The sequence below is a fragment of the Dreissena polymorpha genome, unplaced genomic scaffold, assembly GCF_020536995.1.
Source record: "Dreissena polymorpha isolate Duluth1 unplaced genomic scaffold, UMN_Dpol_1.0 chrUn003, whole genome shotgun sequence".
In the NCBI taxonomy this organism is placed as follows: Eukaryota; Metazoa; Mollusca; class Bivalvia; order Myida; family Dreissenidae; genus Dreissena; species Dreissena polymorpha.
Window position 1 is genome coordinate 395 of NW_026273317.1, and position 72,089 is coordinate 72,483.

General features: G+C 35.1%; 1 protein-coding gene and 1 pseudogene across 1 annotated transcript; one reads left to right on the forward strand and one right to left on the reverse strand.

Annotated features, from left to right (window-relative positions):
• Window positions 1-2,363: 2,363 nt before the first annotated feature.
• Window positions 2,364-14,628, reverse strand: LOC127863254 (homologous-pairing protein 2 homolog; annotated as a pseudogene).
• Window positions 14,629-19,706: 5,078 nt separating this feature from the next.
• On the forward strand, window positions 19,707-27,015 carry LOC127863253 (uncharacterized). Its single transcript, XM_052402652.1, has 7 exons — window positions 19,707-19,834; window positions 22,754-22,968; window positions 23,330-23,370; window positions 23,537-23,605; window positions 24,332-24,382; window positions 24,776-24,979; window positions 26,668-27,015. The coding sequence occupies exons 2-7, from the start codon at window positions 22,937-22,939 to the stop codon at window positions 26,844-26,846; spliced, it is 576 nt and encodes a 191-aa protein (XP_052258612.1). The 5' UTR covers window positions 19,707-19,834; window positions 22,754-22,936; the 3' UTR covers window positions 26,847-27,015.
• The last annotated feature ends 45,074 nt before the right edge of the window (window positions 27,016-72,089 follow it).

A 72,089-nucleotide genomic window follows, 5' to 3' on the forward strand; every position in this document is an offset into this window, starting at 1 on the left:
GAAACAAAAAATGCCGCCTGTTTGTTTCACTCAAATTTTATGCATTGGGTTCACACATGAAGAATCGTGTTAAATGCTCAAGGTTACTTTACGATTTTATTGCGTAAATACACTACATACACGCTGTTTTATCTGTATGATTTTGAGACCTTGTCTGTTATAAATTGTATCCTAGTTTAAACGAAACTGTTTACCGGTGTATAGTTTATCTATTACATATAGCTGCTATAAACAAATAACTTTTATTTTAATTTTATTTTGTACTTCATGGTTATCGGACGAAAATGCCATGCTTACTATATACTCAATTAAAAAAAAACATTTTATTTATACCCGTACACAATGTAACGCATATTATTCATGTCTCTTTCTGTTAAGTATGCTATTGTGAAATAAATTGAAGTTGTTTCACATTGTGTTATTCATAACGCTGCGCCTTTGTTATGACAAATGGATCAGACATGCGTATTTTCGCTTCTTTTGGAGCAGCGATAGTAATTTCATTTGAACAGCGCAGTTGCTACTACACACAGGGATCTAGTTGGCTATTTAAAGGGCCCTTTCACAGATTTTGGCATGTTTTGAAGTTTGTCATTAAATGCTTTATATTGATAAATGTTAACATTCAATTTTAAGCTACAGTAAAAAAAAAAGGTAGCCCTGAGCAGGGCTCAACTTCTAATCATCAAAGTCCTGAGGTAAGAACGCACAAGCCAACTGAGCTATCCTGCCAAGCATTTGTGTCGGCGTATTTTATACCTTATATAAGCAACTTCGTATTTTCACAAATTTAAACGAAAACAACAGAACTCTCCAAATTATTCAATCGTTTCGCGATGCAACGCTTTATAATTTTTAGGTTTTTAAATCGTCAAAAGATGCATATAATGGCTATATTAGACCATGGCAAATGTTCAGTAATACTGCTTCCTCACAAATATCATAACTAAACCGAAAATTTGCGATTCTGAAACAACTTTTTTTCAATTTTTGCAATTTTACCAAACCGTGAAAAAGATCCCTTTAAAAGTGGTAAATAAAAAGTAGAACACGATTGCGTGATAACATTTCTACTTCAAAATCATTGGCAAACCACCTAAGAACAGAATAATTGGCCATAGGATGTCATTGTCTTACTGACAAAAACGTAGTGACGTCACCATCTATGTATAGAATGCACAGGATGTTGTTAAATGGTCTATAAACTGGAACGAATTAGCCCGCTATGGGAAACCAGGCTTAATTCATGTGTGTAACGTATTGCACATGATAAGCGATCCGCACCGATTAGTAAGGGACGACACTTATTAATAGATTAAAGTCTCACCTTGACAAAAAATTCAGTCTAAGCGGAAAGTGTCGTCCCTGACTAGCCTGTGTGGACTCCACAGGCTGATCACGGACGATACTTTTCACACATCAATTAAGTCTGTTTTTCCCGAGCACGGCTCAAATATTATATAAAATATCTCTAGATGAGTGACTATGGTAGAGCCCGCGCGTATTTAGCTGTTTTTTTTCGAACATTTTCTTGTTCAGTGGGGTGTCAATTTGCCAAAATCTAAAATCCTGAAAATAGGCTATCGTTTTGGGGCCAGAGCAAAAAAGGGTTATTATTCATGTAACTTTGTTTACTATTGTATATGACTTTGTAAACAATATGTCAAAGTAAAAAATTTGTGTTTAAGATGACATTTTGTGACAATAATCTTAAAATTCCAGAAAAAATCTTCTGATTTATGTCAAAATCAAAATTGGTCTTAAGGGCAAAAATCCTGATTTTAGGAATAATCATGAACTTTGACGCCTCTGCTTGTTACCAGTACGAATCTTGTGATCGCTTTACATTCGCGGTTCATAAAATTACTGGAAAACGAACTTACATCAATTCACACAATAGTGTAGATGGATTCTTTTCTCAACTAAATGTTCTTCTACACATGCTTTCCTTAACTTATTTTTTTTCTAACAGTGACATACATTGGACGAGGAATTTTGAAGACAGTCTATAAAACATATATTGTATATTAATTCGAGATAGAAAATAACTATAATACCTCCAACGTTTTTGATCAAGTATAAGTAAACGTTCATTGAAAAAAACAAACTTTTTATTAACCTATTTGTCAATGTTAATGCGTGCAATTGTTTTATGACAAGACTGGAAATAAAACACACACAATAACTTCATTTTTCCATGAAATAAGGCATGCGTGATGTTAAAGTTCCTTTTCCCGTCAACTTGGACACAGGCGTCTTTACAGGCTTTCTGTTGGACTGCATGTTGAACACTCAATTCATTACGTGTAGTAACCATACTTCACGTACACAGGCGAAGTTCAGGGCAGTCATAATGATTTCAGTAAGTTTTTAGCACAATTTATTATTGATTGACATGATCATATGTACACAATAATATCACAATAACAAATTTAATATTTAAATAAAAGTACACTTTCATACATTTACACAGATAAACGAAAACTGTATTTTATATCAACAGCATTCCATAACAATAAAATCCTTTGTACTAGTTAAAATTAACTCACAAAATAGTATTTTACGCAGAGCAAAATGTAACATATTGTTAACTGAAACAAATAAATAATAAATTGAGAAAAATTGTGTAAGTCTAGATGTCTGGAGGTTTAACGCTGCAATCTTCATCTGTCTCTATTCCAATGTCCTCCTGAACGAACAAGAACAGAGCACACATTTATTAAGTAATTCATAACTGTTAGGACCACTTGATTTTGCATACAGACACACTGTACATTATATATTTTAGCCTATAGGAATGTTCACAAGACTCATTGTACACATTCAAACAGATTAATTATTTTTTAACATTTAAATATTTGTACTATAAGTTTATATGCATATTTTAATATTTTTGTCATGCGGGACGATGACCAATATAACACCTCAAAATGAAAAGGCGGGGGGGGGGGGGGGGGGGAGGAGGGGTAGACACTCGCACAGATCAACTAGACGAGAGTGAACCAATCAAAGGTAATGCCATAGCCAAACAGCCCATAGGGTATCATTTATTCTAGTCACCTACTTATATGAGCTGCGTCATTAAAGATAGGTCTTTTGCCATCAGCAGCTAGCTAGTTCTCGAGTACGGAACTACCATGTCCCCTATAGTCACAAAAGATAATCTGGTCTCATTAGTGGACAGGGTAGCTCATGTCTAGAATGCACAATTGTGTAGACTGGTCTGCAGCAACACTATCCACATATGACATAAGAACTATTTTTGCTTGAAGAGGCTCAAATTAGATACCTACATACAACTGCTTCTTGGGTTTTGGGTAGCCCTCCAATATGGCATTCAAGATGTCGTTTTGTCTGGGGGATAAAAAATATAGCAGTATATTATTACAACCAACATACGGTAAACTTGAAAACTATCTAGGACCGATAACGGTGTGTGAATGTCAGAGTTTATTAACAGGTATCGCTGCGTCTTCACGACTGCCTTATGTGCGGACCGGCCCCTGTGACCTTTCAGGGGAAATGGACCGATAACAGAACATTGTGTTGCTTATACACCTCAGGACAATAGTCTAAATAGTTCTCATTTCTGTAATTGAATAGTTTGTTTACTTACTTGGGCTTGTAAATCCTGTTTTTTATTGTACATCCCATAACCATGCAACTTCAACAAACAGTGTGGTGGCATATGGGATACGGTTTCTGCTTAGCAATCAGAAGGACATGGATTCTCTAACAACACCAAGTTTTTGGTTCTATCCAGGAAATTGATTCAAGGCTGACTGAATAGGACTTAGGCTTTTGATCCTATTAAACTTAAGATACATGTATGTAAAAACTGTACGATTTTTGTAAAGATATGTACATTTTTATAATACAGACAAATTACCAGGATATTGCGCATGTTTTATTTGTTTCCATGAATTTAAACCATTTCCTATATTGAGTACAGATTTAAATTACACAGATGCACTAAAGTAACGGCTTGCTTACCATGCGTTCCTTTTCTTCCATGCCTTAACATATGTTTCCCTATTTTTATACACCTGAAGAAACACAAGGTTACTCATGAACACACTACTGTTCCTGCACATTGCTGTGGAAAGATGTTCCACAACTTATAATCACAATTATTCCACATGAAAGATTCCCTAAAAACACGGTTACTAGAACGTTTTTTGTTTTAATCTGTTCCTGATACTTGAATGTTTATTTTTTTTTCAATGAATTGTCTATCACACAGGATTATGAAATCAATGCACCAATATCAGGGTGCAGGATTGTTGGGTTCCCCCTTTTAACTTTCAGGTATGTAAGCACGACAGTAAGTGGTGCTTAATTTCAAATTACTTTTTTAATACATTTTTTTTCTTAAGAATTTCAACTAGTGCATACAAGACAGATTTTATGCTGCTAAAGGCAATGTGAAATGCATTAGGATTAATTCACTTAATAAGCCTGTGTTCTTGTTCAAAATTCGATTTGTACTAGCTGGTTATGCTTTACGCAACATGAAATTTTGTCACCGAATGGAGACGTATTTAAAGATTTATTCATATACCTTAAAGCAGGTTTTTTTTTGGCCCGATTTTATAGCCGAAATTCGGCTATGTTCCCAATCCCAAAAAGTATACTTTTTCCCCAAAATGTGGCAAAAAAATCCCAATTAAAAAAAAATAAAATTAAAAAATATTATTATTATTTCTTTTTTTAGAAAGAAGTGTCTAATGCGTATTTTATCTCAATTTTAATTCAATTACACCTAACAAAGTATTATATGATTTTGTTCTTTTAATTTGAATGATTATAAAGAGTAATGTAAAATTTAGTATTTCCCTAATCAGTGGACTTTTCGTGTGAAAAAAAAAGGCTAATGAATTTATTTTCCCAATTTCATGAAAATGCCGATAAAATTTCCAATTCCAAAGCCATGGGCTATCTTCCCAAAAAGTGGAAAAAAACCCTGCCTTAAGATATCGGCACAAACTGCAAGAAAAACTGTCTTTTATGCACTAATAATTTTTGCAAATGTATTTTAATAACTTGAGATATTTGCAAAAATAAACTTCTTAATGGTGTGATTATATTCTGTCCAGCCCGTGTGTAAACCCCTGAAAACCCTGTTGATTCTGCACCCTGATATTGAAGCAATGGCCTTGAAACAAGTTGGAGCAGATAAGGCAATAAGGTAATACAGAAATTGTCATTTCTCTGCAACACATAAGCATGTATTTATTTCATTTAGTATTATTAGGTTCTACTTTTCAATAAATGAACAGTGGGGAACTTGCTTATTGTACCCAATGTGAGTAATGTGGTCCATAAAATTATCTAAAAACACAATACAAGATACAACTTATGACGTTCCTCTTCAACAGCCTCAGTACCTTGTCTTTCTCCTCTGGTGAGACCACATTTCCACCATCCTTTAGATGTGCCAGCTTCTTTTTGTAGTGGGCACACTACAAAACAAACAAGTTCCCTCACTATTTTAGTGTTTGCACTTTAGCAAAACAAGCTCAAACCCTAAAGATTTTATCATGAGAGCAAAATGATTTTTAAGTGCATTCTGTAAGTATTAAATTACTGAGAAAGCCAACCTTTCAATAGAGTTAGTCAAGTTCAACATTTATCAGTCAATCGATGACAGTTTATACTTATTTTGACTACACTACATTTTGATAACAACTGATGGTGGGAATTAATGTCACACTAACGTCTGAGGTAAGTTATTTGAAAACAGCATGATGAAAAATAAAGTTGTTCTAAGAAAAACTGTATAATGCTGATCTTGACCTTTGAAATCTAAGTGTGACCTTGACCTTTGAGCTAGCTTTATAGGTGATATGCTGTCTATGCATGGTGAATATTTGTTTAAGGAATGTTAATTTAAAATATCATGAACAATGTTGAAGTAATCTAGAGATATATTATCAAGAACAGAGATGGATATGGTGTCTCCATAGCAACCAGGAGGTCACAGGTTTGATCCCCACTGTTGGAGTGGTCTTTAGATCTCTTCCTAGGACACTAAGGTTAAACCCAGGAAACGGACTTGAGAGTGTTTCTATAAGCCTGATATTTTTTATGCAATCAAGCTAAATAAATCAGTTTAAAGCTTTCGTCTGTGCCATCAACATCCATGCAATCAGAGCAAGTTTTATCGACAACATGTCCTTTTGTTACCAAGGCTAGCATCCGAATCAGCCACAAGCTAGTGGACAAAGTCATTTTCTTGACCAAATGAATACTTTTGTTTTGTGCATGTTCTGCATATACATGTATGTTTCTTGATTTGTTTGAACGGTTAGATAGTGTTGCACTTGTTTAATAATTATTTTTTTAATATTAAGTTTATTTTTGTTTATAATACATTTTTATTAAGAAACGGATATAATTTCAACACAGGCCATCTCAAATTTCTATACTGTACAGGTAAGAGCAATATGACATGTTTAACATATACTTAATCATTTTTACTACTTAGGTTTTCAATTAACTGGTTAATAATCGGCTATGGCAAAAGGTTAACTGGTTAATTTTGTTTGTAACCTCTTGCATCCCTAGTTTAAACGAATAGCAGTGGACATGTATGGAGCAGATGCAATAACACAATACCTTGACTTACTCAGCATGCTACTGAAATTAGCAGATAAATTATCACAAAGGACTATCAAATTTTGAAGACTGAGTGAAAACTGTTGGGCAAAGATGTAAGAGAACAAGAACAGCTAAAAAGGTAATTTTTTTTCTTCTTAAAAGTATTTCTGTTTGCCACTGATAGATAAATTGAATCATGATAGCTCAACATTTCCTGACACAATCTGGCCAATCATAAAACATGACCTAAAGATTATGTCAAGAAAGTTTACAAGCCTAGATAATGATCTTGTAAGAATTCACTGGTTAAGGGACTTATGGACTACTTTCAACTACTACTTCACAGAGACGTGTGTACCTGGGCTGTTGTCTCTTGTAGCTGTATCTTGGCCTCTTCAGTTGACAAGCAGCTACTGAACATTTTTAGATCTGAAAAAAAGCATTCTTGCAGAAATATAAATCTTGAAAGATCTACAGTCACAAAAATAAAATGAGCTGTAGAATTCCACTTGACTTGTTCTTGTTAGTTTCTTAACAATTTCTCGATATTTTTCAAGTTATTGTGTACAAACAATTCTTCTGCATCTATAAACTGTGAACTTGACTACACACAACCCATAGTTAATTGAACCCAATGTTAGAACTAGATATACCAGCGTGAGGCATTCATGTACGCAAACAAATACAAGAACTTAATGTGTTATTTACTTATTAGGTGAAAACCATTTATCTATACATGTACATAGAAAAAGTGACCTTGACCCTGTCTGAAATCTCAAATTAAGTTTTGATGGAAGGCATCTATGTATGTAGTTGAATAGGCCAATAAGTCAATTTGTTTTTGACTTACTAACCAGCCTCAATGCTTTCCATTTTAAGCTTAAGTACATGTAGCATGACATTTACACATTTATCACATGCTATACCCTGTTTCCCATGTAATACAACCATTACATATTTTTTTTATTACACATGTGTAATACAACATTTTTAAGCGTTTTCATTGGCTTAGTTTTCGTTTATTGACCAATCGCATTTTGTTATTTTGCTGAAATGACGTTGCAACGTCAAATGAGTCACGAAATGTAAGCATCATTCGGGATTTATCATTATGTTTGCGTAAATATTTATTTAATTTGTTCATTTAAAAGCATGTGATAAAAAAGATCTGACACTCGTTGTCATATCATACCATATTTTATTAAACTCGTCCAGGAAATTCGTTAGTAAGCTCGCCAAAGGCTCGCTTACTAACAAAATTCCTGAACTCGTTTAATAGAATATGGTATGATATGACAACTCGTGCCAGATCCGATATATATACTTTTTCATTAGCCATTTCTAAATTTTTTGGTGAATTATTGAGTAGAAACCTTTTTCTAACTAAATATGACATTAACACCATCAATGTCATGTGTAAACCAAAGCGGAGTCAGGGTACAACGGAGAAATATGAGAAGTATCATTATAATAACCCTATTTGTTATTGAAAAATTAGATGGAATCCCTTTTGGCTATTTTAAATAACAGTGACCTTGACGCAACCATCCCATATGCAATCCCAAGAGGAAGATGTTTTGGTACAAGATATCTACACACCAATTTGATTGTCTGTTACCTGTCTATATATCTCATAAATAAAATGTCTAATTTTAAAAAGGCTCTTTACAACGTAAAATTTCAAACCAGGGTTAACAAACTTGGTCTACAGAGTTAATGGGGCTATTAAAGTAATAAGATTGAATGATATCCCTCAAGTCAATCCTGAGAAACTAGGTTACATATAAATTGTTCACCTGCCTATTTTATGTATATAATTACATATTTTATTATCATTTATGAAAACTCCTAAGGGTAAAACATTCTTTAATTTTCACAAATTTCAAAGTAGAGTGACCAAACATGGCCTATGGGGTTGTATTAATATGGGGAATAAATCTTGTAAGTTTGAATGAAATCTCTCAAGCTATTCGTGAGAAATTAAGTTGAAGAAAAACCTTGAGAAACTAGCTTCAAAACATTAAACTAGTTTGGATGATGTCAGGGTAGGCAGAATAGCTTGAAAGGTGCTTCTAAAAAGGGCGCAGAGGTATGGTATTTAGGCAGACAAATCTGGTAAATTATGTGCTATGTTAAAGTATTTGAAAATTTGAAGGTTTCATTCTAATTATAATTTAGTTGGAATCACCACACAAGTTATCATCATAATTATGTGGCTGGGCCAGGAATCAAATCTGCAATCCTCAATTAATAATTCAGCGCTCTAACAACTAAGCCAGATGTCGAAGTTGTACAGGTTGTAAGTGACAACATTTTACCTGATACACACATGTAAAGCAGATGCAACAATTTCAAATTCAAACCTTAAAATATATATTTTGCAAAACGGAAAATCAGGTAAAATATTTGGTATTTTTTTCTGTCATAAAAAACTGTCAGCCTTAATAACCTTGTGGTGAGATGTGCTAAAAACCTGTTACTGGTTAGTATGCACACACTACCTGATTCTAGTTGTCTCACTTCCTCCAAGGTGGACTGCAGTTTTCCAGTGAGCTCCACTATCTTGCTGTCCATTGTCTTGACTTCAGCATCATCCACCTGCACACACAATTATTTCATAGACCCTTTGAGCCCAAGGACAGTATTAGGGTATATACCCACCTGAACTTGTTTACAATTTTGTTTGCTACAATATTAACGTTTCAGAACCACAGCTGCAGATAAGAATGGTATTTGCACAAATAGGCTTTAAAAAAGAGCAAACAACCTAAACAATGGCATATGAATGGTATCCCCTTATACCTTTCCCACTTAAAAGCAAAGTGATAATGGCATAAAACCAGAAATACCTGCGAGTAAGAAATTGACACAGGAACTTAGATGAATCTTTATATATTTTCCCCTTTCGCAAACTAAATTGCCCATTTGCAACTTTTGGGGCGGAAGCTGAGAAAAATGGCTGAGCCTTACCTTTACCTCAGGGAACTGTCACTGGTCAGTCACATAGACTTACCTCAGGGATCTGTGACTTGTCAGCTACATAGACTTACCTCAGGGAACTGTGACTGGTCCACCACATAGACTTACCTCCGAGAACAGTGACTGGTCAGCCACATAGACTTACCTTAGGGAACTGTGACTAGTCAGCCACATAGACTTACCTCAGGGAACTGTGACTGGTCAGCCACATAGACTTACCTCAGGGAACTGTGACTGGTCCGCCACATAGACTTACCTCCGAGAACAGTGACTGGTCAGCCACATAGACTTATTTCAGGGAACTGTGACTGGTCAGCAACATGATAGACTTACCTCAGGGAACTATGACTGGTCAGCCACATAGTCTAGACTTACCTCAGGGAACTGCATCTGGTCAGCCACATAGACTTACCTCAGGGAACTGTGACTGGTCAGCCACATAGACTTACCTCAGGAAACTGTGACTGGTCAGCCACATAGACTTACCTCAGGGAACTGTGACTTGTCAGCCACATAGACTTACCTCAGGGAACTGTGACTGGTCAGCCACATAGACTTAACTCAGGGAACTGTGACTGGCAAGCCACATAGACTTACCACATGGAACTGTGACTGGTCAGCCACATAGACTTACCTCAGGGAACTGTGACTGGTCAGCCACAGAGACTTACCTCAGGGAACTTTGACTGGTCAGCCACATAGACTTACCTCAGGGAACTGTGACTGGTCAGCCACATAGACTTACCTCAGGGAACTGTGACTGGTCAGCCACATAGACTTACCTCAGGGAACTGTGACTGGTCAGCCACATAGACTTACCTCAGGGAACTGTGACTGGTCAGCCACATAGACTTACCTCAGAGCTGTGACTGGTCAGCCACATAGACTTACTTCAGGGAACTGTGACTGGTCAGCCACATAGACTTACCTCATGGAACTGTGACTGGTCAGCCACATAGACTTACTTCAGGGAACTGTGACTGGTCAGCCACATAGACTTACCTCATGGAACTGTGACTGGTCAGCCACATAGACTTACCTCAGGGAACTGTGACTGGTCAGCCACATACACTTACCTCATGGAACTGTGACTGGTCAGCCACATAGACTTACCTCAGGGAACTGTGACTGGTCAGCCACATACACTTACCTCAGGGAACTGTGACTGGTCAGTAACATAGACTTACCTCAGGGAACTGTGACTGGTCAGCCACATAGACTAACCTCAGGGAAATGTGACTGGTCAGCCACATAGACTTACCTCAGGGAACTGTGACTGGCAAGCCACATAGACTTACCTCAGGGAACTGTGACTGGTCAGCCACATAGACTTACTTCAGGGAACTGTGACTGGTCAGCCACATAGACTTACCTCAGGGAAATGTGACTGGTCAGCCACATGATAGACTTACCTCAGAGAACTGTGACTGGCAAGCCACATAGACTTACCTCAGGGAACTGTGACTGGTCAGCCACATAGACTTTCTGTTTGCCATAAGCCTTTTCTTTAATCTGACCAGACTCAGCAAGACTTTCACACGCCTTAACTATAGCCTACAACCAGGTATAAATATTATACTTTAATTAATATGACAACACAAAATATGATGCTATCTGCTTAAAGTCTAGTCTTGGTTTTCACTCATTCAGAAAGTTTTCTTAAATGGGCTTATCTGTAAGTTCTTCCTAAACCTTCTTTGGCACTTAAATCTGCCAGAATATAAATCAGTAAAATCTACCTTAATCTTCAAATTTATAAATAAAAAGTTCATGCTTAAGTGAAAACAAATTAAAGTGTTCAAAAGTGAGAAATAAAAATTTCAATAATAGGAAGTCGACTTCAAACAAGTGTTTCTTACAGTTTTCCCGAATTCCTTATGCAGATTGTTACAAATATCTATGGCACTGTAGGGTCGATTCTGTTTGTTTAGGTAGTCCAGTACAGCAGCTGACGCTGTAAACAAAAGATTAATTAACTAAATAAAATCTAGCTGAAGAATAATCATCTGGCTCATTGAAAAAGCACAGAATGCCATGACTCTTGTTGCCTGTTGAATTGTTGCAAAATAAGAACATTTGATCCAAGTGTCAATGACATGTAAATATCCCAATTCAGAATTAGTGCAAATTTGTGGCAACAACTTATTTTACTTCCTTGATATCAGAGGTGCTGTACCTTTTCGCGAAAATTGGGTCAGGGGATTTATGTGTTCCGTTGGAATAACCTGTCCTTATGTTTGTGTTTATGAAATTCTTTATGATTATCACTTCAATTGTCAATATTAGCCAGATTTGCTTTCAACAATTGTTCTTTTTGAATGCTCTGAGCTTTTATGAGAACATACGTACAGCTGAGTTCTTTCTGATAAAACAAAATTCCATGTAAAAAAAATTCTCACGTATATCTATAAAATTTGAGTTCCATTAGCTGAATTAATACATCAGAACAAACTCAATACCTGTCATCGATATCAATTAGCGAGTCATTTGTGGAGAAATACTCAAAATAAAAACTTTACACAAAACCCTTTATCAAATAGAAAGCAAGAGTTTTGAATTGACTATTCGTTCCATCTTTCGGAGGTTCCAGAGAAAGTCTGTGTACATTGTATTACAATTGGTTGATTAGACACGAGATCTATCTCGCGGAAGATTTTCGCTGCGTATTTTTTAATTCTAAATACTGGGCTTTATACATTGCAAAAATTATTTTCATGAACCGTTGACATGTTTGAAAATTTGGATTAATATCATTATTATGTGGCACACCAAATCAAGTAAGTTGTTTTAGTTGGAGCATTAGTGATTATGTATATTCTGTTTGTGTTTATTTATGCCAGAAAATAGTTTATGTTGCTTATATTAACAATTAAAGTGCTGCTTGGATTCCGGGCCACACTTTTCTATGAAAAATCTTGTTACCAGTTGCGACTCCCAGCGACCCAGAGGGTAATTAGCTGCGATTGAGTTGGATGATTGCAATTATCAACAATTGAAGAAGAAATGAGATGGAATTATCGAGTAATTTATACAGATGGGAAAAGTCATATTTATGCAGTAATCATAAGTTTGCATTATATGTGTCTATACTTGTGGAATGGTTAAATGTGACTCCCAGCGATCCAGTGGGTTAATAGCTGCGATCGAGTTGGACGATTGCAATTATCAACAATTGAAGAAGAAAAGAGATGGAATTATCGAGTAATTTATAGAGATGGGAAAAGTCATATTTATGCAGTAATCATAAGTTTGCATTATGTGTGTCTATAATTGTGGAATGGGTAAATGTTAAAATAAATTGAAGTCTCCTGATTCTCTGTTAAAATACATTTCCTCAAATGATCGACCAAGTCACACTTGAGTACAGAAGGGACAGGGCCGATATGATCCAAATTTTCAAATCTTTACATGCGCTGGATGATTTAAACTGGGAAAAATTGTTCCATCTGGCTGAGGATAATCTTCGTGGTCATCACTTGGAATTAAGAGGCAAGAATTCCAAAAGCAATGTAAGACTCAACAGCTTTAGTCAAATTAAGAGGCAAGAATTCCAAAAGCAATGTAAGACTCAACACCTTTAGTCAAAGATCAATTGATTACTGGAACTGTTTGGAAGAATCAACAATAGCTGCCACAAGTGTTATTCAATTTAAATCGTTGCTAAATTCTGAGAAATGGAACATTAAGAAGTTTAACCCATCTGTAAATTAATTAATTTTAACAATTAATATTTACTAAGCGCACTCTAGAGAAGTTTTAACAAAATATTACATATCAGAGAGAGATTCTAAAGAAGAGACCATTTATCAGAGGGCCATTACAGCTGAGCTAATTTACGGCCCAACAGTCCAGGTATCCATATTTACATACAACCAAGGGAATCATGTTGAATGTTAGGGATGCTAAAAAAAACACCTTGCAAAACCTTTCATGGGGTGGACCATCAATGAAATCTGCAATTAATCATGAATGCAAAATAAGGTATGAGTTAAGCTGGGTACAAGGTAATCTTTTGTCTTTGTTTTGACATTTCTTTTTATTTAGTTTCAGTTCCTTTTATTGTAAACACACAGAGGTGACAATCCATACATGCCATAAATTTTCAGACCAATTCCAGGAAATTGAGCTCAATTTTCCGGGACTTTTGCCGATTTTCCGGGACATGTATACATATATCGATAAGCGATATCTTTAAACATATATGCATTTTTGGTAGGCATTGTAAAATCAGTATTCATGTATTCAAGCCAATTTACAATCACATTAAACAATGCAGCCTTTTCGGTTTGACTGCGAACGTGAGACAATCGATATGATAAGAGGACCCCTGTTATTGATCGATTTTGACACGTAGCGTAGTAACCTATATGGGTAGGTATTGCCATACTCCTATAAATATGAGGTAGATTTACATCGACGCGGGGTAGCTTACGTCTAATTATTTGGACTAGTATTGCCATGGAGATGCTGCGGATTAGTGGGTACACAGATTCGAGGTGCAGTTAAGCCTAAGATAAGGTACATGTATATATGGATTTTGTAAAATCCGGGACATTTGACAGATTTCTGGGACTGCGGGACACGTTCTTCATTACCGGGACAATCCGGGACGTATGGCATGTATGAGACAATCAAAGATACGAACGTTTCCCATTATGATTCACACCTGATATACGGTATTATTCACAACTATACGCCTATATATTATCAGTGGGACGAAACGTCCAATGTCTCCCTACACAAATATCAGTGGCACGAACTGGTAGTGGCACGAAACGTCCATCAAGGCATCATCCCCTAGAAGAAACGTTTGACCAGTTCTATAATTATCATTTAATGGTTAACATCGGGCATATTATATGGTGACTCATACTTTAGTTTTTCTTTTTCAAATAATAAATAATTATCTGAAATATGACCGATATATTTACCATTTAAATCCTTAGATTTACTCATTTTGAGTTCGATATATGTCAAATTTCGCGGGAGTTTGTTCAAGGGAGGTAAATTTGACATAATAATTCCACACCATACTGTTTTAAGGCTATATGCCACTAAGTTGTGCAATAGATTCGAAGGTTACATACCGCTAACTTGGTCATGAAATTATTTGTAAGGCTATTTTCCCCGTCTTAAGTCAGGAAGTTGTCACTTATATGTATGATTAGTTAGTACATTTACACCGGCTGATCCACGAATGGTGTGATTTAAAAAAAAAAAATCAACCATCATCACCCTTCGAGGGTCGTTATTATATATATTTCCTTACATTTGTTTATGTAAACCATACAACGCGAAGCCATTTTGTGGAAAAGTTAAGTTCATTTTGAAAAAGCCCCAAACCCATAATCTAATCAGATGTAACACGATTTTTTGTGAATTCAGTGGTTTCCGTCTTTCCGTAGGAGGGGTAATAACAGCGAGAAGTTTTATTCTGAAGATAACATGTCAAATAGGTGTTACGACCAACTTGCCTCGTGCAATGACATTATTCCGCCAACAAGAACAAACATATATTCATGTGTGCGTCAACAATATGATGCAATTTGTTAATTTGCTGAAAAAATGGGTGGATCCACATAACGATGCTTTAAATAGTTTTTCTTTTTTGCAGTCGCTGTTATGATATAAGCATCGCAGCACAGAAAACATTGCTTATAACAATTGAAGTGCACACACAGTGATTTTATAACGTGAGTCCGGGCATTAACGCATGCTTGATTCAGTAGGAAATTCTCTTTTCAATATTTCTATATTATTGTCAAGCACAAAAACATAAAATTGCAATGAAATTCACACTTGCCTTTCCAGCCACTTTCAAATCAAATATTTAACATTGATGAAAATCGATAATAGTTTATGACGATAACTGGAAGGAACTATTCGTAAATATTGTTCATTACAAAAGTTGAACATTGTAATTGTATCGGTTTCTTAAACTGGTGTTTGGTAAGCATGTATCGGGATATCTTTCATTACAAGCAGATGGTCAAAAATACTCTAAAATACACGGCTGACTTTAGAAGGTTTCATTGTTTTCTCCGAACACCCCTTTATGTAACGGAAGCACATATAGTTATCCGACTGTTAAACATAGTGTGCATAAGTTGAACCATTGATCAATTTGACTGAACAAAAGCCCAGGGCTTAGTGTGAATACCCTGGTGGTCATATACGTCACTTAGTGTGAATACACTGGTGGTCATAAACGTCACTTAGTGTGAATACACTGGTGGTCATATACGTCACTTCACACAGCTATAAACCTTATTGAAATCTATTCTTTATATTCCGAGTAAAATATTTTTTAAACGTTACGCCCCTGCGTGGTACCAGTTTCTAAAGACGTTTGAATATATTTTAGTCGCCTAAGTATAAACACAATAACGAATTCCTTTTTATCGAAACACATGGGCGCTGTTGGCATTGCAAATATTTGGGAATCGTTTATATTTTCTATAACTTTATTTTCCACATGTATGAAATGTTTGTTAATAATAAGTTAAATAATATAAACGCTGATTTACGAATTTAACATCGAAGTTCAGATGTGTTTTTATAACTAAACCATGCAGGATTAACAAAACATTCACTGTACTGCCAACAATAAAAACCAAAAATCCAATTCAAACAGCCTTGTTCACGACATCTATATTATAAGTTGTAACCGCATCAAGTTCTTTCAGAAAAATTTATTGAAAAGACTCTTTATTGCTTTGTTCGAAATACGCTTTTCAAAGGTTTGTTTCAATTAGATTTTGAAAGGGTTTAGTAGTTTCATGTTTTGAATTCCCAATTTACTACATGCTGTGCTTCTTCTGCGGCTGCTGCTACTGCAAATACTACTTCTACCATTGCTGCTTCTTCTGTAACTGCTAGTTACTGCTACACGTACTGCTGCTGCTATTGTTGCTACTTATACTGACTGCTACAGGTATTGTTATTGCTACAGACTACTGAAGATATTGCTGCTGCTACCACAACATGCAGTGTTACCACCACCACCACCAACAACACCACCGCAACCACCACCGCCACCGCTACAGTAACCGCTACCGCCACCACCACCACCACCACCACCGATACAGCCACCCCCACCGACACAGTCACCGCCGACGCCACCGCCATCGCCAACGCCGGCACCGCCACCACCAACACCACAACCACCGCCGCCAAAGCCGCCGCCTCGGCGGCCGCCGCCGCCACCATTAACACCACCACCACCATCACTACTAGTACTACTGTATTTTAAAAGTAACAAAAATATAATGATAGTTAAAATATGGTACATTACATGCAGGTATATTTATGTATTGATAAATTAATAAACGAGTACCTGCAGCTGTATGCGCGGTATCCCATTTGAATTATCTTATATAATTTGTATTGCAGAAAGGTTTGCATAGTCCCTTTTTACCAAATTTGATCCGATTCGCAAATTGTAATAACTTTAAACCCAGTTCATGTCAATTATGTACAGACAATGGAAAATCAGTGTCTGTGAAGATAAGAACATTTGTTAAAACCAGGCGGATCAATATAACAATATTAAAATGCATATTTGATTTAACTGTAAACAAGCAAAGAGAACGCGGAAGTTATTTGGGAAGTATCAAATCAACGAGGTGAGTAATACATATACACACTTTATTAAAATTTAAATATACACACTTTTATTAAAACAATGATATTCATAACAATATTTATATAAAAAAAGGCGCAAACAAATTACCACTTACCCGACCGACACAATTTTGTGTGTGCCGATCCTAAAATTTTGTTGAATTTCAGGTTGAGTTAAAAAAAAATATTTTTCTCAAAATTCGATCATATGCGTAAAATAACTATTTCGTTTTCCCTTATTAGCTCGGCTGTTTTCGGAGAAAACCCGAGGTATTGTCATAGCCAGCTCGTCGTGTGGTGTCGTGTCCGTCGTCGTGTCCGCCGTCCGCGTCGTGCTAAAACCTTAACATTTTATTAAGGTTTTGAACATTGGCTCTAAAATCAAAGTGCTTCCACCAACAACTTTGAAACTTCATATGTAGCTGCACCTTGGTGAGTTGTACACGCCACACCCATATTTAGATCACTAGGTCAAAGGTCAAGATCACTGTGACCTCTAAAAAAATTCTGACAAGCTTTCATTTTTTTCAAAAATGCACCCGCAGCCGAGCGTGGCACCCGTTATGCGGTGCTCTTGTTTTTTTATTTGTATTTGGCAGATTACCCTCACATAAAGGAAATAACTAGAAAAAAAACTACGTATGCACTTTTAGTTTAAGTTGTTTTGTGGAAACAAACATGATTTATTTTGGCTAATTGGGGTTTAGCTTGTACCTTTTTTATATAGATTTTATAGAAAATGTTAAGTTTGTTTGAAAAACGATGTTTTTTTAAACACAAGCAAGCAATTATGATGTTAATTCAGAGTTGAAAACTATAGACTATCATCATTGTTATATTTTGTCACTAATATAATGTTTGGTTTTCATTAACATAATTATTAAATCTCCATTGCATCCAGAGCGTAAGACTTATTAAAACGTTACCGAGTCCGTGTCCAGGGTAGACTTGGTGTCTTTAGGTGAGTCTAAAGAACGCTCCCACATTGGGGATCGAACCATTGAAAAAGTCGAACCCAAACATCGGACAGCGTACGCAATAAGCTTCTTTTGGGTGATATATGTAAACAATTCAAATTGCAAGCGAACTACAGAAGAGTATAGCACATATATTATCTTAAATAGTTTGCATTACTATTTGTTCTTGTCTTGTTTCCAATATTTTAAAACCAAACTCGATTCGACTCCCAATGTGTCAAATATACATACAGTAACTTTAAAATCATTATATATCAATTGTGTATGACGTTTGTCAATCATGAAAAATCAACGACCGAAGATAAGCTTTATTGTAAAATCATTGGCAAAACCATGCCGATCAATATTCTATTGAATAGTTGATTGAACTACGACAAGAAATGTAAATATCATTTAAGAGGAGAAGGAAGTTAATTGGTACATATCAAATCCGTGAGCTGATAAACAATTCTACGAATTGTAAGGAAGTATAGCGTGATTGGTCGTATTATATATCTAAAGCTTACAAGAGAAACTGTAAGTTAATATTTAATATATCATAACTTTTTTGTTTTTAATCATGTATTTTAATGGCAATCATTAAAGCATAAAATTTAACATAATTTTGTGTCGGGCAAAACCCGATCATATATAGTATTCCGAAACGTAAACTTTGTAAAAAAGCGCTTGTTTAGTCAAGTTAAAGGAACCAGTAATACTAGATGATCGAAAATTATGGCATTAGTTTTGATAAATTTGAAATTGTGCATTAGAAAAGAGCCGTACTTACATAGATCCAGAGACTCTTCCAATACTCAAATATATCATTTTGTGAACCCATAAATAGTCGTACAAAAGATCTTCGGCGTAAGTAGTAATTATCAACAGTGTTGTTTTTCCATACACAGCCATCTGACCCCGTGTAAAACATTACCTTTCAAAGAAGTATTTCAAAATATTTACGGGTAAAAATTTCGCTTTAATATGTTAAGGATCGTATACATCGTCTAAATTATTTTTTCGCTTCTCGTCTTCGCAGTTGCATCGTCAGTTTCACGCTTAAAGAACCTACATTTATATTAAAGCGATTGTGAGCAAATATAATTAGAAATAGGGAAATAGATAACATTTGTACACACATTTTAAATGAACAATGATTTTATAGTAAACATACAAAACTTATATGTGCATATATTAATAGTACACACAGCAAAGGTATTAAACATTCTACTGATTTGTTTATGTTTTGATACATCAATACATACATTAATAATTCATCTAGAAAAATATATAAATAATTTATCTCATATTAGCCTATGCAATTTCATATTTAATTGAATATCATATTTCATTTCATTCGGGTCTACTTTCGAGAAATTTCTTCAACATTCATTTAACATAAATTGGGTTAGACAACTACGCCGAAAAGAAAGCGGACCAGCTTGAGTTATTAAATGTTTGATGTAACTCTTTTTTGAGTTGTCACCAAATGGTGATACCAACCACTGGTTTTAATGTTGAAGCTTGTTTTCAAATATGATGGCGTCCCAAACAAGACGTTTAGAGGAGCATCTAGAGTGCGGGATATGCCTGGATCGGTACACCAATCCGCGCATGTTGCCTTGCCAACACACGTACTGCGCTGAATGTTTGTCAGGTTTACCGAAAGATGCTAGGTTAGTAAAGAGTCAACATTACTTATTTTAAAATGCCTTTGTGCGGATAGATATACACTTTTAGTTGTGACATGTGAAGCGATGAAGATCATAGAAAATTTAATCCAATTTAGGTGATCAACTGCATCGCCGCAGAAAAATTTCCCCGTTATTTCGATGATTCAAATACATGTTCGTTTGAAGGTGCTTTCTTTATTTTGAAACAAACACTTCAAATGTTTGGAGTTAACAATTGAAACAATGCCCTCCCTAATCGAAATATCGATCAAATCGACTTAGCTTTACAAAGATATGAAGTATGTTTACAAGTGGAGAAATAAAACATAAAGTCATGACACAATTAAGTGTTGAGTGGAGAGTTTATTAATTACAGACAGCTTTAGTTTATCGTGAACAATATCAATCGGTGTCAGTCGATTTTGTCGTAATATTTGTAGACATGTTTTATTGTCTTAGCAGAAAAAGAAATCAAATATACGAGTATTTCAAGTTTATGGTACACGAGCATACACACCACATGAAGGACTCACTGATTTAGCGCTATTATATATACATGTATGCAGAGCTCCAGATAAAAATTTGGTTAAATTCTTATTTACACCCTATTTTAAAAATGAATTCTTATTTTACGCCCTGTTATAAAAGTAATGATTCTTCAAAAATATATTACCAAATAATTGTGTATTCATGGTTTTTGACACATCAATAATTTAAAATTTTGGTTTATAGTCTTGGAAAAGCCTGGCTTTCCTTTTGTTTTTAATTAACTGCTTTAGATTCAGTCATTTACGCAAGAGCTTATACATTCATCAATTATTGACGAAACCATGCTTTGGGTGTTTGGTTCATGAGAATCTAATTGAAAGAATGCATGCAGCGTGGATTTTTTACACTGAAATGGCTTCTTTTGCCTTCCCCGCTTCGATACACCGCTTCGGTCGACTATTATGATTTTTTATGTAAAACGCTTACTGACACTTCGGCTTAGGTCATAATGGCCTGTTGGTCGCCGTTAAAGTCATATCAAAAACTATATTTAACATTTGATTTTAATGACATTTTGAATAGGTATACAGTATATAACTTGTGTATACAAATTACAATATTTATTATTAGTGAATAATTGTAATTAAAAAGGTACAATAGCAGTAATGACTCGCCTGCAATATTAGGAGAACAGACCGTTTTGCCATTCGACTGTTCTTAGGTGTGGCTCTTTTCCTCACAGCAAACGCTTGAGTGACGTTGACTTAATGTTTTTATTGAGCGCCTAAACGAGTCAGAATTGGGATGAAATGTTTAACGTAAATAATTTGCTACTGGAACTTTTACGCATGTTCGAAAATTTCAAATTCGTGTTTTATTTTTTCAACGCGTAACTTTACGCAAAGATTTTAAATCTAAATCGTTATTTAAGAAAATTAATTCGTTTTTACGCCTTTACGCATGTTATCTGGAGCACTGTCATCATGTATGCTGTTTGCTGCGAGATAGATGTGTTAACCGTTTTGCGATAATTAGATATTAAACAAATAAAGCGTCAATACCTTTCAATTGACACCGTGAATTTACTTCTTATGTTTGTTTGATTTATAAATGCTAGATATCGATTAAACAAAATACGAGTCTCAACTAATTAAGAAACACCAATCATTGAGAATCGACCAAGCCAGGAATGAATAGGGCGTTTATAGTTTATTGAAATATTGACATAGGACCATCTGTATATTATCTGGGTAATACCTTCAGTTTAATATTGTATAGTGTTTAAACATTCACCAACTGTAACAATTGCAACTTAAAATGATATGTTCAATTAAAATTATTATACGTCACTTTCGTGTCGAATTGCCGTATCCCATGTACCTACCTTTGCACAATTTTGACGTTGAAAAGTAATATGTCCCGATTTACCTGTAATTTGTTAGTATAAACCGCGTGTTTTTTTTAAATGTTCAACACAAGTTTGCCGAAAAATCCGCATTAGATAGTAATTCGTAGACACTTATGAGCATATATACACACATTGATGTAGATTGATTTGATTGATTGTCCAAAAATCTGAACGTACTTATAATGTATAACTTAAATAACATAATGTTTGTTTAGTTTAATAAAATACATGACAAGGCGTATTTCGGGTTATAGTAAATATTGCTCTCCCCAATCGAAGAGTTATGTCAACCTCGACCTTCGACCTCTGTTCACATCACTGTGATCTGACTGCAATTTTTACTATACCCTTCAACTGCCCATGATTATTTATTATACTTAAACAATTTTAGGCGTGAATGTGTTTGAATTAATAAAAAAAATAGTTGCAAAAATATATAATTGTCGGAACCCACGTTCACACAAATACGCGGTGCTTCCATATCGACCGTGGGGGGATTGATTAGCAAAAAGGTCGAATTCATGAGGAGACGCATTGTGTACACACCGGTCTTTCTGACAATAACGTAGTGACGTCACCATCTATGTATAGAATGTGAGGAGACGTATGTCTGGTCACTTGTAAAATTCTGCAAGGAATGCAACCAATGAAACTACGCTCTGTCACACATTAAAAGTCGTTGGTGATCTCGTTGAATTATTAATATTTATCCGATTGATTTTGTTATTTTACTGGTATCCGTTCGCTTTTGTCATATTAAAAGTTATCCGACGAAACAATCCTTGCTATCAATACTTTCAAGGAGTATTTATAAATTAATTTTTATGTATTTTTTCCCTGGGGTTAGTTGACTCGCTAAATTTTATGAAAAAGATTTTTTCGCCTGTTTTTGATGTATAATGTAGAGACAACTTAATATATACTTTGGGTTTCATGAGTTAGAGATACCCGGTATGTGAATATTTATTTTTAAGAACCTTGCATATAGGGAAACTATTGAATTGGCTTAAGCTTATTTATTACAGAAACCAGGTTTCCTGTCCAAACTGCCGACGTCAACACGTTGTCCCAACGGGTTTCCGCCAAACTTTGCCCTACAGGGAATACTAGAAGCTACGTCTCCTCCAAACGTCCCACTCTCTCCACAACCGCCCTCTACTTCAGTTGTTCAATTGAGACCCCAGCCTTCCGCACCACCAGTGTCGGATATGATAAATACGCGTCAAATTCCCACGGTGCCGTAAGTGAAATTTTCAACACTTTTCATGTGGCGTTTTCAGTTAGAGCTATCGTGGCATTTTCCAAAATCAAATAAGTACAGTTTTCACGCAGAAAAGTATTTGTCATTATACCATTATATTATCGGCTTTATGGAACTATCCATCTAGTACTTTGTAAGACAATGATTTTCGTTAATCTTAGTCATAAAAAATAGAATATGGAAAGCACGATTAATGCGGGAAATCGAAAAAGGATGGCATTACGTGTTTTCGTTTACTATTCTTATGCAAATGGTATTCGATCTGTTAGAACTCGTTATGAGCACGAAAGCGTTATCTTGTCATCATTTGTCAGTTACAGATCGTATGATTTCTTTGCAGTAGTTCTCCCGGGAGGATTGCGACTGCCAGAGAATACAGAGGTATGAATCAGGACAATATTGCTTGTGTAATGTTTGTATAAACACTTAATATTTTTGCTGACAATTTATTTATGTTCTAAATATTACCCCCAACTCTAATAACAATAACACTTTTACATTTCAATTCGATTGTTTGAAATATAGGCGTTTATAATCTAATTTGCAGACAAATTTCGACAGACTGTTAAAAATGTTCTACGCAGATTTGTAAGGGACCACTACGAACGCAACAAAGGTATGCTGTGCTTTCTAAATTAATGGTATCCTTTTAATGTCGGATTTGATGCTATTGAGTTAATGTCTACAGACTCAATTATTATAAATACACTTTCTAACCTCGCTAAGAATTCTGGTTTTTCATAGGCTCAGCCAAGTGACATGCTAACTGTCAATTTTTCAATATCGCTGATTGACATATCAGGAAGAGTGCAACTCATTTACCTACCCACTTAGCATGCAAAATGCAAGCACATAGAAATAAAGACATTACCAACATTTGCTTTTCAGAGAACAGACAGACCGACGAACGAACGGATGACATGTAGAACGGATGGAACGTCAGACAGACATACCGTTTATACTAGTGGTGGTAACAATTATCCGGATATCCGAATACTGGTCGAGTATCCGAATTGTAAAAGATGATCCGAATACTTGATTAAACGATTTTACCCCGGTTGTTATGCACACTATGTTCCTTATCGTATATTTCGACGTTAATCTGTATACCAGAATCGTTGACAGACTGATATAAATCCGTAAACTGGTTGTTGCTGAGATCTCGAGAGTGCCCCTGCCAGTTCCCGATCACCTTGGTGATAATGGCGGAGTTGCATAATTGCCAACTTGCGCCTCCGTGTTTTGTTTTATGGTCCTTACATTAAACTTTATATTCATACATACACAACTGCCACCTTTATTTCTATCGAGAATTAATGAACGTATTTGTTTCTTTTTACAGGCATTATATGTGGTATTTTCCTTCTGATAACAGTTGCCCGTTTTGTCGCAGGTAACGTTTTAAAAATATTGTACATTTCATCTATTTACTTGATCACGTATATATCATAAATTGTATCACAGCCAGCGTTTATAAAATTCCAATACTTTATACCGTCTTTGTTTAAGATGATATATCATTTCGTTATGATACTTTCAGATATTTCACCAGCATGATTGTTCTTATATTCAGAGACGTGGATAACAGTTATCTACGTCTCTGTTATATTGAACACATAAATATAAAGTATGACAGAAACAACAACAGCAACAACCAAGCGTGTATGTTTAAAATATACATGTACGTAACAACATTAAAAGCCAAACCTAATTTAAAAACATTAATAATACCCATTAATTCCAATTGTGAATGTTTACATAAGCATGATCTATTTATTTGTTAAAGGTGCCACTAAACTTGGATCTGACTGTGAAAAAGAACGGAACGTCGGAACATATTTGTTCGTAAAAGCCACGTTAGGCTTTATATTCTGGATCGCCTTTCTGGTCCTGGGGGTTAAAGGACACATGGAGAGAGCCTTGAAAAATTTGTTTGTGGAGATTTATATATACGTTGACTTCTTGTTCGCCGTTGTTTGGTTTATCGTAGGTATGATGTCTAGTAAATAATTTTCCACAACTGATTGAAATATATCGTAGATTGTTTTAACAAAGTTATACCTTTTATAAGCAAAAACTTCACTTATATTAAGTATACACGAAGTATAATTACATATTATAATCATTAGCATATAGGCGTTCTTACACTTACCTTTATGAGCCTTTTTATTGACCCTTCAAATGAGAAAACGTCTTTAATTTAATGTTTTTTTATTTAATGCTTTCCGGTTGTTTATAGACAAATATCGGTGGATTAAAACGGATAATTTCACTGTTTCAAACAATGAAAATTATCAGTGAAAATTATCGATAATTTTCATTGTTTACTGTGAAATGACGTCATTTATTTGACAAAATGACAACATAATCCCAACGACTTTCTTAAGTAAAACTCTTTAACAATGTATATAAACTGCAAAAAAAGCATAAAATAAAAAGAAATTTTTTTGGATTCGGTTGAATATTGATTTTAATTCACTCGTGATCATAGAAAATATATATTTTCACTCGTGGCTGCGCCACTTGTGAAAATATCATTGTCTATGATCACTCGTGAATTAAAAACGATAATCCACCGAATCCAACAAATAACCTCTATGTATAATGCAATTAATCTTAGACTGATGTTTCTGTGATGTGATTTGCTTTACAGTGCTAAGGAAATTCAGCAATTACAACATCGCTTAAAGTTATTATTTGTTTACCTACCATTTGGAGCGGTTTCTTTGTCACGTAAGCTGTCGTCGTTTTTGTTTAAAAGACAAAAATACTAACTCACTTCTCATCCTCAAATAGCAAAGCAATATTTGTAAGCATCAAGGGTAAAATACGTTTTTAAAATCCCATTTTTTTGTTACATGCATTTTTTTTCATATAAAAACCGGTGACACAATTCCTGCTCGTGTTGCCGCTGTACACCATATTCATTTAAAATCCTTCCAGAACGAAATAAGGTTTTGCTCTGAACAGGTAAAACGTACCCGCAGCTTTTACTCAAGGTTTTATTGTCATGCATCCAAATACACAACGATTCCCGATTACTCCTTGCAAACTCTTTAACGTACTCATTTGAATGAAGCGGCTGAATCGCTAAAACGTAAGTGCGGCGATTTGATAAAATTGCAGACTAATAAAAACATGATTATCATGTGATGAGGATTTTATTTTTGGAGCAATAAAATAAAATATGGTATGTAATACTAACTCGCGTAAGGTAGCATATATAAATTGAGCCGCGTCATGCAAAAATAGTTCATATGGTTTATGCGACCAGCGTAGCTCCAGAGCAGCCTGTGCATACGCGCAGTCTGGTCAGGAGCTACCATGTTGGCTAATAAGACCACGAAATATTGCATGAATTTACAGCGGTCAGGGAAGCTCCCGACCTGTCTGCGCGATGCATATTAACCATTTGCATGCTGGGAAAATTGTCGTCTGCTAAAATGTCGTCTGCTGAATTTCTAAAATTAGCATTTCTTCGATTTTTTTCAAAGAATACTATAAGAATAGCAAACAGTTTGGATCCTGATGAGACGCCACGTTGTTTGGCGTCTCATCAGGATCCAAACTGTTTGCAAAGGCCTTCAGAATTCGGTTCTAGCACTGAAATAATTAATTGCATTAACCCATTGTCGCACGACGCGGCACAAATAGTCGAATATTATTCTTTCATTGCAGGAATGGCATGGTGCTTTGGAAACTACCGAGCCATGAAACTAGAGTGCCCGTCCTTCGTTAATGACTGGGACTTCCATTTTATTAACTTTGCATTGTTCTTGACTGTTTCGGACCTGATAATATTTTGTGTGTTTATATTCTATGCATTGTATTCGGTCTTTGATAACGAAGAAGAGTAGCTTTAGTATATTATATCAAAACGAAAGAATAATCTGAACAAAGAAATTCAGTATGCAGCATTTAAACGTTGTTGCTAACAGATAACTGCTTAGTGACTATCACACGTAATCAACATGATCTGAAGTACTATAACTATACAGCCATTTTAAAGATTGCATCGGTCATTCATACACATATATAATATATATAGATTATTCTATTTATTTCAACTATTGCATACTGTAATAACTATTTGTATTTTTTGTTAAATAAAATCATGTACTGTTTTAAACACGTTTTCAATTATTGCACAATTAACGACTTCGACAAGTGTATTACTTATCCAGTTTCTATGGTCATAGTGACCCATGACTGTCGGTTACAAGCATGATCGGTCAGCCCGATTACCATATGAGTCGTGTTTTGAGAAAACTGAGCTTAATGCATGTGCGTAAAGTGTCATCCCAGATTAGCCTGTGCAGTCCGCAAAGACTAATCAGGGACGACACTTTCCGCCTAAACTTGATTTTCGATAAGGAGGGATTTCATAGAAACTAAAAATATCATAAAAGCGGAAAGTTTCGTCCATGATTAGCCTGTGCGAACTGCACAGGCTAATCTGGGACGACACTTTACGCACATGCATTATGCCCAGTTTTCCCAGAACGCGACACATATACTGATCCATGGTTGTCCACAGGCACGATCTGGCTGCCCAGTGTCCAGGAGGCCGTTTTATCAACATATCTTATCTTAGCGCATCTTATCTTAAATCCTTCACTTACGATTTCATTTACGATCCGCTAATACCCGTTTTATGAACGCTGTCGTAAGTATCGAGTCGCAGCTAAGAATTTAGCTAAGCGTACGATCTGGAATATCGCGAACCAGTCGAAAAACTTCATCCGATTTCCCGCGTTTATGTCAAAAAAGCAAGATGGCCGACAAAGATATTGTACAGTGTGATTCAGTGTCATTAAAATAACATATTGGGCAAGAGCGCAACTCGATCAGAATATAACTTTGCTACCTTGTATCTAACCGTTCAGTGTGAGATTGATGTTGCTCAGCTGTTCATATGTATATTGACTGTAAAATTCATAAATCTATTTTTGACAGAACATTGGTAATTTTGGGTTTGCAAAGTTTACTACTTATAATCGGTGGGGGCAGATATCGCAGACACCATACAGTGCCTTTATAAGATAGACGAAAACTTCAAAACTTTATGCGAAAAAGGTATATCAGTAAATTGCGTCTATAACTAACTTGTATAGCAAAGTCCAAAATATTGCAATATCCGAATTATAATTCAACCTTTAAAATTCAAGATATAATGACAAATGAACTGTTTTACTTAAAAAGAAACCATAAAACATTTGTTTTGATAAATATTGAACAAATATGACTAAATACTTACCTATTTAACGAATTAATTATCCCAACATCGCAAATTTCATTTCCCTTGGACGTTTAATGCAGAGAATGATATAACGACTATATTTTACGTTATCAAACATAAATACGTCCAATAGTATCAATATTTCACCATCAAGGAGATCGCAAAATCCTTTCCTTCTCGAAACATTCTCAACTCTCTTAGTTTACCAACGTCTAAAGCTCGTGCGGCCGCCATGTCTACGAACGCTAAGAGTGGCCTTACCCAGTCGTAGCTTTAAGCACAAATCTTACGACATCTTAGCTGCGATATCTTTGATAAAACGGTTCGCAGTACTTACGATAAGCGTACGACAAAATTCTACGAATCTTACGTAAGATCACGCTAAGATATGTTCATAAAACGGCCTCCAAGACATTATTACTCATGCATGTCAATCATATGCTCAATTGGATTGTTTATTGTTCAATTATTGTCAGTCACACGCACAATGGGACTGCCAAATGGGCATGGCCATAGTACACAAGGATTTGATGTAAATAAGTGAAATCACCGCGCAGAGATTTTTGTGTGACACACCACTTAAATACCCTGTCCATTCGAGTAAATTTATTTGCAATAACTGAAGGATTTTTAAGAAGGAGAATTTTAACTTATTGTGTTTATTTGTAACTTAAATGTAGTTAAAATGAAGATTATACCTTGTTACAACGTGTTAATGAATACGGATTTTTAATGAAAATGTTAGCATTTTAGATAACCTTATTTAATTTCAGGTGTGCGTCCTGTTGATACAGTTCATCACGATAACGATAATTGGGAAAACCTAAAAGAACTTTTTGATTAAGAATATGAAGTTGAACAGAAGTGCATTCGCTTGTATTTAAATCCGTGTCTTTTTAGAGAGATATGTAACCCGCTACAACCTGCCAAGTCTGAAGTTATTATTGTGTTTAGAGTATGTTAAAGTTATAGTATTTTATAAATTCCTGCTACATAGCGCACAATTTGGCATGTTATCCTATAGATAAATGATTATCTGTAAACGAACAATATATATCTTAACTATTAAAAGATTTGGAAAACGGAGATTAATTTATATAAGTATGATGTCGTCCCAGATTAGCCCTTTTAGCCCGCACAGGAATATCAGGAACAACCCTTTCCGCCTAAACTCAATGTTCGTTTAGAAGAGGCTTCCATTAAACGAAAAGTTCCGTTTAAAGCGGAAAGCTAGATCCCTGATTATCATGTGCTTTGATAATATAACTCAAATAAAGCCCACGAATCACAAGTAATTGTAAACGTTACATATTTTACTTTACACACTAAGCGATAATCTCAGCGAAGATCATTAATGCGATATATCCAGTCATGTTTTGGTCAGTGCCTTCCCTTGTCATATAACTTGTAACTTTCTCATGGTAATATAACACTTTCATAGATGACTTTTCTAAAACGGTTTGGAACTACTTTCTCAACCTTTAAACTTATACTTAATCGGCGAACCGTTTGTAACACTAACACCTTGGAGATAACTTGTAACATTATTAAACCCAGCCTCACCTCCTCCTCCAGCTCCTCCTCCTCCTCCACCTCCTCCTCCTCCACCTGCTCCTCCTCCTCCACCTCCTCCTCCTCCCCCACCACCTCCTCCTCCTCCTCCACCTCCTCCACCTGCTCCTCCTCCCCTACCTCCTCCTCCTCCCCCACCTCCTCCTCCTCCTCCCCCACATCCTCCTCCACCCCCTACTACTACTACTACTACTACTACTACTACTACTACTACTACTACTACTACTACTACTACTACTACTACTACTACTACTTCTACTACTACTACTACTACTACTACTACTACTACTACTACTACTACTACTACTACTACTACTACTACTACTACTACTACTACTACTACTACTACTACTACTACTACTACTACTACTACTACTATTACTACTATTACCACCGCCGCCGCCGCCGTCGTCGTCGTCATCACCACCATGATAATGATGATGATAATGATGATGATGATGATGATGATGACGATAATAATAATGATAATGATGGTTATGATGATAATGATAATGACGATGATGATGATGATGATGATGATGATGATGATGATGACGATTATGATAATGATGATAATGATCATGACGATGATGATGATGATGATTATGATGATAATAATGACATCATTATCATCAGTATCATCATTATCATCATCATCATCATCATCATCATCATCATCAACGCAAATAGTCAAAATAGTCTTTAGTTATATGAAATAAAAGTATAGTCAGTAAATTCTAATATCTTATATATATAGGTACGAATTTAGTCAGACAAAAGTAGGATGGTCCTAAACAAACAATTATTTAACTTTGAATAACAATCAACAAATAAATGATACAAACATTTGACTATCATGAATACATCAGTTGTCAAAGGGGAGTTACTTAGTAGAATCTGAAATGTATTTTTAATAAGTTGCTTTCCAAATTCGATAAGCTCAAGTGATGAAAATTGAAATAATGAAGACAAAATAAAGATAATGTTTATAATTCATGGAATCTTTTAACATTTCAACCTGATGAATAGATAAAACTAAATTATATAATTTAAATGATTAATTCCCATATTAAATATCCATTAAATTAAGCAGACGAGTGAAAGCAGTTATTGGGTCTGTTTTTATTTAAATTACAGACAGTCACAGAAATCGATAAAATCCTAATTACCGCCGCTGCATACTCTCATGTGCCGCCATTACGGTACTAAAGAACGATACAGGTATCTTAAAAAAAGCTAAATCTATATGTCATATAGATTTAGCTTTTATATATATATATATATATATATATATATATATATATATATATATATATATATATATATATATATATCAGTCCCTGAACCATTTTATGAAATGAGGCAAGTTTCTTTGATATATCTGAAGATTTTAATATTTTATGTTATAGATTTGATCATCAGATAATAGTACGGATGTTTTAAATAAATATTGTATCCGTTATTTGTTGATTAATAGAAACTAGTTTCATCTAAATTTTCAGATTCATAAAACTCAGCATTAACGATGCATTGCTTGTCATTTTACAAGTTATTAAAGTGATATTATGGACATCTAACAGTTTATAGGTGTATAACGCAACCGTTGTTTTATTTTTGGTGTTTTCACTTCATACACATGTATATTTGTTAATGCAGCATCAACATACTAAAACAATATCCCGGAAAGAGAAAAATAATGCATTTGAATATCAACCGTACTTTCGTTTTGACAACTGATGACAGAAATGATTCGATGTACGATGTTAATCTCAATTTAGTTTCAGTGCATATTCGTTCATACGACACACAGACACTATTTTGTTTTACGGATCATTTCGGCTTAGAGAACTGGTTGAGTCATGTAAAATATCGAATATAATATATATATATATTTTTATAAATAACTGGTAGCAAGATGAGTTGCAGATACTTGGTCAGTTACCACATTTTAACTAACTCTTTTGACCAGTTAATTATTTTCATCTCAATTCAACAGTGAACAATGCCCATACTATCACTTTAAAAGGTGAAGCATGGTATCTTATCTTAATAACTGCATCTATACATGTACAGACATGTGGTGTCACAGACATACCGATTAATACTTTAAATCCACTTTTGGGACATATCGTCTCCAACTGAGGGAATGCTTTCGTGCATCGATCGCAGATGTTTGTTCAAGACCAGTATCTTGCTTAAATTGACAATCCGTAATTATCGAAGAAAAACATCAATTATTTTTTGTTCGTGTTGAAATTGTGTATTTTAAATCTAAACTTAATAGTGAAAATTTAATAAAGATATTAATACATTTATGGAATGTACCGAATATTATTGCAACTTTTAAAGTTTACTTAAGGCATCATATCATCACATCATATCATAGTTGAATATTTTTTATCGTTAACTAATATATTAAGAAAACAAAATAACGTATTTTAAAGGGATCTTTTCACGCTTTGGTAAATTGACAAAATTGAAAAAAGTTGTTTCAGATCCGCAAATTTTCGTTTTAGTTTTGATATTTGTGAGGAAACAGTAATACTGAACATTTACCATGCTCTAATATAGCCATTATATGCATCTTTTGACGATTTTAAAATCTAAAAATTATAAAGCGTTGCAACGCGAAACGATTGAATAATTTGGAGAGTTCTGTTTTTGTCGTTAAATTTTGTGAAACTACGAAGATTGCTTATATAAGGTATAAAATACGTCATGTATGTGTACTCGGCGGAATAGCTCAGTAGGCTAAAGCGTTTTTACTTCAGGACTCTGGCAGGACTCCAGGGGTCACTGGTTCGAAACCTGCTCCGGGCAATGTTCTTTTCCTTTTTTAATTTTATTCTTGATTTTTTACTGGTGCTTTTACGATCCAATGTTTACATTTATCAATATAAAGCATTTAATGAATAAGTTAAAAAATGCCAAAATCTGTGAAAAGGCCCCTTTAATCAGTTTAGTAAATATTGAGAACATCTCAAATACGTTTTTTTAGAGCTTTAAACTTTGATTTTACACGTAAAATTTTATTTAAATAATAAAATGCATCTACCAGAAATCTTACTGAGTTTCGCTTATAAGTATGTTTGGACCAATTTTAGTTTAAATCACTTACAAGCAAATTTATAAAACTGCACCATTATTAATCAAGAATGATAATAAATTGTCAAAGATAACATGCCACTTCAAAACACCAAACTTGAAAATCTGAAAATTGAAGCCTGAAACAAAATAGTCGCCAACCTCTTCAAAACAAACGGCAAAAAGATGTTCCTGTTTTGTTTTTATACAAATACTGGCTTTGATATGGGGTATCTAGAACCATGAATGCTTCTCTCTCACATGTATCAGCTTATTAATGTCTTTCTTGCACATTGATTTGCATAACAATTACAATCCCAGTATGCGGATGTGATAGTCTGTATTTTTTTACTCCCAGACAGAGCTTTGTTTCGTGCTTATTTCTTTTTTGCGCTATCACCTCTCACTCTATATACAAATTATATATAAACAAAATAAGGAAAGGAACAGCAATCTCTCTCTCCCTATATATATAGATTGCTGCGCCTCTCCTTAATTGTTTGTGGTTGTTCATAGATAAGCAACTTTCATCCGCACATAAGGAAATGTGGGGAATACCCAGTGGTAGCAATGTTTTCTCGCTCAAATTAAGAGATGTGACCTTTCAATCAGTGTAAAAACATTGATTACGGATTTGGTCGTCTATCCCTTATTGATGAAGTTATGTATCGTAATTCAACATTACATGGCGAACACGTTCAACAACTCGTTGTGCCATACCAGAAAAGTGATCAGCGTGTCGAAGTCGGAATGATGATGTTGGCCATAAAGGGCGTGACACGTCACTCCGGCTTCTGATTTTACTGGCCATGAATACACCAGTGCACTGACAGTCATGTTTCTCACCGTAGGCTTTGTATTTGCAGGAAAACATCCTTTATTCCCACTGGAAATTCGGTTTCTATACAGACCGCCAAGCCGATGCAAGTTATTTGCATTGATTATATCAAAGTTGATAAAAGTAAAGGTGGTAATAACGGACCACATTACCCGTTATGTCAAGACAGTCCTTTATTGCAGTCAGAAGGCTCCCACAACTACCAAAGCCCTTTTTGCAAATTTTATTGTGAATTACTCATTCCCTGTAGAAGAACATTCTGATCAAGGCCTAAACTTTGATCAAATAACTTAGTAACCTTGCAAATGCTCGAACGACCCAGACCACCCGTTTTCATATGAGTCGTGTTCTGAGAAAACTAGACATTATGCACACGTCCGCACAGGCTAATCAGGGACGACACGTTCCACCTAAATTGGATTTTAGCTAAAAGAAGAGACATCATTTTAACGAAACATGTCATTAAAGCGGAAAGTGTCGTCCCTGCAAGGGCTAATCTGGGATGTCCAGTTTTCTAAGAACGCGACTCATATCATGGTTTAACCAACAGATGAGCGGTAAGCGTATCTTGATACGCATGGTGCATACTTTGTGTGCACGTTTGCCTCGCCTACTTGAATCCAACAACCGGGGCAACAAGTGTAAGCTCAACGAACCGCCTTGTCTACTACCCAGGGGCAGTAACAACGCTTCGACGTTTATTTTCAATTTGATTTATACTTTAATCGAAGTCATATAACCCGCGGACATGAGCACCGACGACAGGGGCTTGTTAACATTTCACATATTCATAAATTATCTTGTTAAAATTACAATGTGATCAAGGCTGTTAAAGTCCCACTATTAAAATATTGTTAGAGCACTACTGCAGAAATAGATTTTAATAGACATCTTTATCATTTTTTAATAATTGATCGTATAATTTTTCTGTGCCCACAATATCGTGGGATGCATTTTGGGTAAGTACACCAGTTAACCGATACCAAGCGTACACTAACGAATATTCCATTAGAACCAAAGCATATCAACATCATAGGATTTATTTCTCGCAAACGAAATAGTTTTCGTGAAATACACCTCATTTTCTAATGTCATATTAGCATGCACTGCATACTTTTCGGTGGGCTGGTGCTTTAAACAGCCAACTCATAGTCTACTCCAAAATGTACAATCCGGTTCAAGGGATGATACAAACGTTTGTAAGATTGACAATTTCCCGATGTTTTGTTTGATAGAAATTTGTAACTATCTACTTTTTCAAATGCTACACTTCTGAGTTATTTGTTCCATCTTAGTTTGTGAACGGAGCAATATATCCTATATAGCCAAATGCCTGCAATATGCGTAATGGTTATTTGTTCCATAAAAGTTTGTAAACGGAAACAATATATCCTATATAGACAAATGCCTGCAATCTGCGTAAGAGTTATTTGTTCCATAAACGTTTGTGAACGGAAACAATATATCCTATATAGCCAAAATGCCCGCAAGCCCCGTAATTCGCAAACATCGCGTGGAAATGTTAATGGAAAACCATTTTCCATAATGTTTCATATTCTTCTGATATGACATCAAGTTCAAGAAGTGAAAACATTTTGAACTTCCCCTCGTAATTACAGTTATATTATTGTGTGATTTCACACATTTTCAACGTTCTAGAAGGATTTGGCTGGATATTCACTGGCTTCTGAAGGTGAGCGGTTAAATTTTAAAAGAATATTTATTTTTGTAAAATACAACAAGGAAAAAAATGGTTAATAATTTTTTTTTATAAATATGTACAATAACCGTTCTATTTGTTATGATGTTATAAATCTTTATTGCAATGTTTAAAGACAAAATTTAATTATTTGTTATTATCTTAAGAACGGGGTAATGCGAGAAAGAGATTTCAAAACATTGGATATAAAACTTAATTCAATCCCGTCTTAATTTTGAAATATCAAGCAGCATATGATGTGTTTGTCAGATATATGTTCTTGTATCGTAAACTTTTAATGGTAAATGATTTAGCTCTTTTTCGTGTTTTTTTTCGGCGTAAGCTGTATTAAGCCAGCTTTTCACCCTGACTTGACCTTTGTAAGTGTCCAATAATACTCAAATAAAATTTCCCGCGGCTAGATACGAATGAATACACTTCATTTATTCCATTGGCTGATTTGAGTATAACACCAGAACATTGGAAACATATCCGCGTCTTTGTAACACTGTTTTACTGCATGAAACAATTTTATCTCTAATGAAAAGGCTCAATAGATAGAACAGTTTTACAATCAATTTTCGACATAAATACAGTTTGTGCGTTCACCTTTTATTTTCAGAGAATTACCAGCGCAAAAGCGTTTAAACTCTGACTTTCACAAATGGCCGCGAATTGACCCGAAACCTCGCGGGTTTAAATGCAATGCAAGTAAGTACTAAATATGACAACATAGCCTTTAGTATAAAATACAGTTCATCACCGGAGTTCGCAGAAGGGGTTGCGATCATTGTGTTACACCGGTCTTACTGACAATAACGTAGTGACTGTAATGCATTGCATTCCAATCTGCAAGGTATCAAGGTCAGTTTGCGGTCAGTTGCAGAAATCTTTATATAAACGCCGTCTCGTAAACTTTGTGCACTTGAAGTCTGTTTTGATCAGAGATAAAGATATTCGGCGATATTATTGTGGTATGTCAATCATCGATTTTTAATATGGTTTCAACATTTGCATGATAAGGACCAATTTTGATAAAATTAATTAGACATATTTATCCATTTAGACCAGTTTATTAAGCATGAGCACAATAATTCACTATACTATAATTATGCAATTAAATAAGATTCGAGTATTTCCGGCTGACCTATATGCACTCGTTTATTTTCATGTTTCTTGTGTTTTTCTATTCTGTAAATATAGATATCTGAGTTATTATATCACATAAAGCAAAATAAGCCACGAAATCTGGCGCAACACCCCGTAATTGATTTGCTTATGATGTAGCTAAGAACTGCGCAGAAAAAAGGCATCCGCTACTTTTTATCTCATAGAGATAACTTTTGATCGTTCATAAACACCGACCACAATCAACGCCGTATATCTTTTTTTAAAGATATTTCTTGTAATTAATTAACATGAATTATTCCATCATATTTACTAATGTATTATTGCATCATATTGACTAATGTATTAAGTATGAGCGCGATGATTCTCGATACTGTTAATAATCGAATCAAATACACGTAGCAATGCCCGATAAACCACTCAAACAGGTTTGTTCGAAGAACGCGCGTATACATATTTAAAATATGTACGGAGACTTCGAGTGTGGTCGGTTAATTTGGTTTTCTGTTTTGTATCTATAGGTTTATGACCAGCAATATGTAATAATGTAAAATAAGCCGCGAAAACTCCGCGTAAATCCCGTACTGCGTTTGATGCAGCTAAAAACTGCACAGAAAAAGATATTAGCTATCCTTGATCTCATTCATTTAAATCTTTACCTTCCATAAACTCCAACCAAAATCAACGCCGTATATCTTTTTTAAAGATATTTCTTGTTTAATATTTGACAACTTAACAAAAGCAGATCTGCAAAACATATGCAAAACACATATAAGAAACAAAATCGAGAAACGAAGTTCCAATAAACATGTTAATTAAATTCGTTGACGCTTAAAGTGAGTTGGACGCAGGGAATAAAACTACTTATGTCAATATGACTATTTGCCATTGTCCTGTTTATACAATCCGTAAAAGGATAAAAAGATTTTTGTTACCACAAAATTTCAACACCAGTATACTTTTACCTGCTAGTCTTTAAGATATAAATAACAGCAATACGCATGCAGAAGATTTGCTATTTTTTCAACAAAATTTCATTTTTAAGGCAAACTTAATAATGCGCGCTTAAAAACCAGCAAAACAACAATGCACGTGTGCAAGAATTTCTTAATAAAGATAATATTTCAACGTTTTACAAGGATTATAATTGAATTTCCAACTATGTTGGTGGGTCTAATTATACGATATTAATTTAAATGGTGATGCAATATATATTGTAGCAATTTTGAGGATTTCTTAGTTTATAGTTTTGAAATATTTCTGTGTCATAAAATAATTGAAAAATGGTGAGCCAATAATAATTAAAAACAACAAGATTTTTACTAAAAAACTAGCGTGAACATGACTCAGTAAGAAAATGAAATGTTTTATATAGACAAATTCGTCTTCAATTTAAAACTTATGTGTGTCTAACAAAAATATTTTTGATGAATAAAATATTGTGAAAATCTATATGTATATTTACGTTAATAAGCCTGCAAATCAAGAAGAATTGTATCAGTTTATCGCCATGCTAATTTTACTAATTTCATTATATATTGTGTTTATTTGAAAATCGAATGCATGCTAGACGTGTCGTTATATGTATGTGACCATATTTACAAGAAATGTTATAACAAAATAACTATGCGTATGAAAAATGTAAATATTTATTTAACATGTATTTATTTCTATTGAAGCATTATTGTTTGTGCTGTGAAAAATTATTTTGCCTTGTTCCCTTCTATCTTTAATTTGGTTCCAGTAACTTAAACGTCGAGACGTGGACAGATCTTAATTCACAAGCAAGTCTGTAATATCATTTTTGTTTGTTTGCGTATTTGGTGTATTTCATTGAAAACAAATTTAAAGTGTTTTTTTGCAATCCAATTATATTATAAGTTTAAATGTGTGCTTGAGCACAATTGTATCTCTTATGTTCATTTCACAAAAACGATAATTACATATACTATAAGAAACATATCATAACTGTAAAGCATAATCCCTAATGGTACTCTGAAGCCTTTATGATTTTGCGACATCGGACAATGAAAACATACATCACAGAACTACTTAAAACCATAAAATATAGACGTTCAATTGGTCCGCCATGTATTAAAGGGGCCTTATCACGTTTTGGTAAATTTACAAACAATTTCTTTTTCAGATTCGCAAAGTTTCGTTGTAGTTATATGTGTGAGGTAACAACAATACTGAACATTTACCATGCTCTAAAATATCGGTTTTATGCATCTTTTGACGATTTAAAAACCTAAAAATTATAAAGCGTTGCAACGCGAAACAATTGAATAATTTGGAGAGTTCTGTTGTTGTTGTTATATTTTGTGGAACTTCGAGGATTAGTTTTCTAGTTTAAACATTTTTTTATTTCCAAATTGACAAATACAAATAAATAACAATTCACAAAGTATTATATGTAAAAAGGGTTGGACCTAAAGTTGCACAATATTATCGGGGGTCTTTCCATAGATTACAAAGTTACATCGATAAAGGTGACTGTTTTAGAAGTAAATATTAGTCGTCGTTTTGGAAATTTTTCAAAAACTACTTAAAAAATAGATGCAAAAATTACTTTGACTATAATGATAGTTATAATAATTATCATAGCAGTATTAATAATGGTAATAATAATTATAATAGTAATAAAAAAAATAAATAATGATAATAATGGTTATAATAATAATAATAATAATAATAATAATAATTGTTTTCCATGGAGAAGAATTACATGATTTAAAGGGTGAAACGACCGCAATGCATTAAAAAGATTCAATCGCTGTGTGTGGTAATAAGTGCTTTTAAGGGAAAAAAGTGAGGCATTTTCTATCTCGCTGCCACAGGAGCAAACAGGCGAAGCAGTCAAATGGTTTTTGGAAGAAGTCGGAGTTAAGGTCACTGCAATCATTTCTTAATCTTGCATGTAATATGAAGGATTTCCTATTCCCAGTAAAAACATATTGGGAAATCTGTTCGCTAGCGAACAATACGCGTTTCAAGTTTGATTAAAAATGTGAAATAGTATTGCTGTTACGAATATTTATGTCTAAGGAATTCCATAGATCTATGGCAGAGGGTAAAAAGGAACGGGAATATAATTGTTCCGCCGTGATACAATGACGTAGTCGTCTCCGTTGCGAAGAGAGCGCGATGGTTGTTGATTTACTGTAGGTGGGAGAAGATTTGCCAAATAAGTGGGACTATGACCATTATGTATTTTGTACATATTAATTAGTTTAATATACTGTCGTCTTTTATCAAGAGATGGCCCTTTTTACTTCGTTGTACAAATTAACGAGTGAAACAGATCTGGTTATACTGGAGACAATTCGCGCAGCTTCGTGTTGAATTTTATCTAATAATTCCTTTTCGTATAAAGAGCATCCGTCCCAGACGACACATGCGTATTCAAGTATTGGGCGCAAATGAGTGACATATAAAGTGTTTAAGCTTTTTCTGGAAACTTTAAATTTAAGAGACCTCATTATTCCCAGTACTTTCGATGCTGAATTTAGAATGTTATTAATATGATCATGCCATTTGCCGTCATGTCCTAAAGTTAGACCAAGATGTTTATGACTTTCCACAAAATTTACCGGAATATAATTAAAGAAAAGTTGAGGTAATCGAACATGCTTTTGGGTTGTAAATAAAATTGCTTCCGTTTTCTGTGGATTGAGGTAATCTTTTGGCCCACAAGTTTATCTGATGTAAATCATGATTCACTATTCCCTCAAGATCACTTAAATTGGATGTCGTACAAGATAAACCCGTATCATCTGCGAACAAACGGGTGATGCTAAGAAGATTATTGACAATGTCATTAACGTAAATAAGAAAAAATAACGGACCAAGGACTGAGCCTTAAGGAACGCCACCTTTTACTTGCAACACATTGAACATAGAGGATCTGACAAATACTGATTGAGTTCGGTTAGATAAATAACTCTCTAGCCATTTTAACAAACTACCACTGATCCCATTTTCTTTAAGTTTGAATAAAAGGCCTTGATGCCATACGCGGTCAATTGCCTTGGAAATATCACAAAAAAACCATACAAGTAACTGTTTTATCGTCAAGAGAACGACCTATTTGATCGAAAATATCAATAAGCTGGGAGACAGTAGAGTGACCTCTAAGAAATCCCGACTGCTTACAATATATAAGGTTATGCGAAACAAAGTGGTTATAAAGATGCTTATAAACAACTCTTTCCATTAATTTACCAAGGCAGCTTAAAAGTGAGATGGGACGATAATTTGAGGGTGTATTTGCATCACCTTTCTTAAATAAGGGCGCGACCATTGCTTTCTTCCACAGTGCAGGAAACGTGCATTCTTGTAATGATTTGTTAAAGAGCAAGCAAAGAGGTTTTGTTATTGAAGAACACGTACGCTTAAAAACTTAATGGCTGATTAAATCTTCACCAACCGCTTTGTTAGTAAATAAAATCTTAATTATATTTTTTATTTCAGATTCATTAATTGAAACTTCGTCTAAGCAATTAAACGCAAAAATACTAGAGTCAGGTAGAACTCCGGAAGACGTGTCTAGCGTTGATATTGAAATAAAATAATTATTTAGACAATTTGCCTTTTCTTCGTCAGACATATAAATATTCCATCAGGATCAATGGTTTTTAAGGGCGGTATCATATCAGAAGAAGAATGTGAGCGCATGAGTTGTTTTAAGAGCTTCCAATATTGCTTAGAGTTAGACGACTGTAAGTCGTTTAAAGTTGTTTCTATATTTGAGAAAAATTGTTCTTTAGCATGTTTAATCATATTGTTAACTCTATTGCGAACATGCCTGAATTTAGCATAATTGTTTGCAGATGGGTGTTTTATCGCTTGGGATTTGAGTCAATCGCGTTTCCGCGAAAAAATAACGTATCATGGAATCGTACCAGGGTTTATCGTTATGACGCACTGTGACAAGTTTGAATGGGATACTCAATTTCATTAATTCAAGTAATTTGTTTGTAAGCAATAAAGTTGCTTCATCTATGTTCGTATGGTTAATGAAGTTCCAGTTTTCGCTATCAATTAAAGCATTTAAACGATTGGAGTCTGCACGTTTATATAACTAAACATGTCTCATCGTCGGTTTGCTGATAACTGACTCAACTTTAATATGTATGGCCGTTGCATGGTGATCACTGATGTAAGAACAGACGGGAATAATCTCGCTATCGAGCACATTAAGAGTTTTGGATACAACTATAGGATCAAGTAAGGTAGAAGTGTTAGCCGTGACTCTGGTTGCATTTGTAATCGTATTACGTAAATTAAATAGAGCCAGTGTTTGTTTTAAGCGCGTGAATTTTTTTAAGTTGGTCCTCATGAATGTCTCCGACCATAATTAAGTTTGAATTCACGTCAAGAGCTTTATCGAAACATACTTCAAAATCATCCCAAAACGCTACATTAGTGCTTGGGGGACGATAGAAACAGCACAACAGTGCAGTAATCGACGGCTTGAATTTCTATCCAGATCGAGTGCAAGGCGTGGCATTCTAACTCGACCATGCGGCGCGATAATTTAGACTGATTTACGTATATAAGTAAACCGCCTGAATGCGCTGTATAATCCTTCCGGTGGAACGCTATATTAAAGCCTTCAATTGTTAGTCCATTATTAGATACGATATCGGTAAGATGAGTTTCAGTAAAACATAGGATGTCGAAATCACACAAGTTTTTAATATAGTTAATTTTGTTTCTAATTGAACGCAGACAATCAGGCACATGCAAACATGCATATTAGCTCACATACAACTACGAAAACATACGCTTATGGAAAAAAATTAAATAAAATCAACGATATGAACAGATGAATGCGTGTATAGAGCGGACGTGATCCTTGAAAAAAAGACAGACAAAAGAAAAACAAACTTTTTATGGCTTTAAGTATTCAAATATTAGAATGCTGGCAAAGCATAGCGCAAAACAGTAGCATTAGTATAGTGTAGTGAATATATGACTATACACATGTACATTGAATAAAAATAATGAAGTCAATGTATGACTGTTAACATGTACAATGTATAATTATCAAAGTTGTCGCTTCAAGAAACAACAGCTCGTGTGCTTTAATATAAGATAGAGCCTCAAATGCGTAAATATATAATAACAAAGTAATGGAACGTCAAGGTAAAACTATCGTTTGGGAGTAAATTTAGCGAGCTCGTACATGCATGAAAGTTTACATTAATCTGTGCTAATGTTTGCCTCAATTTCAGTGTATGTGAAAATTAAAGAAAGTACCCATTTCATAGAAAAATAATAAATCTTAATATACTATTAAGTAGTTACTATAAAGTAGTTTTGGTATTTTCACAAAAAAGGATCAATTTAAGAGAGACTGCGTTTTAGAGTGCCGACTAGGTTGAAATAACTGTGCTGCAAATATTACGAAAACAATTTAAAAATCAGAGATCATGGTCGCATGTACATAAATACAGTTAACGAAAATATCACCTTTTTACCCAAAGAATAGTCGTTCATACCGAATAATACGATGATTAATGCTCAACAAAGTAAAGATCAATACAAGTATAATCACGTGTTAATAGTGGAAAGCGAGCTATTTAGAAGCTCACACCGAATGACTGTATGTATTTAAAATGATATCAGCTCATCAAGGGATTTGGCTACTAATAATAGATGATCGTGCAGACTGAAATTTTGTCGTTTTCGTGGAGGCAACAACAACAACATGCCGAGCATGTAGTAATGCTTTAGAGAGTAAATTCAAAAACAAAACAAAAACAATGGAGGGGTGGGGCGGGGGAGTTGAACAAAATAACAACAATCAAAACAGCAATAGATAAGTACAGCGTTGACACAATTTGTTTAATGCTGTTAAATGCGCCAAGGTTGTTCACATGATGAATACATATAATTATAAATCACGTGTTTAATTCGTAGTAAGGGACAGTCTCTAAAACTACATAATTATAGTTCAGACACCCATGGCTTAGGTAAAGCTACTTAGCAAAAATGGTGTTCACTGGAATCCGAAAATAACTATTCTTACTCAGTAAAATTCAACAAGTTTAGAAGTATTTTAGTAAAAATCTGTTCAAAGCGAGCACGATGTTCACATGGTGAATAAAAGCAATTACTGATCACGTGTGTACTTACATATGAAGTATGTAACATAGGTTTAATCGTATTAAGTGATCTATACATTGACTTGATTTCGAAATTCCGATAAGATGTGTTTTCGTAATTAATAGCCGTTAAAAGTGGTGTTAGTAACATAATGCGTAAAATTACATACAATTTTAAGTGGAGTTTGGGTTCGGGGGGGAGGGGGGGGGGGTTAGGGGGGAGGGGGGGGGGTAACAAACGTACATTACAAGAACGAGTAAAGTAATAAAAAAGAAAATCAAACAAACACGCGATTAACACAAACAAGTACACATGCATTAGAAAAAAACCCACATTCTTTCACATGATTTATTAGACAACGAAGCACTTCATCAGTTTGTCCAACAACCACAACAACAAAAAAGTCCGTTCGTAGAAAAAAGTTTAAATTAGGTACATTTAATTATAACTCCGGGCCGATGCACCGGTCTTATTCAGTTGCTAAAGGTATAAGGCAGCATCCACAAATTTGATCATAAGTGTATAGATTGACAACAATTTTACATCGTTTTTTTAAAGGTGAATACTTTTGGAAAATTAAGGAAATAATAGTACCAATATTGATGTTGAGGACGTGCTGTGATAGCATTTTACACTGAATCTTTGTCACAATGACCATAACGCCTGTAAAGTTAACACCGATTAGTATGTAATGTTATCAATACCTTGGGCATATTAATGAAATTTTAACGTTGTTAACTGTCGCATCAGTATGACTTCAATTCATCAATATGGGTGATCCTATGAATTTTGAGCTTCGAGTCCTTAACTAGAATGTTCCCGTCAGATGACAACGCGCCAAGTAGGCGACCGGATTTCACTAGGGCCCTCGCATTTAATAATAGGGAGCTTCTCCTGGAAGTTAGGTCCGCATTGATGAAGGTGTTCTTGTAGCGGTTGTCTTTCAGGCTTGATCGGGCTAGGTTAAGTTTTTGCCTGGCCCGGTAGGACGTCAACTTCACTATAATGTCCCGGGGTTTGCTGGGATTTGGTTTCCCGAACCTGTGAGATCTGTCTATTTCTGTCAGGGATATTTCGGACCCAATCGCATTTGACAGTTTGATAATTATATCGTCAGTGTTTTCAGAGTTGATTTCCGGTATTCCAGAGACACGGACTAAGTTGCGCCTAGAGTATTGCTCTTGATCATCTAGTTTCATTTCAAATAGACCAATAGTGGCCTTCAGCTTTGAGTTTTCGTTGATCAGCTGCGTATTTGCGTGTTCAAGAGCTTCCAATTTGGAGGTGAATTTGGCAATAACGCTTGACACCACATTCTCGACGATTGATTCTATATGGGTACGAAATGTCGCTACCAAGGTGTTAGAAATTGTTTGAATGGCTTCTTCAGACAGAGATATAGTCGACTCACTAAGTGATGGTGCAGTGGGTGACTCCATGATGGTCTGGATATAATTAGGCCGCTTAAGATCGTTTATTAGTTCGTTATCAGGAGAACTTAGCGCTCGCTTGCTGCTCCTGGTGCGATATGGGGTCTCAAGTGAATTTGACTTTTACCCGAAATCGATAAGTCACAAGGGCTATACGTTTAAAAGTTTAAAGAAAAAGATCATACCTGTTGCTTATGGCCTAATATATCGTCCGATTTATCACGACACTGTATTCAATCACCACAATCCAAGAACACTGTGCTGTCAGTAGAACTGTGTATAGATCGAATACTTGCAAAATACCAGCATAACGTCACCTGATCACTTAAAAAAGACCAACACTCGCAAACACTCGTAATCATTTGCAACTGTAGTAGGACTGATTTTTCTTCCTTTTAATTAATTATTTCCCTTTCTGTTATTAAAACTTTAATATAATGTTGTTTAATGGGTTGATGTTTTTTTTCGTGTTGGGTGGGTGTTTCTTAGACTTAAATTCTAGTTGAGGGTGGGAGTGGGTTTGTTTGTACATTGTTATATTTTTTACATTCATATATTGTTTATACTCTGTACTCTTGGAAGTCATCTTCCATTGAAGGAGTCATTGCTCCGACTTAGGACAACGCCTTACTAAGGTATTATTGGAATCTAGAATTCCACTTTATAGATAATTCCCAGCTTAGTATTTAATATAGTATTGAATAATAGAGTAATTAATAAAGGATTTAATTATTTCATATTCTTTGAGTTGCCTTGATCCCAAAAGCCTTTTTAGTTTTAATAGTTAAATTGAACCCGAGACTATTACACAACACTTGCAATCCATCACTTTCATGTACATTTCACTTTGACCGGTACGATCACAATAACAACATTTTACAAGTCTTCTAGCATAGTTACAACTTTAGCCTTGTTTTCAAACTAATAACATTTTAAATATTTGCGCGTTTTTAAATCACTTGTAGCTACATAATAAACCATATACTATCCATAGCGAGATCGACTTTTACATCGCTGGCAAAAATCGATAACCAAGAGCTGTGAAAAACACGTCTTGTGACCATGAAAGCCGATTATTACCAGGAATAAAATACATCACTTATTGTATGAGCGTGGATGGCCTAGTGTTTTAAGCGTTAGACTTTTACTCCAGGGGTCAGTGGTTTGAGCCCAGTTGAGGTTTACTTGTTTTCTTTCTTTAATTTGATTCTTTTTTTACTGGAGTTTTTTTAAATCCCATGTTAACATATATGAATATAAACTATAAAGCATTTAATGTCAATCATCAATACATGCCAAAATCTGTGAAAATGTCCCTTTAATAGACGAGCTAGAGTATACCGAGGCCTTCTGGTTAGTTCAGTAGTAGTTAACAACCATCATGTGCTTCTTGCTTATGTGACCCCGGCTCAATAGACCCTGGTTCGACGCTTTGGATGGTGGTCACTGAACCGGAGGGGTTGGGTTTTCTTTGGAGTACACCGTTTTCCAACATAGCACATCAACACGAACACATTGAATGCCCCCCCATTAAAGGATTAACAGATGGATATTGAATAAATAAAAATAAATTGGTTCTAGCTTTTGTGAGTTTAACAAATTAATTATAAGTGCTGGGATGCACCCCAGATTCTTATATAAAGCAGCTACAGGAGCGGATTGATATACACATCGAAATACACACATAGATCTATACCGAACTCTTGAACATGTGAGTAGCAGCACAACAACGTGTAAATAATTGGTAAACATTTAAATAGATTAACGTTATTGTCACTTAGTTTTGTTATGATTGCAACTCAAAGGTACTTAAATTAATTTATATACCCGCTGATAATAAGTGTTTGTATAATAAAATCACGTCAAAAAGAAAATTAAATAATTTTGTAAGCACTAAAAAATGAATCTGTTGATACATTTGAATGACTGAAAGCTCTCTGACTGGTTTAAATCAAACCAGTGTAAAGTAAAATGGAAACAGTAATATTATCAATGAATGTTAAATGTTTAGGTAATAAAACAAAGCGAATCAAGTTTTCGAATGGTTAAAGAATACAAAATTTGCATTGCACTTATTGCAAGAAACACATTCAACCAAAAGCATTGTAGAATCATGGAGACGGGAGTGGAACGGACACGCCTTTTTTAGTGGCACGAAATCAAACAGCGAGGGAGTAGCAATCCTAATCAACGAAACAATGCCAGTAAAACTATTAAACTACAACGAAATTATACCGGGTCGTCTTCAGGCCTTAACACTATAAACCAAGGAACAAAGTTTTACGAGTATTGATAATTATGAACCTGACAATGACGACACCCATCTTTTCAAAACTCTAGCTCAATTCTTACGATCGGGGGTGACTTTAATACTGTTTAAGACACTAATTTAGACACAAAAAAACGACCGAGCCGATACACATAAACATTGTCGATATAAAATTCATAAAATTATAGACAAAAATAACTTAATCGATGTTTGGAGAATTCATAACCCTAATAAATGTCAATCTACGTGGCACTCCAACGGTAAACCGCCAATTTTCAGCAGACTTGACTTTTTTCTTATCAAAGATACATTATAAAATATAACAAAAAGTTGTCTTATTCAAACAGGATATACAACAGATCATTCAAGTGTTATATTAAAAATGAATTTCATAACACAGAAACGGGGCCCTGGTTACTCGAAAATAAACAACAGCCTTATGTTAAATACCGAATATAAATCGCTAATAAAAAAACATCGCAAGAAATTTTAAACAACAATAAGCATTCAAACGCAAACACTAAATGGGAAATGGTAAAAGGAAATATTAGAAATGTAACTATACAATTTGCTAGTCAATAGAAAAAAAAGAAGATAATCAACAAGAAAAAGAACTAATTCAAGAAATAGAAGTTTCTTGAACAAGACCTGATATGTAAGGATAATATAGACGCAGAAGAATTATCAAATAAAAACATGTAATTGGATAATTTAAGAGATAAAAAAAATAACGGTATATTACTGTGATCAAAAGCTATATACGTTGAAAGTAATGAAAAAAACAGTGCATTTTTCGCAAACCTAGAAAAAAGATACGCAGAGAAGAAAACCATAAAATGTATAAAAGTAAATGACAAATTTATAACAAATCAAAAAGAAATATTAACAGAAGAAGTGAAATTCTATCAATCCATTTATCAAAAACAGTATAAAAAACATCAAATATTGATTTCTTTAACACACCGATAAAACGCCTTAGTGAAAACAATAAAAAATATATGGAGAGGTATCTTAACCGAAGAAGAATTTTATAGTGCGTTAAAAGAAATGAAAAATGACAAGAGCCCTGGCTCAGATGGACTCTCAGTAGAATTTGATAGAACCTTTTGGGATGATATTAAAAAACTTTCATCGAATCAATAAACTATTAATTTATACACTGACATCTAACTGACTTTCAAAAACAAAGCATTATATCAATAATCCCTAAACCTAACAAGGATACCACTATTTTAACAAATTGGCGACCAATATCACTACTTTATGTAGACTACAAAATAGCTACAAAAGCCATCGCTAATAGAATACAAAAAATATATTCAATAATAGCACCTTCACAAACAGGTTTCATAAAAGGGAGATATATTGGGGAGAATGTCAGACTAATTTTTGAAATTATCGAATATCTTGAAAACAAACAAATGCCCGGTCTTTTTTTACACTTAAAACATTTTAATTTCGGCGATGATCTTATCCGTTGGGTAAAGTTGTTTTACCATGATATAAGTAGTATTATTATGAACAATGGCTACATGTCGGAAAGTTTTAAAATAAAAAATTGCGTTAGGCAATGTTGTCCTCTCTCATCGTCACAGTTTGTAATATGTATCGAAATACTGTCTAATTATATTAAAAAAATACCAGGGGTATTGTTTTGAATAATGTAGAAATAAAACAGTCGCTTTTCGCAGACGACGCAAACTTTTTCAACAACGGTGCACACAATTCTTTTGAATATTCGGTCAATGCAATAACGCAATTTGGGCATACTTCTGGATTAAACCTTAACAATTCAAAATCAACAGTTTTAAAAGTAGGGCTTTTCAAGAATACTACAATCCGGTTTTGCAATGATGACACATTTATTTGGACATCGGAATCTGCAAACAATCTTGGGTTATCCTTTTATAATTGTAAAATAAAAAAAATGTTCATGAACTTAGAACCCAAATTATGTGCATTCAGAAATTGTCTTAAACAATGGCACCACAGAAAATTGACCTTACTAGGGAAAAGTACAGTAATAAAAACATTCGCCTTGTCAAAGTCGGTTTTTCAACATATGTTTTAGGCATATAAATTGTGATGCCAAACCAGATTTTGCGCACTATACTGTACGGAATAACGTTAGGGCCATCGTGGTTACACATTTAAATCCAGAGGGCGAGAATGCGAGAACGCGATAGTACGATGACGACAGAGCGACAATACGATGGCGACAATGCGTTAGTACGATAGCGAGAATGCGATAGTCATATCGTACTGTCGCCATCGTTCTATCGCATTGTCGCCAGCGTATTGTCGCACTGTCGTCATCGTATTTTCGCTTTGTCGCCATCGTACTATCGCGTTCTCGCATTATCGCATTGTCGCCATCGTACTATCGCATTGGCGACATCGTATTTTCGCATTGTCGTCATCGTATTGTCGCATTGACGCCATCGTACTATCGCGTTCTCGCATTCTCGCCCTCTGGATTTAAATGTGTAACCACGATGGCACTAACGGTATTCCGTAATACTGCCATAACACAGTATGAATAGGTCACTCCCAATGCTCACATCTCTATGTCTATTTTAGTAACAACACATGTCGGCACTGTGTGTTTGCTATATTCCATTGAAGAATGTCTACTGTTAAATCTTGCAAAAAGTTATATATAAGACTGAGAAGCATTTTTTTTGTAGTGTCACTTAAATTCACAATTAAACTATGCTACAAAGAAAATTAATGATCTGGCCGATTATTTTACGCACAGGCCGGTTAAACGTTTTGTTGACCCCAAAATAGTATAATTGTTTATTCATATAGCATGATGAAACGAAGTACTCGTTCTTAAGTTGAAATTTTAAGCAACGTTCTATAACTATTATTAACTTCACGCGCACATACAATGTATATTGTCATTTATTTTATATGTAACATTATTTTAAATACGACGAAACTTAGCAGACATGTGTGGCCCGGTGGGCCACGCATCCGCTAAATTCGATCGCCCGTCTCGGTGCCGTCGTTTCCGGTGAAAGTGTCGCCGAAGGTACGCTAACGGACCCGTATTGGCCCCGTTACCCTATTATGGGAGCCTGAAGTTGCACTTATCTCCCTGAGTATGTGTTCGAGAGCGACGAAACTTGGCAGACTTGTGTGGCCTTGTGTGCCAAGCATCCGCCAAGTTCAAGCGCCCGTCTCAGTGCAGTCGTTTGCGGTGAAAGTGTCGCCGAAGGTACGCTAACGGACCCGTATTTGCCTTGTTACCCTATAATGGGAGCCTGAAGTCGCACTTATCTTCCCGAGTATGTGTCAGAGAGCAACGAAACTTGGCGGACTTGTGTGGCCCGGTGGTGCCCGTCTCGGTGCCGTCGTTTCCGGTGAAAGTGTCGCCGAAGGTACGCTAACGGGCCCGTATTGGCCCCGTTACCGTATATTGGGAACCTGAAGTCGCACTTATCTCCCCGAGTATGTGTTCGAGAGCGACGAAACTTGGCAGACTTGTGTGGCCCGTTATATTAATAATTCATCATACAATGACTTTCTTAAATACAATAGTCTTATAAATAACATACCTAAAGACATATTGGAACTTGTAGACGAACGTTTTTTAACAGGATCAAGGAAAAAATCATAACTAGATATAATAAAAACATCGTACCAACCAACTAAACTTTTATACAATCTTCAGCTTTCTGAGATAAACAAAAATACTTATTCGAATACGGAAAATAGATGGCAAAATATTTTTCAAAATAAAGAGTTAAATTGGGCAAAGATATACACACTAGTGTTCAAAACTTGTACGGATACAAATTAAACATGCTTCCAATATAATTTTTTTATGCGTCTAATTGCTACGAATACATATCTCTTTCGGTGCAAACTGACGAGCTCTAACTTATGTGCTCTGTGCAATTTATACGATAAAGATATTGAACACTTGTTTTGGAAATGCCGGGTAGCACAACATTTATGGAACAGATTAGCGGACTACATGTATGATAAAGGCATTTTATTATATTTTAACTATGAATAAATTTGTTTTGGACAGATGGAATATAATAAAAACATGCAAACTATTAATTTCATTATTGATTTAATGAAATATTATATATTTTAATTGAAAAGAATGCACCAGCCTCCTGATTTCAAAAATTTCTTTACATTCCTAAAATTACGCTTTGATAAAGAACAAGAAATAGCCCTTAAAACGATAAGCTCGAACAAGTTAATACAATTAATCAGAGATTTCTTGACGGTCAGTTTTGAGCTTTCAGCTGCTCTTTTTTATATTTCTTTCTTCCTTTTACTATTTTTTTCATATTGCGAATAACATAAATAATTACCCATGGTTAAACCACAATTATCACTAATTTCCATGCAGATTAGGTATATTTTTAAGAAAAAAATATTATTAAAAACAACAACATTCCATTGTAGGTGAATATACGCCAATAAGTTGCATTTTTATATTCTTGAAAGAAAAAATGTTTACAATGTATGTACATGTATAATGTTTGTTTTTTAGTGATATAAAATAATACAGAAAGATAGGAGAGCTGGGATACACTCTGGGTCTGCACGTAATGCAGCCTAAGGCGAGAAAGGACCTTATTAACTTTCAAGTACACGCACCCACACACGCACGTATAATTAACTTTTAGATGGTGACATAGTTACATAGTAAAACATATAGCAATTAATAAACCTATTATGAAATATTATGAAGTACCATTTCAAATATTTTCAACGATAAACGCAGAAATATAAAAAAGTGTTTGTATATTAATTTAACTATTTGCAGTTTGGCTCATTACGAAAAAAATAAAAATAAAACTGCCATTCCGAGCGAGTTGCTCGGTCCAAAAATATTCATGAACAACAACAACTATAACAAATGGTGTACGCATTAGTTGAACACTACCAAAATAGGACGAATACCTTTTTAATGTTAAGTTAGATAATTTTGATAGAAAGAAAAAAATAATAAAAACATTTTATTTAATAATGTTTTTGGTCATAATGTACATTATTTCAGCCGTTGGATGTTAAAACAATACCAATATCAAAGTAAGTAAATTGTTATTTTAAATATTAGGCCATTAAAACTTGATTATATGCTCGTCAGATTTTCCGGGCTTAAAAATCTAAAAGTGAAACACTATTTATTGCATCCGCTGTGTCCAATTTGCCAGCACGCGATTCGTTTCACCTTAGAGATTTTAATTCTTTTATTTTGGCTATGCAAGCAATTTAGAGGGTTAGTAAATCACCTCAAACTTTGATCAATGTTGGTGAAATGCTTTTTTTCATTACCACAAAGGCTAGTTTACACCTTTGAATTTCACGTTTACAAAGATTAATTGAGCGCTTAATTTCGAGACAACTAATATTAGTCCTTCAGCCAAGTACCCAAAATTGAGGTGGGGTGTACCAGTAAGGGGGGCAAAACTACACCTATATATCTTGGAAGATGCATGCCAGTAGCATATGAAAATGGTTGATAACAGTCTGGTACTGGCAGCTTTTGGTATTTTTTTCTCCTTTGAAGATGGGGCCTCAATCAGCTTTATTTTCATAAATTGTCTCGGAGAAATTGAACCGAAGTAGGGTCACTATACACTTTGACCCCCAAAAAATTGCTACAAAAAGTATTTTAACTGATCCTGGTAGGGTAAAATGTCCTTAAAAACATATTAAAAGTTTACCACAATTGGACCTCCGGAAAGTTGTTTTTTCAAGATGGCCGCCAAGATGGCCGGCAAGACCTATTAATGATCATAACTATGTACCTATCCAATCAAATTTGATGAATTTGATGTCAGTACTTAGATTTCAAGGGGCAAATAACACATAATGATCATCAGAAATTGTTTAAGTTTAATTTAGTACACACAAATTCAACATGGCGTCGAAAATGGCCGCCAAGATGGCCGCCAAAATCTATTTATGGTCATAACCATGTAACTATCAACTTAAATTTGATAAATTTGGTGTCTATACCCATCTTTCAGGGGGCAAAGAACACATAAATATCATCAGACAAAGTGTAAGTTAATTATGTTACACAGAAATGTAACATGGCGTCCTAAATGGCCGCCAAGATGGCCGCAAAGATGGTCGCCAAAACCTATAAAATGATCATAACTATGTTACTATCCACTCAAATTTGACGATTTTGGTGTCTATACATAGGTTACAGGGGGCAAAGAACACATTAAGATAATCAGACATTGTTTAAGTTTATTATATTACACACAAATCCAACACAGCGTCCAAAATATGGCCGCCAAGATGGCCGCCAAAACAAATTAATGATTATAAAATATGACTATGTACCTACCAACTCAAATTTGATGAATTTGGTGAATATACCCAGGTTTCAGAGAGCTAACAACACATTAATATCACATTTATATCATCAGACAAAATGTAAGCTAATTATGTTACACAGAAATCCAACACGGCGTCCAAAATGGCCATCAACACAATACGAAGGACCACAAGTCCATAACTTGTTACTCAAACGTTATGGTTGTTATGTAAAATGCCATAGTTTAGGAGACAAGAAACACTTTAATCGAATTGAGGTTATCACTAAGGAGTTGAATAATCATAAAATCCAATTTACGACATTTGGAAGAGAAAATGAACCAGCACATGACTTCATGATAAGATCAGGTTTTACTAACTTCTGTAGACTTGATTTTTTACCGTTGCTGAAAATCATTGAAGATCTATTACAGCCTGAATTAGCACGAGTTCTTTCAAAAGGTTAATATTATACACCTTGCGTTCCTTTGACTATTTATTTACATAAAAGCGGAAGTAGATGGTCTCATTGTCCCTTTCGGAGTAATGCAAGATCAAGATGAGCAAATCTGTATCCTCGCCCACCAACGTTGTGGTGCTACGACGGGATCGTTATACTGTATTTAACAATTTGTTCGTCTGCATCCCCTGAAGACAGAACAACATAGCATCCCATTTTAGTCAGAGTTGTGCTGATCAGAGCAATCATGCCGGCCTTGTTTCTTTCACGAGACAAAAAGTCTTCCTTTTTTACATGAGCATTCTGTTTCTTTGCTAAACTCACAATATGATAAACGTTTCCGGTGCGTTTTGTCTTTGTTATAATCACCATCTTCGTAGCCATCGAACCCCACTGTCGCTTGTCCGTAATGCATTTCACTAAATCTACATAAGACTCGGCTATTGCGTTATATGAGTCGCCCTTCTCCATGGTAAACGATGCAGCAAAGTGCCACCATCATGCATCTGTTTCATGAATACAGTTCATCACAGCCTCACATGATGTGTCTACAGCATACTCTTAAATTGCCTGAGCGATCTGAGGCTTATCTGCTGTACAAAGTATTTTCTTGGCTTCAAAGAAGGCAGCAGGATGGGAGCTCAGTTCATAAGACGATACGACTGAAAGGGAAGGATCTCCATATTTTGACACCACCAGAAAACTCTGGAACAGAAGAGCAGGTTCAAAAGCACTGTCAGAAGCGATATTAACAGCCAAGCTATTCCAAAGAGATTTGGCTCTGTATTTTCTCGTGAATTTATAAGCAAAGACCGACTTTCCTATGATATCTCTTATGATCATTTTCCCAACCGCCTCCATTGCATGAACATTCACATGTTACCCAACCACTATCCCATTGACCATGTTTCTGAGAGTAGGGTCAGCTGTGTATGGTGATCAGGTTTTAATCTGTGTCTGCATTTTCTCTAGATCAAAAGAATCCCCTTTGATGCACACTTCAGTTGAGGTTTTGTGTTGTGGACTTGTAGTATCGGTCAGGTCTGTGAAATCCTGCATCGCACTGTTGTGCTCGGATGTTGCAGATAGGGTCCAAGGGGTTTGTAGTTCCTAATTCATTCCACTGCCGCGAGTTAGACCACATGTGCTCTATAGAAACATTATCAATGTTTGCTCAATAACAAGATCAAGTCCTAGCCCAGCCCAGCACTGATGGCTCCTACAAACAACGTGAAAACCAATACCGAACTTTCGATAAACGTCCGGGTGCGTTTCCTCTAGGTTTCTTATTTGCAGCAGATATATGTAGTAATACGCAGATTGCAGGTAATGTATCCAGCAGCAGCAAAGATTGATAGCTAATTGGGCACTGCCTAACGCATCAATGAACACCCAGTACGATATGCTTTAATCAACACCCATGAATTGTTAATAATTGGCTAATAATTCAGCCATACTATGTTTGTCTTTGAGGTCTGGGCAATTTCATGTTTCTACTTCAATGTAGCCCTCTCGAGTTTGATCAAAATCGCATAACATATTATCTGCTAGCGTCGTTTTGCCCCTCAAAAGTACAAATCATTGGCATGATCCAGCAGCATCTGAATGTCTTGATCTCTCTTGGTCATTTCGGCTGAAGGCTGGCTGTGTATACACTTTTCAACAAAAAGATGGTCCCGTGAAGCCCTCTGGACAGCTTTTCGTGTCACAATGTGCACAATTGCATTTCTTAATAGACAGCCTTAAGTGTGGTTTTGAGAGCGGTTTCTTCCATGAGGGATCCTTTGCCCCCCCCCCGCAAGTTCATGCGTTTATGAAACATCCAAAATTCGAACAACATTTTCATCTACTTTGTGGCGCATCAATGATGATTTCGGCAGCTTTCCAAAACAAGGGTTGGTCAAACGTTACAATGGTGTGAAGGCTGTGACAAGGTTGCAAACTACGACTTATGTTGACAGAATGCACGCTTTGTCCCTATTGTACATATTAATCATAGGCAAGAATTTGACTGACACCAGCCCAGGGTACTGGCTTTGCTGATGCAAGATACGCATCATTCCCTGCCAATTCAGTGTTGCCTAAAGCTGAAAAATATCGATCCTCTTATCAAAATCCAGAAATTGCGGCAGGTCCAAACTATGGCGTTTCACATAACAAGCATCACGTCAAAAGTAATGGACTTGCGGTCCTTCGTATTGTGTCATTGGACGCCATGTGAGATTTCTGTGCAACATAATAAACTTCAACTATGTCTGACAATCGAAATGTGTTCTTTACCCCTCGAAACCTCGGTATAGACAACAAAATCATCTTATCTGAGTAGATAGATACATAGTTATGATCATTAATAGGTTTTGGTTGCCATCTTGGCGGCCATTTTAGACGCCATGTTGGATTTGTGTGTACTATTGTTAACTTAAACAATGTCTTGAAACCCATATATAGCCACCAAAATAATCAAATTTGAGTCGATATTTAAATAGTTATGATCATTTTTAGTCTTTGGCGGCCATCTTGGTGGCCATTTTCGACGCCATGTTGGATTTGTGAGAACTATTGTACACTTAAATAATGTCTTATGATCTTTATGTGTTCTTTGCCCCTTGAAACTTAGGAATAGACACCAAATTCATCAAATTTGATTGTATAGTTACATAGTTGTTATCATTAATAAATATTGGCGATCATCTTGGCGGCCATCTTGAAAAAAAACTTTCCGGAGGTCCGATTTTGGTAAACGTTTGATATGTTTTAAAGAAGCTTCTACCCTACCAGGTTCAGTAAAAATACCTTTTGTAGCAATTGTTTGGTGGTTGAAGTTATTTTTTTTTCATATATTGACCCTACTATTTTGGAGGCTCGCTAGTTTTTAGGAACTTTTCTTGCAATCTCATTAATATTCATAGATATGCAAATGTACTAAATTGTATATTTAACTGCAGATCATACAAGGAAATAATCATAATCTTCATTTTAACACCAAACCTTTTTTTCAAGAACCAATTTGAAGAAATATTTGAAAATTATACTAGCTAAACTAGCTATTTAGTCAAAGCCTGACGGTTGCCATAGAAACAGCTCAATAATAACTTATAGCTGCCCAACTGAGATTGCAATCACACATTTTAGTTCTTTATATTGAGTATACAATCAAGTAAGATAGGTGTAACTTTGCCCCCCTGAGTGGTACACCCCAACCCATCTGGCTGAAAGACTATATATACTTATCAGACGATCTACAAATTAAAATAATTTCAACATTAGATAACGCGAATGCATTGATAATGTAAATACTAAGCACACATTTATCTGGAGAGTATATTTGCATAAAAAGTGGATACACGTATACATTTTTCTATTCAATACATAGAGGCATCATTTTTAAATTGTGTATTTGATTTTTGTTATTGTTTAGTAAATTACAGAGTTTTTGCAATGTTGTTCATGTTATATTAATACATTGATATCCCTTTCTGAATATTCAGGACATGTACGACGTGATTATGATATTCAATCATGCTTAGATAACACTTATTGCATCAACGTTCATGTCTCGGCGTGTTTGAATAGTAAAAATTATTTTAAGAATATAATTGTTATGAAGTGTTGTTATTCAATATGTAAACCATCAAGTGAAAGATAGATATATAAATAATGTGTGCTGTTACAATGGTTGGCAATTAAAGATCAAAGTGACGCAAAAATGCAGTATTACAAATCAAAGTTCCAGTATTGGTCCTTAAAAATGTGTTATATTGCTCTTTATTTGTGTATTAATATGTATTACGCTTTAAGTTTGTCATAGCGAGACGTTTAATACGTTTGTAAAGCATTTGCCGAGCAAAAACACTGTTTTTAAAACTTTTTATTACAAAACATTTTTCAAGCCAAGGAACATTCATTTTCAGCATGCCTTTTTTATCTTGAAGGGGCAATACAGATTAAACATACATATTTCAATTTGAAACTAAAATGATAGGGTATTTCATTATTCAACGGGTAGTAATAATTTTTTCACGTAAATGCTGATGTCTATGTGAATTTTCCCTCCAAATCGTTCATGACATTTCACGGTTTTCGTTTAATTGTAACATAAAGCCAGATCGAAAATGGGTGAGAGAGCTAGAAGAACATGCAACATCGGTCTGACGCTTGTCGCAACGAAACTGCTGATGACCTCATTTGTGGGAGCCGAGAACAAGTCATGTGACCAACTCATACATGACTCTCATCTGTATATTGGATCCAGTAAGTACACACTAAATTAAAGTGATCATGCGAACAGGTGTATATACTTATTAACGCATTTTTAGGATATTATTATTTGTTATATATGCTATTTGTTTAAATTATTATTGTTTAAACAGTCATTAAGTTTCGACCGTGATATGTTTTGATACATTGTTTTTTGTGAACTCCTATAATGAAGAAAACATGTTTAAGCTTCCGCTTCATATGATGAATATAGAGGCTTAATATATTGCCTTTCATAAGCATAAGGATTTGTGGCTTCAATTCATGTTTCTGGTTCAATCTGTAAAAACATAAGCGCGAAGATTGTTAAGCTTTAAAACCGATCATGAAGACCGCACAGTACGATTTTCTTTACAATTAATACCACTTAAATCTATTGTAAATTAATGAATTGCTATTCTCACATTTTTCAGACAGACCGATGATAACACGCGATGAACTGCTTTACGTATCACACGGAGGCTCTTTAATGTACTACTGCGAGGCAATGCACGAATATATAGCATCTAAGAAAGGGTAAATGTCTATAATGTTATGTACTACTGCAGGAAAGGTCAAGGAAATCTTGTATCTAGTATAATGTGGGCCAAAATGATTAATATTGGAATAATCTTTACGTGCCACTGCATGAAACTTCAAGAAACCTCAAATATGTTATAGACCAAAAAAAGGTCATCCATTTTAATACCATAATGTAACACTGCAGAATAAGTCAAGAATAGATCGCATCTTCCGGAGTGTCAGTAAACGCTGTCATCACATAATGTCATTTGCACAGATTGACATTTCATGAAAACCTATCATCAAGAGAAGAAACGTCAACAACTATCTAAGAATGTACGTTTAGTACCACTGCTTGGTATTTCACGAATACCTCTCTTCAATAGTCATTGTAATATCGTTATATGCAAATGTGGACCATCCGTTGCACTTTTACCAAATCAATGGTAATTCAATACACCAATCTCGGGTAGTGCCTGAAAACCTCGCATCTAAGAAAGATTAATTCAACGATAATATAAGAAATACCTTAATGAGCAACTGCAGGTTAGACTAAGAATTCTTCAAAGCTGTTAAAGGGTTGCTCGAAGTTGATTCTAGTTGAAAACCTGACAACTGTTGGAGGTGAGACTAGCAATTTATTAATAACGATATGTAGAGCTTCTAAACACTCGGAACTCTTGCAGCTAGTGGTCCTTTTCAATTATGTACGCTTAACGCATAAGAATCTCTCATTATGGTAGTGCTTGTCATCAATTATCACACTGTTTCTTACGACTGCAGTTTACTTAAACACAATCTTACAGTTAGGGAAAGGTTAGTCTTTAGTTATAAATACAGTTATGCAGCAAGCCATGGTTTTGACGATGCTGCAAAGCATCGTCTTAGTTATCATATCATGAAAAATTCTTCACAATGGCATTCTATGTAAAAGACCGAGCCAATCCGATTAAGATAGCTCGATTTTTCTAATCGGCATACCTCGCTGATTATCATTGATAAAGGTATAGGAAGCTCAGCTATAAATAGGAAAGCATATTCTGGGAAAGGATTTAATAATAGTTTGAAAACGTTAATTTTAAATCAGTTATATTCAATTCATTATATGTTTAAAGATCAATGAAACAACTATGCATTTTCTGTATTGTATTTGACATGTGTCGTGATTCAGTAAATAAATTGCGAATTAAAACATGTTTAATTAACTTTCAACGCGATCATGAGTGTAAAGAAAACGAATTATTTCGAACCTGCGAATTTGTAAGCATTGTAGCGACTATGGTATATAAACAGCATAATAGCCGTATTATTTCTTTGGTACTCGCTCTTCTGCGTGTTTTTTCATTTTGCATATTTTATAAACTTTTCAAACATAAATTACAGAGCCACATCAGTGCACATACTATGTTTGACAATTTATTCGTTTGTTGGATATTGTTTGCTGTTTTCAACACATATAAGGTCATATCTCGGAGATTTAGTTAACCTTACCATTTGTTCATGGGCGAACTTACGTATTCAAGTGCTCTAACGACTATGTGCTCATACCCACTTTCGATCGGGAATCGTCATGAAATGCTCGTAACCAAATTTTTTACGTACCCATTTTTTTTCCTACCCAAATTTTTTTCGTAACCAAATCTTTTAACGTACTTATTTTGTTTTGGCATAATTTTTGTACCAATCATTTTCGTACCCATTTTTTTCCTACCCAAAATGTTCGTACCCACATACAAAATTGTGGTGATGTAGATAAACTTAAATAGATCCTTTTATATCAATCCTCTTCAAAAGCATCGTCACACCAGCACTGTCAGTACTTTGATTTCTTGAAAACATCCAGTCTAGGGGAGGTTAAGTAATACATGATTAAAATTGTTATCTGACTTTAAATCACACATCAAGAACAAGTCAAATATACGTGGATAAGAAAGGTAATTAAAATTGCAATGTGAAAATGATTGATATTTAAATGAAACTCGCATCACAATGCCTTTTAGCCAGGAATGCATACTGCACTAAAACGATTATCTTTCATAGCATAGGCCACTGTAACAGTCTCGTTCGTATTTCACTCCAACCTTCGTTCCTTCGGGCTATTCTATTCGAGCAATAGCAGCACCAGAAGTGACGCCAAGGTGTCCTTCGCCATCATCCGTGACCTGTTCTGCAAACGATCGTTTTAGAACGATTGACGGCACGTGTAACAATCTGGCCAATCCTAATTGGGGGAAGTCGCGAGGTCTTCAGACAAGGATTCTACCGAATGCATATGCCGATGGTAGGTTGATAAACAAGCATATTCAAATATTATTTGAAGTTCTTGGTAATAATATAAATACTGCTTGAATATTGTTGTGCCAAGTGTGAGGTTGAGCGCTCTATAACCGGTTTAAACCCCCAATGCTTTGCATTGACCGTTCCAAGGCGGTGACCCCAGCTTTATTCATATTTTGTGTTTATGTTGGTCTGTATTGTGCTGTATTGTGCTGTTTTGTATTGTTTGGGCAATCGGTCACTTGCCTTAAATAAAGGACCAATTAATTGTTTAAATGAAAATTCAATACTGCTCCAGCAGCTGGAGTTTCACTTCTTTATATTGCAACTGAATTTCTATGTGATGTATTGTTGATTGACATTGAAAAAACACAATATAAAACAAATATAGAATATTAAACATGTTCTTTGGATTAGTTTGAACACGTTTTCATGCTTACAGTGCATAGTCAAAATTAATGTGTGACATTGAAGATAACAACAAACATATACACAAATAAACAATTCGCACTAATACCCATTCTCGTCAATCACGCCTGGGCTCTCCGCGAAGCAGGGGGTGCGACATGTCACGCCTCCCGAGCCTACGGACCGTAAGTACCATTATGCATGCAGCCGGAGTATACATGGCGGTGGAGAAGCATTTCAGCTACATGGTCATGCAGTTTAGACACTTCCTAACACATGATATTGTCTTTACGGAAACGTTCAGACGTAAGTGTTTTAGCTTAATTATAAATCGTAAAATGGGCATATATGATTAGGCTGATGTAACTTTTATATTTGATTATTATACCATCCTTCTTAGGAGCATATTGTCAAAATAATCCCTTTCTATATGAATTTGGCGGACGATGAGAATTGCTTTGACAAACTACAACGGGGTCATTCTGATTATTTCCATTTGACTTTTAAACAATATGAATCCGAAGAGTGTTGAACAACTGTACATAGAAGTTGAATACGTGACAACTGTTTAGGGTAATAGTTTATTTTTAAACTCTTGCGGTTTGTCGCATGGAAATATTCTTACTCTTATAGACTATGCCACTTGACATCTATAGAAATACGAATATTCCTATACACTTATTGTGAATGTATTCTAACCGTTTTACAGGAGACGACGGAAATCGCCTTTGTGTTGTGCTAGGGATATAAGCAAGTAGGTGTAACGTTTTCCCTTAAGTATTATATAATAAGCGTACTTTTATATTGAAGGAGAAGGACAAACGAAAAGTAATGTAGAATATACATGTATATTAACTTTTCGAAATTAAATATAAGGCGAACGTTAAAGTTTTTTTAAATATCTTTTTTGAAAGTCATGGTAATGTATAGCTTCCTAAAACTTTGCATAAAGTTAACTACAAAAGATAAAAAGCACACATGAACATATAACTGTTTCAGTGTGAACTGTTTGAACATCCCCATACCAGCAGATGACCCGTTTTTCCGTCCTGGACACTGTTTGCCCTTCGTAAGATCGCTTTCTACCAACGACTGCAACAGTAAGTCAAAGTTAAATTTCACAATTGTTGATTTCTGAAACGTTTCGTACACTTTTCTGTTTTTTAAAACCAATAAAATGTCTTACCTTATCAGCTATAACATACCGAATATAAATGCAACCCCACCCCTTGAATTTTCAATAGTTTACTCGTTGTGTTTCTGCTAATACAGAATTCGTAATAACTTTTAAATGGATTGCTATTGTATCTTAGTCGTCAACTTTGCTCAGAACATGTTAATATGGAGGATGTGCAGTCTTCTACATAACGCCAGTAACCAAGTCCATATAATCCGTCTTTTTTCTTTTTATTTCTTTTATATATATAACAGATGTGCATGCGGTAAATTACTAAAAATACAAAGAAATTTTTAACCCTTACAATGTGCAATGTTTAACTAGTATACACAGAATATACCTCTATAAGCAAATAAACTACATGTAATTCCACGAAAGACTCCTTCATCAATACTAAATAATTCATTAACATCAACGTTCCTTAGGAAATGAGGTTATAATCCAAAACACTTGTAATACAAAATGTTAACATATGTAAAATACATACGCCATGGGCTTTTTGCATAAGGCTGATTGGGACTTTTTGACGAAAAATGTTTGTTAACTAAAACAAGTTTTTTTCTTTCTGGAAAACTGATTTGTCTTATTTACCCCTAAGAAAAATTCAGCACAAAGTATCAAACCAAAAAGAAACCGACTTTCGCAGGTGCCTCGTTCCCAACTTGGGACCGGGGGCAGCACAGAGGACAAATTCTTATAGTTTTACGCAGATTTGTTGTTCCATGCTCTCACATACTATCTCTGCCATCACAAAAAAATCATACCAGATTTGGTTGCATTTTATTGCGTTTGTTTACGTATTATATTATGGAAAGAATTATAATTTCTTTTATTTAAAAAAAGAGTTTTGGTTTAGGTTCATAATAACAAATAAATGTCCTTAATTAAAAAAGTAAAAATAACAAAGGTAAAGTGATTGCACCACGTGGCTACTCTATCATCAGGTGATATGGTTATGAAGGCAGGGGTTTGATCCAGCTAGGCTGGTTCCAGTTATATCTCTCGGCGGAGGTTGATAGTTCCGGTGTTGTAAACTTTGCTCGTAAATATGTCTTAAAAGATCTGATTGAGATGTAAGTTAATCGTAGTAACGGAATTGTTTTGTAAAAAGTTTAACATTTCAATTGTTACGTTTCAACAAAACGAAAACGTCAAATCAATACCTGATTATACACAATTGAAATTCTTTGTCGTTTTTATTTGATTTGTTGAGATTGTTTTTCATAAAAATAAAGCCACGTAGAATTTGGCATACATTTGTTTTCCTTTAGATGCTTATCCGGTGTTTCTATATTTGACCATTCTTAGACCACACACATTATGTTACACAACAGCTTCATAAAAGATTATAACACACAACTGACAGCAACTTTATTGTTCTCTCCCAGTTTTCTAATGTCTTTATTATGTGGATGTTGAAGATATTCGCCCGCAGAATAATTCTCAGACAAGCTATCTGGACATTTCTGTAATGTACGGCCGTAACAAAGTTGAGGCGAACAATCTGCGGTCATTCAGTGGAGGTAACTTTGGCACAACAAATAATTTAAACACTTCAGTTGAATAAAGGCGTGTTGACTTATGTGTTTCGCGTACTGTTATGAAAAGAACGCCACCAAAAGTAGGCATAGGAAATATGTATTGAGCAAGTTCAACATATAGCGACGGTCACAATAGATAAGCTGTCGACATATGGAATGCATGACACCACGTAAATCATAACGCCTTACAAAAGAAGAATGACATAACAACACCCAAAAAGCTTATTTATACAAGAAGTCTACACATTTGAAATGCCATTTGTACATGTTGTTTTTAACTCTTTTGGCACACCGTTGCCTTGACTATTACTCTAACTATATAAGGTTAAGACAAAAACGACGACACATACAATATACTTAACAGTATGAACCAGAACTTAGACAGAAGCAATACTATTTAAACTGCATTTCCCATTTCATGCCCATATGAAATGTTACTGCATATATACCTGTAAGTATAAAAAGCTTATACTTTCAAAATCGTGTTTGGCAGGAGCAAAAAAATCTGTCAACGGAAAACTGGCTATGGATGAGAGGGAATCAACTTGTAACCTACGAGGAATGATGTCCACTTCAGACAATTTCTGTGTTAAGTCTGGTAATTAATACTATACAAATATTTTAGTGTACTTTATTTCTTGACAATTAAACAACCAACCGGTGAAGACCTCATGTTAATGATGCCTATTTAATCGTAATGAAATAAGAGCACAGTGACTTAATGAGGTCTACACTGTTCATATACGTTAATAAAATAAGACAGTTTATATTGTCGATTCGTGAAAATTCCATTCCTGTTATCTGAGACAATATATCGAATCATTCAATATGCTTTACAACCGGGAAAATATTGTAAAAACATGTATTTATTTCACTATCGTGTCTCTTTAATCTAAAACCACCATTAGATTTAAATGAAACCTTCTGTTAAGTCATGGTCACACACACATAAGGCACTTAAATGTGGTCTCTTTTTGTTAAACATTACCCCATGTGTAATTTGGGCAATAAATATACTGGGTGAGTGTGCATATTCAAAACTAATATATGTGTGGTAAAATTGATTATGTAAGCTGATGTATAGCTTGAATTACGCTTTCACATATGAATGCATGCTAAAGAAATACGCAAATGCTTGCTTAAATGTCTAACATAAGCCTTCTTAATTTTGACTCCACAAATGCCGTGTTTTATATGCCTGTGTACTTGCAACCCGTTAGGGTCATATTTCAGCGACCCTAAACACCGTTTTCAATACACGATGCAAAGAAAACTATACCATTAGAAGACAGCTGAGTGCAAATACGTTACGATCGATCATAACACTAAGAAAAGTACCACAATTATGGACCAGACATTCACAATGACCTTTACATTTTAAGAAGATTATATTTATACGATTATGAACAAGATTAACCGATTAATAGGTGACCCCCGGAAACATCAACAGACAGGTCTGACTTCAATGCACAATCTGTGGCTTAATGAACACAATCGAGTGGCGGCAGGACTAGCAAGGGTAAACCCGCAGTGGGGCGACGAAATACTGTTCCAGAAGGTCAAGTAGATAGTCATTGCAGAGTGGCAGAATATAGTTTATGGCGAGTACCTATCTGTGGTGCTCGGGCCATACACGATGAGGAAATATGGGCTATCTATAAATGTACGTGTGCTTCGCTTATCTGTAGTAAATATTTTTAAGTTCGATTATTCATTAAGCTTTGCGAACGACACCACTCACTTTGCAGACATTGGCATTAACATCTATGGTTACAGTTTCTGTGCAACAACTCTATATCAATGTTTTTGACGATGCGAACAGCATCGTCCAAGGTTTGATAACAATCCTAAAAAAATTCACAATGGCGGCCTATGTAAAAGACCGAGCCAGACCGATTGAGATAACTCGATTTTTCAGTTACTTCCCTTTTGCATACGCTACTGCGTAGGAGCATTGATAACATTCTCTTAGCAGAGTTGTCGTTCGTGTTTCAACATTCAACAATGGCCGCCTTAATGAGAGTCTCGATTCAAAACTTTCTTACTGCATACATTGGCTTGTTTCGCTATTTAGAAGCTGTCATGTAGGATATATGAATTATTTATTCACTAAATCTCCGCTTATGACAACAATAGTTGGAATTCGAAGGATATATACTCGATGTGAATAAAGGACTTTCTGGATCGTAACAGTTTGACACGGCAAAACTGGCATACTGATTACTGGTATTTTTAGTTATCAATATAAGTCACATTGTGCTTTATAAATTGTATTCGAGCATTTTGCGACTTATTGAATGACTATGATACCCGATATCAACATTTCATCGGGGATTTGCAGATCACCAAGCTGTCCTGAGATTCAACATTGATTTCAAACTCTTTACTGGTTAGTACTCTTTCTTAGTGTTAGTACTTTTTATCATTTTAAAGTTAAATGAACTGTGTCACAGTAAAAGAGCGATAAGGCGATTGTGGCCAGTTTGGATCTAGATCAGCCAGCAGTCGCCTGAAAGCTGTTTGCTTAAAAGCGTTTTTCTGACAATAACAAATAATTTAATTGGATACTGATTTGACTGCGCTTTTCCTGTGACCTGGCTCAAATAACAGAATTGTCATTAATCAAATTATTTATTTCGAACATTAATCAATTGTTTTTCTTGTCCCTCGGGATCAATGACTCCAGCACTTTCCTGTTGAGAATTGAATACTGCTAAAGGCGATGCTAGGGGGCGTGAGAGATGTTGCACCTTCCAGTATCGCTCGATTGTTCATTGTCGGCTCGGGTACTACGTACATGTACCCCGGGTACTCTTAAGTATACTTACATGTATCCCGGTTACGGTAAATATACTAAAATGTTCCCGGGAAATTTAACCCTAAATCAGTCGTTGTCGACTATTTTTTGTAATAATTATATATACACATTTATGTCAATTTTCCGTAGAATGGCCTCTATATTATCGGAACACATACTCAAAAAGCATGTTGATGCAGTGTTTTTTAAAGAGAAGTGTGTTTAAGATAATCGGTTGCGCGTTTTACGACATCGGATTTTGGGCGCGAATACAACTCGGGTACAGTCTAATATGGACCGAGTACAATTACGTTTATTTACCGTACCTGGGGTACATGTTAGTATACTTAGAGTACCCAGGGTACATGTAAGTATACTTAAGAGTACCCGGGGTACATGTAAGTAGTACCAGAGCCAACAATGACCAATCAAGCTCCATTATCCCTCATGAACCGACTCAAAAAACCGAGTCGGCAATATTTGACTTAATTTTTGGTTTGGTTGCTCCCGATGGAACGAAAATTACAGAATCTTCCTAAAAGCCCTACGGGTTAGATCCCCAGAAGCGACATTGAAAACTAGCATACTTTGGTATCTAAAAGGTTGCTAAACCTGATATACAATGATAATGTGAATTTTCTCTCACATGATGTTCATCAGTCATATTATATAAAAACTTACAGCAGTAATAAACAACTGGACAATAATTAATGAACGCATCTTTTATTTGTCTTTGACACTTTGATTTTGACATGGCCTAGATTAAATATGTGACTGGACTTTACCAGCACTCTTGTAACAGAGCTAAAGTTTAAATGTACCATTGAAGATCGCCTAAATCCAGATTTGCTATTATAGACGTGTGGAAAGTTTTTAGGGTGTGACAAGTAAGCAAAAATTGGTCATTACCCAGAGGCCACAACTGATCTATGACTGTATTAAAACAAGAAAAATCAGTGCCTGATTTAGATTTCCTTAGATAGTTCAATAAAAACTAATTTCATAAGCCTGGTAACAGTTTAACGGTAATGCTACCAATGTGTTACACCAGGGCCTTGAATTTGAAATCTAGGACATGCATGGTCATTTCTTCATGAAATCAGGACACAAAATTGTATTTTAAGTCCTTAATTGACCTGGCTATAGTTCTCAGATTATTATAAGCTCAATCAGTATATTTATACATTATTTATGCTTTGTGTATTGTAATTTATTTGTAAACATATATACAATCATGCAGTTACATGATAGCAATAAATAATATCAAAGCTACCCATACAATAAAGGTCATTGACAAAGCCTATGGTCAAAATGTGAACACATTGAGTGTAATCGCCCTCTCGTGCAAGCAAAAACAACACGTTGACAGGTTGTCATTTTTGACAGTTCTACTTTCACTTTCATTTTGTGATATCAAACTATTAACAATTATATGGCTGAGAAAAATATCGCCATTGCTTTTTATGCTCCCGGTAGGGTGGCCTTTATCAGTTGAACTGTCAGTCAGTCAGTCAGTCAGTCAGTCAGTCAGTCAGTCAGTCAGTCAGTCAGTCAGTGTGTCGGTCTGTCCGTCCGTCCGAAAACTTTAATGGCCATAACTTTTTTAATATTGAACATAGCAACTTGATATTTGGCATACATGTGCATCTCATTGAGCTGCACATTTTCAGTTGTGAAAGGTGAAGGTCATCCTTCAAGGTCAAATGTCAAATATAAAGCGTCTGTCTGTCTGTCCGAAAACTTTAACATTGGCCATAACTTTTTTCAATATTGGCGTGAATGCGTATCTCAAAGAGCTGCACATATTGATTGGTGAAAGGTCAAGGTCATCCTTCAAGGTCAAAGATCAAATTTTGCAATATTGAAGATAGCAACTCCATATTCGGCATGCATGTGTATGTCATGGAGCTGCACATTTTGAATGGTGAAAGGTCAAGGTCATCCTTCAAGGTCAAAGGTAAAATATATGGGTTCAAAGCTGCGCAGCAGGGGGCATTGTGTTTCACAAACACAGCTCTTGTTTAATATATTTTCTGCACATTTCTTCAAAAAACTTACATCAATACACGATTTTCTTCGTTAATTCAATCATTCCTGACAGACTTGTGTACATATTTCGCTTACATTTTGACGCGCGTAGGTAGGGCCGCATTACCGCTTCCGAAATGTGTATTCATACAATTGCCTTCGATGAACTTATCTGATGTTTGACGGAAAGGGCCGAAAATGTGCGAGTGTGGGTCAAGTTCCCCACAGGTACTACTTTCCCGTTCCCCCAATTTTTTTTCCGTACCTTAAATTTTTCGTACCCAATTTTTTTTAGTACCCAATTTTTTTTCATCCCCAATTTTTTGTTCGTACACAAATTTTTTTCGGTCCCAATTTTTTTGTTCCCAAATATTTTTTCGTACCCAAATTTGTTTTCATACCCAATTTTTTTTTCGCAAAATTTTTGTACCAAATTTTTTTTTCGTACCAACATACACAATTGTGGTGATTGTGGTGATGTAGATAAACTTAACTTGATGCTTTTATATCCATCCTCTCAAAAGCATCGTCACACCAGTACTGTCAGTACTTTGATTACTTCTGGGATTCAATTAAAACGGTATACATTCATTGGTGACATTAAGGGGGATCCATAACCAAATCCCATACAACTGTAGTGCAATTTAGCAGATGGTTCCACTTTTTATTGAAGTTAATACGTGCGTGGGGACTGCATATATTTATATCAACAACAAAAGAAGCAATCAAAATTTATATGTACGTATGAGTACTTAATTGCCACTTAAAATGGCTTCGGGGTCACCATACAACTTTGCTAATCACATTGTCCTACATGGACATTTAATTAAGCGGAAAAGCGGAATTATGCCCGTTTTGTATAAATGTCACACTAACAACAAATCCATCTATCTACATCTACTTCAGATGTAAAATTAACTTAATAAACACTCAGGGTATTAAAATGTTATTGTCGACCAGCTTTTAAGTAGAATTATGTACCTCTTTTCACTTAGAAAATTCGGGTTTAGGTTTGCGTGCAAGACGTGCTGAAATAAATATATTAATATACAGCTGTTATATTGAGAATTAAAACATGGCTTCAAGATCATCATGCAATGTCGCCGAACAAGGCTAATACATTCAGGTTAATATTAGCTTGCAAAAACTTAAATATGTATAACTCCTAAAGATATGCAATCAAACTGAATATATGTGTTTTGTGTCGATGTTGTTTTAGGTCGATAACTCTGAACTGTAATTTACCAGAATATGGTCTCTTTTTGTAAATCTCACAATAATTCAAGTGTATTTTTCTACAAGTGTTAATCAAATAAATACCAATGTTTGCTTTCGTTATTAAAAAGATATTGTCACTGATTATGGGGTATAATTCGGACCTTCAATTTATCAGACCTATTCCCGTTTTTTAGTTATACAATAGATATAATGTACCTTAAATCAACTTAAGCGTTCATTGACCAAACTTAAACAAACGGTTCATATAGCAATTTTTCATGAAGACCCAATGTTATAATGCATTTGGGCCAGATATTTCAGGGACAAGATCAAACTATGTAAAATGTATGTGGTATTGTGCTTCAATTTAGAATGTATTCAGCTTAAATGTAGCTCCCTGATGGTATGTTTTCCCATGCAAATGTGTAAACTGTAACGGAATGGACATATTTACTTTTATACGTGATGTGGACCCTTTCGTTAGTTTTTCGTGCAGACCATTAACGAACGAATTCGGGTTTATGGCGGTATTTCAACATATTACAAGCCAGCAATTTCTGTGCATATGACTTAGTAAAAATGCGAATAGCAGTGCAATAAGAAGTGAACCTTACATAAGTATAATCAAACACCAGTATCGTTTCAATAAATAATTACAAATCTCAAACATACAGTGCCAATGTCTATACATGTTTGCATTTCCCTCTTCGTCGTCATCTAATCTGCAGCCCAGTAGAAGCATAGACACTTACAACACCTTGTTGGACGCCAGCGTTAACAACGCGTTTTCTGTCGCCGCTTTAAGGTTCGGTCACTCTCAGGTGCACAGGAATATCTCTATGATCAACAGCGATCGCGTAAGCCTTATGACAGCAGAGGACCTTTCGGATCACTTCCAAAAGGTAACACTTGCATCAATTTTAATAGAAATGAAGGAAAGCTTTCTGAAAGGATTATCATTTTAAATGTGCAATATGTAACGTTCTGTTCACACACAACAAGTTACTCGGTATAGCAAGACATACATATTATCAATTAAATAAAAACACGCGTAGAAAGTTATTAAGTGATATAAAACTTTTATTAATAACTGGTCATTATTACATCATCTATCCGAAGTAATGGGGGTATACATAAATGAGTCGCGTTCTGAGAAAATTGGGCATAATGCATGTGCGTAAAGTGTCATCCCAGATAAGCCTGTGCAGACCGCACAGGCTTATCAGGGACGACACTTTCCGCTTTTATGGTATTTTTCGTTTATAGGAAGTCTCTTCACACGAGCTTGAACCACTAAAATTTGATTGCACATGCTTTATAGTCTGTGTGTTATAGGATGTGTCAGATAAGTGTCCAGTAACAAAGTGTTTATATTAATGTCCCTAAACACTTTTAATATCATGTTCAAAAGTATATATACAATAAAACTGACATTAATTTTAGTTTCTTGTAATAATTTTATTTGCAAGAACAATTTATTTTGTATGATGTTTGCCATAGAATACTATCATCGTTATCTAGGCTGGATAATGAGTCATGGTCGCTGAATTGTTCCTTGTAATTATACATATTTCACATGTGAGGAACATACCAAATTTGTCTTCCTTGCCTAATATACATACAACAGTAGATAAAAATTACACATCATGTTTGCATTTTTCCTACAAATTGAATGAACTTTATATGAATCATGGATATTCCATTCATTTAAATGGGTATTGTCGTCTCATTGGCGAGCCCAGTAACAGGTTAAGTTTTCCA

Excerpts from the sequence above, each read along its gene's own strand:
- LOC127863253 (XM_052402652.1), top strand. The coding sequence starts at position 22,937 with ATGATAAATACGCGTCAAATTCCCACGGTGCC. Across the intron at positions 22,969-23,329 it reads CGTCAAATTCCCACGGTGCC|TAGTTCTCCCGGGAGGATTG; the intron begins GTAAGTGAAATT and ends ATTTCTTTGCAG. Across the intron at positions 23,371-23,536 it reads GACTGCCAGAGAATACAGAG|ACAAATTTCGACAGACTGTT; the intron begins GTATGAATCAGG and ends TCTAATTTGCAG.